The sequence below is a fragment of the Volvox carteri genome (assembly GCF_000143455.1).
Source record: "Volvox carteri f. nagariensis unplaced genomic scaffold VOLCAscaffold_38, whole genome shotgun sequence".
In the NCBI taxonomy this organism is placed as follows: Eukaryota; Viridiplantae; Chlorophyta; class Chlorophyceae; order Chlamydomonadales; family Volvocaceae; genus Volvox; species Volvox carteri.
Genome location: NW_003307581.1, coordinates 987,430 through 1,055,325, shown reverse-complemented (window position 1 = coordinate 1,055,325; position 67,896 = coordinate 987,430). Strand labels below are relative to the sequence as shown.

Genomic DNA, 67,896 nt, shown 5'->3' with positions numbered 1-67,896 from the left:
CCTCGGCCGCCCCGAATGGCGCCCGACCGGCTCAGCCCCGGACCCGCGGGTCGCCCGGGTGCTATGGGCCACCTGCTTGCGAGACACTCCTTTCCCCCGCTGGCCGCACCAGCGGCCTTGACGCCGGCCGATTCTCGACCGGCAGCGGCCGCCTCCTTAACCCCTTTCGCTGCAGACGCGGCCACACACGCGGCAGAGCCCGACCCCTCGACAGCGAGGTCCACATCCGACGCCGCAGCACCAACGGCAGCGACATCGAGCTTGTACGACCAGAGCTTGTACGGCTGGTCGAGCGCGCGCTCCCTCGCGCCGATGGGCGCCCAGCAAGGCCCTGCCTCTCTTGCCCCTCGGCATTCTGGCCCAGGACCTGGGCAGGGCTCCGTGGGCCTAGGAACGCCAGGCAGCCATATCGTAGCGTCACCCGGTCCGCAGCCAGGCGCGTTTCCGACGCCACAAACGCCTACAGGCCCACAGCTACAACAGCAACAGTTGCAACAGCAGCAGCAGCTTCAACAGCAGCTGCTGCAGCAGCGCCGGACGCAGCGTTCTGATGTCGAGCTGCAGCTACCAGCCTCACCGGGTGCCGGCGGTGGCATGCCGCCGCCGCCGGGTCGTCTGCTCAGATCTTCAGCTCCGGTCTCGGCCTCCATGGTGCCCACACCCGCCGCGACGGCAGCGGCCACGGCATCATTCTCGACGCAGATGGGCCCTCCAAGCGCTCTCAGTATCGCCGTTGAGTCCCGTCGACAACTCGCTCTGAGTCAGCGCTTGCAACAACAGCAACAACAACAGCAACAACAAGCTCTGGCGGCTCACGCCCACGCGCAGCAACTCCAGCTGCAACAACAGCAGCAGCAGCAAGCGCAAGCACAGGCTCAGCAGCAGCTGTTCCAACAGCAACAAGCGGTACATGCGCAGCGGCAAATGCAGGCGCAGCGGCTGGCCACGCAGTCGCCGCAACGGCCACTAAGCCCACAGCAGGCCCAGGCCCAGGCCCAGACGCAGCTCATGTTGCTCGAACGGCGAAGGCGGCTTGCGGAACTGCGCGGCATGGAATCTACGGCGGCTCCAATGGGACCGGCCGCTACCGCAGCTGGCGGTGGCGCGACCGCCACCCCGGGCTCCCTCGCCGGCAGCGTCATGGGATCCCCCCTCAGCATGTCCGCACCCACGCAGCTGTACTACCACCCGAGCGGCCTAGGGTACCCTTACGCACCGCACAATGAACGCCCCATGTATCCTTCGGCCGCGTCTTTGGAACGCTCAAATAGCGGTAGCGAGCGAGAGAGGAGTACCTGGGCTGAGGGCCAACGTTCCGGAGCAACGGCAGGGGCAGGGACAGGGACTGCAGCAGCGCCCGGCAGCCTGGGATCTATAGGCATTGAGGGCGGCCCCTCGGGTGTTGGCGGGGGGGGCGGCGGCGGCGGCGCACCAGCGCCTGGCGGCGCGGCGGCGCAACCGCAGTGGCACCAACAGCCGCAGCTACAACTTCCTCCACCTATGCACTATCAGCAGCAGCAGCACCATCAGCAGCAGCAGCCGGCACAGCACTACCAGCAGCCGCTGTCGCAGAGGGAGCGGGCTCTCCTGGCCCTGCACTCCGTGGAGCCGCTGCGCGCGCCCGGCCCGGGCCTACCGCCGGATCCAACACCCCATCAGCATTTTCAACCGCCTCAGCAGTCTCTGCTGTTGCAGCAGCAGCAGCACGCGGCGCCGTCAGCCCCCTCACTGCCTCCGCAACAGCAGCCACGATACTACGGACAGCAGCAGCAACAGCAGCAGCAAGCCTACCAGGCACATTTGCAGCAGCAGCAGCAACAACAACAACAGTCATTCGGTTCGGGAGCCGCGGCAGACCCCAATGCAGGGAGTGCTAGGACCGGTAGTCCCCCGTGGCCGGCTGGCGCACAGACACTACCACCGTCCCTCCTTTCCATGGCGCCCGGACTGCGCCCGCCCAGCCGAGGTGCCGAGGTGATGGCGCCGGGTCCTCCGCCACCGTCAATGGCCTCGCAGCACGCCGCCTTTCCCGGAGTGGTCGCGAGGCGGGGAAGTGCCGACCCAAGGGATAGCCCAGCGGCCGGGGGCAGTGTTGGGGTTCCGACCATTGAGCCGTCGGCGGCGGCAACGGCGGCGGCGATAGGTCATGAATATCGTACACGTACCGTCAGCCATTCGGCCGGCAGCGGCGGTGCCGCAATGCTCAGTTTACCGTCCGAACATATTGCACCGACGCCTATGGCCGCCGGCGCCGGCGGCGGCGGCGCCGAAGCGGCTTTCGACGTCATTAGCTCGGCCACGGCACGGCGTGAGGACATCGACAGCGCCATTGGCAGCAGGTCCGTGGCACAGCTCGGTTCAGCCCCCGCAACGACGCCTGTCCGCGGCGGTATCGTCAGTGCCGCAGAAACCCTTGAGTCCCAGTTGAGTCCTGGCGGTGGCGGCGGCGCCGGGGGCTCCGGAGCCGCGTTGTCAGAGCGCCAAAGCCAGTGCCAGGCGGGCATCTCTCTGCCCGCTCACCCTGACCACCTGGGTACTGAGACCGGCCACATTGCGGCTGCCGGCGGGGAAGCTGAAGCCGCAAATGAGACTCCTGCCGTCGCGGCGGCTGGGGCGGCGGCATCCAGCATCGGCGGACACGACGGCGGTGGCGGTCGCGGTTCCGCTCCCACAGCGGCCAATCTGCATCCCTCTTCACCGTTGCACCCCATGGGCCTATCCGCAACAAGCCAAGTCCTACATCTGCCGCCACCGGCGCCGCAAATGCCGGTCATGCCGTCGGTCACTGATGCACCGCCACTACCGCCGCCGCCACCGATGCCGCCATTTGGCGGCCCCAGCGGAAGCCCACTGGCGTTGAAGCTTTTGTACGACACCTGGTCCGGCAGCCCTATGGACTCGTCTGGGCGCTTGGGTGCTCCACGTGTGAGGTCCGCTCCGTCAGGCCTCTTGCAGTCGGCCGGGGCCCCGGGGGGGGCCCTCGGAGCGGGGCCGGGGCCGTCGGACAGGCAACTCGGGGTGGCGGGGCAGCTGCCTTCCTGGGGCGGGGCAGGCAGCGCCGGCATCAGCGGGGACGACCTACCGACCCACGGGTCATTCGGCGACATGTTGGCCGTGTTCGGTGACGCCCAGGTGCAAGAGGAGGAAGCTGGTGGCGTCGTCGTCCTCGGGGACGTCGCCTCTGTGGGCCCAGGACACCGCGACGTGGGTCCACCGCCGCCGCCACCGCCGCCACCCCCATTACCGCCACCAGCATCACCGCCGCCGCCGCCGCTGCCATTATCATCGCCGGCATCGCCCCCATCGCCACCGGCAGAGCCCTCGCCTGGCACCGACGGCGACACAGCGTCAGCCAGGCAGGCCATGGCCGACCTGCGTCTAGGCGAGCGAGGAAGCCAGAGCCTCATGGTTTCGGAGCTGCGATGTAATTTGCTCTCGGAGGAGGCCGCGGAGCGGTTCCTCCGGAACCACTCCGACGTCGCCGCCTCCCCCGCCTGGGGTGATGCTTGTCAGTTGCGACCGGGCCCCTCCGCCGACCGCACTGAGCGCCGCATCCTCAAGCAGCAGCTGCTGCAGCCCTCATCACCCCCACCGCCACCGTCGTGGCAGTAGCAGTGGCAGCATTCACCGCCGCCGCGGCAGTTGCCATGCTGGGGAGCCAGCAGCAGCAACATCACAGCCCGCAAGGCTGGCAAAGGGATCCGGGGTACGGAGGAGCCGCCGCCGCTGCCGCTTCCCCTGCCGCCGCTGCCGCTGCCGCAACCACCATCACCGTAGCATTGGGTGCAACCTGGCCCCCTCAGGCACGACCGCGGCAGCAACAGCAACCGAGGGTGCTATTTGGCGGCCGTAGCGTCGCCGTCAGGCCCAAAACGTTTAGCGGCCTCGGTCCTTCTTCGCGGGCACCAGCTTGTTTCGGGTAGTCTTGACTGAAGCATAGAAGCGAATGGCGAAAGGATACTGACAGGCCGTGTACCCGGTTCGTGAGCGGAGACCAGTCGTGACCTGTCGTGGTTCTTTCGTTTTGGTTTTTTTTGAGGTTTCATGGAGGAGGCGGTGATGTGAAGGGAGGGCGCTGGCAGGTGGTCGCGCAGGCGTCGGCGCTGGAGGACTTGCGCACCCCCTACTGAGAAGCGCGTGGCACATTATAAGAGGAAAGCTTTTACTCATTCACATATGTGTGTGTTGGATCCTTTTGGTTTCTGTACCTTGGTGGCTGGCGGTGTTGTTTGACGTGCGGGGGTTCGATGTTTGCGGCTGTGTAAGGTGTGTTACGGGTCGTGGTTCTGCTGATGTGGACATACACTATATGTATGATAGTGTGAAGTTGGGGGGTAGCTTCACCCGCCAACCTGCTGGCAGTCCCCACTACCTTCCCCGTTGTTTCAGGACATCCTCATCCTTCGCACCCAGATGCCGATTTCTGCGAAGTCAGTGCCTTTGCCGACTCATCCGGAGGAAATTTCCCGCCAGGTCAATGGCGGCGTCAACTCCACTCCACTCCACTCCACTCCTGGTCGGTCGGCTCGCAGGTCTCTCACTATAACCGGGTCCTCCATCACCGCCCACCGGCATGGAGGTGCATCCACCCTCCTGTGGTCGAGGGAGTTTCCTCCTGCGCTTTGTCGGGATATCTCCCGGAACCTTCTTGGAGCCATCTATCTATAGATGCCGCGCCTACCTAGGCCCATATTTGCTGTGTTTGGAGCCGATCATTGATACATGTATATGCGGTTTGTGTATATTCCGTCTCTTGCTTCGCCTTCCCTCCCTCCCTCCTCCCTTCATTTCCCTCTCGCCGTCTCGCCTGGCGCTGCGCCATCGCCTCCTAGACTGAATGCGGGCTAGCGTGTGCCGTACAGCTCCCCTTACATCCGCATCTCCCGTGCCTCGCTAGACTCGTCGTTTGGTAGCGGCCCCGCTTGGCCCCCCCCGTGGTAATCAAAGAGCGCAGGCGTTGATATGCTTTGTACAATGATTCGATAAGTAAGCCCTCTTTCGGGCTCTTTTTATCAATATAATATGATATTAATGTCTTGGTGTATGGGAATATCACTAACCCAGGAGTTGTTACATACAGGCGTGTGAGCAGTGGCGGGCGTGGGCGTGCTTGTTATGAAAGGCGGAATAGGTGGATATGCCTAATGTGCACTCTGCGACAACTGTGTCGTACTAACGCCAGTCAAGGCAAGTGTCGTTCTAATGCGTGTGTCGAGGGGCAGTCACATATACAGAGTGCAGGAGGGTGGGGAGATATGGTTTCAGGCAGTACTTTGCGGACCCAGCTGGGTATCGAGGCCGCGGGGACTGGGCGACGGGGTTTTAGCTGTCTGGACTGGGGGGCATTGCCGCATAGCAGCGGAGCGCGCGTTAGTCGACATATGGAAGGAGGGCCGAGGCTGTACAGCATGTATGTACTGCACTGGTTGTGTACGGGTTTGTGTACGTGTGGCTCCATGCACAACAGCTGCGGATGGGTCTACGGAGGCGGCTATGCATGGGCTTGCACCTCCTAAACCTGAATCGTGCCTTAGAAAAACCGGGTGTCATGCCGCCACATGCGCCATTTGTCATGCGGCACATCGCCAAATGGAACCAGTCCTGGCACCCATGGCCCAAGAGTGTGCCAGGTGACGGAGGAGGGGAAGAAGAGTAGTGCATCGGCGGTCCTGGCGCCCAGGAGGGGGCCATCACACAACAGAAGGCTTGATGAGCGGAGCCAGCGACGGCTGGTACTTGCGTGCGCATCGCGGAAGCGACTAAGGGTCCAGAGGCCATCACCCTTGAGGGGGAGCGTCAAGGGGGAGGACCTCGGCCGGCCCCAGAGCGGAGGGACGGACACAGCGTGAAGAGTATATCAGGATCAGGTGCCTCGACCTTGTGTGTTCATAAAGCGTGTGGCGAGTTTTTTTGTTTGTTTGTTGGTTGATTTGTTGATGATTGTCCGTTTCGGGGGATGTCATCCTAAAGGAGGGTGCAGTTTGAAACCCTGTGGTACTTGGCGGCGGTGTGGCGCCTGTGGACCTCTCTCTCCATGTATATTTGCACATCTGTCTGTCTGTATGTATGTTTTTTCCCCGCGTCGTCTCTCTCTCTCTCTCTCTCTTTTCGTGTATTGGTTTACGGATCTTACCAACAACCGCAATGTGCTTCGGACCCCTGGACACCTGCTCGTGTGTGTCTGTGTGCGTGTATGTGTGTGTGAGAGAGTACGCCAACTCCTACTGCACTGTGGGCCCCTCGAGCATTGATTGCGCCGGGCCCCCGACTATCGTGATGGTGGTGGTGGTGGTGATGGTACCAGCGATGAGCTCGTGGAATAGTCTCCCCCGTGCCCCCTTTTGGCGACTGCTGAGGGGCCACCTAGGGCCACGTTGGGGGCCCGCGGCTTACGATCTTCTTCTTCACTGACGTCGTCGTCGTGGTCTTCGGTTTTAGTTCGGTAGCGGTTCCACAACTCCTTAACTTTACCTACCTTCTTACCTGTCTAGCTACCTACCTGTCTAGCCACCCAGCTTTTTTTAGTTCAGATTAGTTCAGATCATGTGTTCAGGGCACATTGGGGCTCAGCAGCTTCGCCTGCGGGACTAGTCGTGCCATCATCGTGCCTGTCCCTTAGCCGCCTTAGGAGGTCTGGTGAACGATGTGTGATGTTGTTTCCGTCACCGATCGAGGGGCGGCCACACCGCACCCTCATTATGAAGCAAGTACGCACTGGATGGTTTGGAGCCCTGGATCGGCCCAGCCACGTGCTTCTATGCGACTTTTTATTAATGTTTAGTAATTGAGGTGGTCCAATTCTGTTCTAGGCATTGCATGCATTCGAAGAGGGACCGCCGCGCTCTAACTCAGCGCATTAGCGTTTGCCGGACAAATGACCGCCAACACCTGCGACATGACACGTACGGCAAAACGATATACCTTGCTGTGGCCTTAGTGACTTTTCGCCCGTTTTTGACTTGTGTTAGCGGGGCCGCTATATTGCGACTCTTTTTACTTAACTTAGTTGCCTTAGCTGCTAGTGGCAGCGCTTTTATTTCTAGACACGAGAGTACGTGTGTGTGTATGTGTGCCCCGCTAGACGCCGCTAAGGGGCTTGCGGTCGCGGTGTGCGACTGCGTGGCGCAAAGCACAACAGATTTTCACTTCGGCAGACAACCTTAAACCGATTGAAGCTAGGCAGCATTTCGTATTTTGCTCTTCCGTTTTGGAGCGCGCAAAAACATATGACATAGTGGTGCTACGGTCCAGGGCAACTGCCTGTGTGGGTGGATGGGACCTTCTGTCCCGCTTGTTAGCAACGTTCCCGGAGCTCCTTCTGGTGCTGGCCGCTGGCGTTTTCGGGACATTTCTGTGCTTGATGACGTTAGGTTAGTTTTTGACGTGCGACACAGCCGTATGTGCCGTCTACCTCCTTTGCATGTTCCCGCTCCCCGGCGAGGTGGTGCGGATTGCGATGAGGTTCGGGCACGACTGGTGCGATTGCACCCTAGCTATTCTCATCCGTATTACGACGACGCATCCTCGGTATCTTGATAATTATGCTATGTGGCTTAGCTGGGATTTGTAAATAGATAGTTCCGCTCTTGAAGTTGTCGCCGGCACCTGCACAACCACAGCTCCTCCATCAAGGCCCGGTGTGTGGAGACAGGCAGCACCTGCCGTACCTTGACACATACATCACCTTGGCCCCGTGGTTATGAAACCCACGCAGCACTTGCCATCGGAACTCATGGATCAGTAGCTGTTGCTTCGAAACCCACGCCGCTGTTCCGAACATGCCCAGCCTCTGGCGCTTTGTGGTGAGAATAAAACAGCTAAAACAGCCAAACAATTAAACATGAGCCAACTGCGCAGCACGACTTGTGTCCTGCGCCGGTAACTGCGGTAAGGGGGGGAATCCGATATTAGAATACCGCCCAAACATCTGTAACACATTTGGAGAGCACCCAAGAACCCCAAGAGAGAGACGCGGTGCACATGTCAATCCAGTTTGTTTTCCCCCCGGTTCATGTTCGCTCCCGGGTTCGACGGACACGACGTGAGATGAGATGCCATGTTACGGTGAAATACAGCCGTCTGTATGTATGTCTTTGAAAACGTAGACCGCCTCTTGCAATGACGAGCGAGAAACCGTGCATCATACAGCCATACCGTCCTACAGCAGATCTGCGCGGACCTCCCCACCGGGCTTATGCGCTCTTTGTACACATCGCCCTCAGGCAGGCAGCTTCAGCTCCGCGAGCCATCTCCGCTCCAGCTCAGTGCCGTACACCGCAACGTCCCGCGCCAACACTCGTCGCTCAAATTCCGCCCACGCCTCTTCCAGAAGTATAGCTGGTCCCTGTGTGCCTTCGGCTCTGCCATCCAGTGCTTCCTTGCAGACCCTCGCTGCCCCCTGGCCATTCCGCTTGCTCGGGAGGAAGAGCCGGAAGAGGCGGCGGAGCCCGACGGACAACCGCATGTGGCTGACGGGCGCTGCTGCGGCGGTGGCGGCGGTGGCGGCGGCGGCGGAAGCACGGGCGGAGGACGAGGGAGATATGCCGGCATGGCCGCAGCTGCCGCCAGCGGCCGTCTGCGGCGGTGGCAGTGTCGTCGGCGCCACTGCGGCCGGCAACGCGGGGTGCTCCAGCGGCAAGCCCGCTACCCAGGCTGCGAAAGTGTACGACGCCACCTCGGCGGCAACGGTGAGGCCGGCTCCATCATCCGTTGTCAGCGGTAGCAACGAATCCACCAAGTCGGGCGGCAGGGGCCCCAGTACACGAGAGGCCAGCTGCCGGACATCAGCGGAGGCCCGCTTTGTGTCGTACCACTCTATTTGCACGGGTTCCGGGAGCTCAGCTACACCAGGTAGCTCCGAAGCCCTTAAACCTGGCCGCGAGAAGTTAAGCAAGTGGACCAGACGGACCTCAGGAGGTTGCCGCCGTACGTCGCCTGGCTGCGAAGGCGGCGTGGCGCGCGGGGCAGTGCAGGAGCGCTAAATGTCGCTGACTCTGTCATTTGTTGTTAAGTCATATTTGGTTTGCTGTCTTCACGCGATCTGTCTCTATATTGGGTTGTGCGTTAGCCGCTCCAAAGAGCCCCTCTTCACGACACAACATGCGTGGGACGAGCACGGCAATGTATGTACATGTCCAGGGAAAAGGTTCCTCCCGGCTGAGGGCGCTGATGAAGATTGTCAAAAAGCACGAGGCCGCTCCACAAGGCTTGTCACCATGTCCTTGCAACAATGCCGTCACGCGGTGCCACAGCCGCCAAATGCGATAGCCCATGCTTGTTCGCCGCAAGTGTGTCGCAACGTAGCCCAAACCAAATGGCAGCATCACAATAATATGCCGAGCAGCACTACACTATGCTGAGCAGCACTCACCGCCGGATGATGACCGCCGTCAGCTTCCCTGCCGTCACGTTTCTCGTCCGCCGTCGTCAGTGTAAGTACGGCACCCTTGCCCAAATAGATGCCGTACTCGTGATGCAGCTGGCCCTGCGCGCCAGCCGCGGCAAGCAGCTTGCGGCTGCAGACGCGGTTCTTGTGATACCTGGCAGCGACCCGATCCATGCAGCGGGGCAACAACACCCGCCGAGGCACGGGGACATGCACGAAATCACAAATCGCGGGATGTCGGCACCTTAGGGCCTCACAGGGTTGGGCATAACATCACGGGTACAAGGCCCAGAAGGAAGATCCCCAAGTCGTGCGTAATTTAGAGGCGGCTGAGGACTTGACAGGGGTGGGCAGCTGGACGCTGCGCCGTGCCCTCCTCATGCCCTCGCTGGCGCACTGCACGTGCAGAGTCGCCACGACTACTGGGCGGATGACAGTCCCAACTTTGCACCGGTTCAAGCCGGCATGACCCGCAGGGACCCTGTGGTGTCCGGTTTTCGTTTTGTGCGATCGGGCCGCGAACCCTGTGGGGTTGTGCGCTCGCGTATACACCAACAATGCTTTCGGGATCGGATCTTTAATAACGAATTTGTTGATTGCATACAGCCAAATTATGGCTTCAAATGTGTTGGTCTCTAAGCTGCGTACGCGACGCGACGCAAAAAGAACCAGCAACAGCAACAACAGCTAATGACCCGTGGGTCATCACTGCAACGCAAAAGCGCTACCGAGGGCCTGACTCAGCACGGATTAGATAACTCGTCCTCGCCCAGACCAACAACTGAAAACCCAAACGTAAAAAAATGTTGTTGGTTTTAGAGCGGGCTACCGAGCTTCTATGCCTGAAAATCAAGAACCCCAAGGGCACATCGCCTGACGCTGCATAAAACACAAACCGGGTTAATTGTGTGAGAGTATACTACGTGCACAACGCTAAACAGCGCCCTCCGTGGCTCATACCGGTCCGCTTCTCGGCTCTGAGCCATGGCGACATCCAGGGTGGACCAGCTGTCGCTTCCGATAGCAGATGAAATTACGCCCTGCAGCCGCGTTCGTCGAGGCGCGGATGATGCCATGGCAGGTGGAAGCCCCTACGGCTCGCAGTGAAGGCTCAGAACCGCCGTTTAAACAACAACCTAACAGTTTTAATGCCTTAGTATCAAAGCCAACCGGATTATAAGTCTCCCTAGCAGTGATATGCTGTAACTGCCCCCGGAAGGATGGAAAAGATGCTGGCGGTGAAAAGGACGGCATAGGAAAACGGTCCGATGCAACACAGAGCGGACGAAGATGATCAGTTAAACAGTTGTTGCCGTTAAGTTCGAGCTGCGGGGCGGGCTATCCTCAAGGCCCATGGGAAGGCCCGCGCCTGAGTGCGCCCCTGGATCTGTAGCCCGCTACTGAACTAATTTAGGAACCCAACTACGGCGGTGCAGAACGGGCAACCGTGCATTTCCGTATATCTTCTGTAAAGCTCTTCGCACGAAGATGATAACCACAACGCAGCATGTGGGAAGAGAAATTTAAGAGCCACCCACTTGGCTTGCGAAGGAGATTTCCAAGGGAGGACGTTCACTTCAAGGCTGGACTCGATCTCTCATACTATGATGTGTGGGACAGGGGGACATGTACCCTGCGAAACCCTTGCCTTCCTCGGTATTACGGGGCACCCTCATCTAGTCACCCTAGCCGACTTCTCAGTGGATTGCTCAGGTTCAGCACCCACTACCGGCATCCAACGGATTCTGCCGGATTGACGGCGGCTCGACTCGTTCCTGGTCAGCTCGCAGGTCTACTTTATCCCAGGTCACCACCGTCCATCGACCAGGGGCCACTCTTACCTTCCACCATCGGTAGGATTTTCGAACCTGACAGGTCTCGATTCCGGATCCTCCGGGGGAATCGGTGTGTGCGTTACCAGTGGTGCCTGACTATATCAGCCCTGATTGCGAAATCCATTTAGGAGGCAGAGCCTTTATGTTCCGCCGTCCTCTGGCGTACGTAAGGTGGAGCATGAAAAGGCTTCACTATACACGATATGAAAGCGAAGCAAGAAAAAAGGAAACCATAGCATCCAAGAAACTGAACATATACAGCCCGACACGGCGAACCGCTCCGCCTCAGCGATTGTTCCCGTGCTCAACCCGGCTCAACGTCTCCGGTCCAACAGGCAGCAAACAAAACAACGCACACAAAAAAGGTGGCTCCGATACCTTGCTCCGCGAACAGCCTCTCGCCTTTTCCTAGCGCCACCTCTACCGCTTTACCGCAACAGCACTCACTCACAACAGGAAGTGCGCAATGATAGCGGGCACTTTCGCTATGCTGCCGCTGCTCCTGGTCTGCTGCAGCAATGCAGCACTTCATCCCTCGCCCCATTAACCCCTCCCCTTTGTTGCTCCGGAACGAAATGCAGGCTCTTGAACGAACACAGGACAATTCATTACCAATGTCATTCATTACCTTTTATCATTGCTACTGATCACGATTGCTTCTTAAAAATGCGGTACCTCCATCCGCCACGACGGTGGCAGGCAGCTCTACGGCTGCAGTTCTAGCGGCCGCGCGGCGAAGGGGCGCGAAGGTTGGCGACGGTGGCAATGCGTCTCGTCCTTGCCTGCTGGCCCAGCCGCCATCCCGCCGCTAACCACCAACCGCCAACCAACTACCAAGCAACCCCCCCTTCCGAGGAGTGCTGAGCAGTTACTGAACAAGAACACGCGGTTGTGTCATCCGCAAGCAAACACACACCCCTCCACGGTCCTCCAGGACAACATGGTCCTTACGGCAATACACACATACATACATTTGGACGCAAGCATAAAAACACGCACGCACAGGACATGCCGCGCAAAGCAGAACTGTTATCAGCAGGTCGAGGATGAGGCGATTGGAGCTCGCCCCCGACGCCATCATCCTTCTTGACAGTGTCAAGCATTTGCTCGGTTTGGTGCAGAAAGAATGGTTTTTAACCCAAAACCATGACCTGGCGCCCTAGGGCGGCAACTGCAGAAGCCGTTGGTCAAGGTTGCAAGTCTGTCGACGGTCGGCGGCGAAAAAGCCCGCGCGCCTTCCTAAAACACACAAAGCCAGCTGCGTGCCGAAACCCCCTTCATCGCAGCTAATAACACCCCTGACCTCGTTTTCCGCCTTGGTCTGGCCTGGGCAGCAGTACCAACAACAACAGAGCCAGCCTGCAAGATCCAACCCTGCCACTGCCAGGCAGCAAGCCGCATGCGCTCCTTTCTTAGCGTCTCAGCTTCTTCGGCCTTATTCTGGACTATGCCGCTGCGCCGCCTCCTGGCTCATAGCACCGCGCAATTAGGAGACCGTCAGACGGGAGCACACAGCTCCCAATTCCAGTCCAGTCCAGTCAGTCGAGAGCACAACAGAACAGTCGCAATGTCTGTCACGTCGATCATATCTCTCCTAACAGCCCCCACCGGCTCCTCCTGCGAACCTGGAGAGAGGGGGTTATACGCCCAACCCCACCACAACCGCAAATCTCAACGGAGGGTGCTCTCGACTACCTGCCGCAGCTGACGCTATCCACGAAGTTAGCAGTCTGGGCCCCGTGTCCGGAAAATCCGCACCAATACAGTGAGTCTATCCAGCACCGTCAAAACACCGTTCAACGCCACCACATACCGCATGCTGTCAATTACACCACCGTCATACACCGCCGCGACCATCATCAGCATACACCACCATACCAAGAACGTTTGGCATGAATTAAAAACAGTTTTTTTGTTTCTACTACGACTATTATGTCTACTAGATCTGTTATTGTAACATACCTTTGCTCCCCAACGCGAAGAAACCCACTAGGAAGCACAACGTACGTTACCATCCGCATTATTATGATCATCAGCATCGGCATCACGGTCGTTCTCAACGTCTGTTCAAGGAAAATAACACTGCACACTCGCCCAAGACCGGCCCCCAGGCGCTTTCAGGTGCCATGTTCCCCGGAGGCGCGGCGGCTCGAGTCCTCGGCGATTAACCTACCGTCCGAGGCGCCGCGTACCTCCTGTCTTGCTGTTATAACCTTTATGAAAATCGTTTTAAAAGACATGGCCCTGTGGGGAAAAGCCTCACGCACATACGTTTACACACACACTGGCCACACCACAACACCCATGAACCGAGGGGGGTTTGGGGGCACTTTGTCTCAAGCGCTCGCCCCCTCCTTCAACTGCTTTCTTTGCATTACAAGGACACCCCTCGTTATTTCTTTCTCTCCCTCTCTTCCCTCGCTCATTCCCCACCGAACCGTAGTCCGGAATGGGGCCTTGGTGGGTAGGTGGGTGGGTTGGGGAAGGGAGGTAGAGGGAAGCACCCAGCCTGGGATGCTGACACGAGACACCAAGGGGGGGAGGGAGCGACAGCTGGCAACCACTGAGACCGACAAACAGCAGCTGTGTTGTGTCACAGCTGCCCCGAGGGGGAACAACCCTGGGGGGCCAGTCAGACCGAGGTGCCAGAGGCCGCTGGACCCTGCTGGCCTACCCGGGGCCCACATTCCTTATATGGTAGGTATATGGAAGGGCAGGGGACGACTGGAGACCCCGGGCACCAGAGCCTTACCCCATGCACTCACAAGCGGGGCCCCAGCGGATGTGTTCCCTACTGAGGGCAAAAGGGTGTACACCGCAGCACAGCACACCACATCAGATCAGACCCAGGCAGGCCGCGCCACACCAGGCCCCGCGCTCTGCAGCAGGCGGGGACGCGAGAGCACCCTCCGTGCAGCGGGGACGCGCGTAGGAAGGAGCAGCTGCGCCTTTCCCTCGCCACCTCTACCTCTGCCTAGCTAAGGGCGAAACTCCACCTCCTGTACCAGGTAACAAGGTAAGGAGGATCGCTAAAGAGACCCCTGGTCCACTCCCGGCCCGGAGATTATTGCAGAAACCCTAAGGTCGGTCTCGGACTCGGTAACGAAGAAACGTGTTGCTGCCCCGGTGCTGTTATTGACGTGGATGTGGACGTGGATGGCCGCTCTAGCCAAGTCGCAAGGTTTATTGTAGCAGCAGCTGGTCGCTCAGCTGTTGCGCTTTCCGCCGTCACTGCCGCGAGCATGGATCAACAGCTTCTGCCGTAACGGGGTGTTGAGGTTGAGGCGGTGGTAAGGGACGGAAGTTAGGGAGCTGGATAAGGGCGAAAACAACTGATGGTATGCAGCGTGGAGGTAAATCTGGATGGTGGAGGTATGGGAGGAAAAGGGCGCCGTGTCCTCCGGACAGGACCACAACCTCCAACAACAATGACCTTGCATTCCAAATTGACCCCCTCTGCACCCCCTTCGCCCCCACAAGCCCCCATCATCCGTTCCCAACATTACAATCTCCCAGGCCCCGCCCAACCCACCTCCAGCTCCGCAGGTTCCGGTGCTGTCAGTGTCTGCGCCCTGAGTGCCGCCATGTCCAGGCTCCGGAACCAGTCGTGTCCTAGGGCGTCTACAGCTGTGGGTCGCTCACGAGGGCTCTTGTCCAACAAGCGACTGAGCAAGTCCTGTGAACCGGAGGTGGAGGGGAGGTGATGGAAGGGAAACGTTAATGGGTTTAAAGGGGGTGGGGAGGAAGGGCGAGGCGGCAGAACGTGCAAAGTCCGGAATTCAGACCCTGCGCAGACTGAAGGGGACTATTCCGCACAGCATACTCCTTCCGCATCCGCCTCATTCCCTTCTCGCCTAGCACCTTGAGTTCCGCCGAAAACGTGTCCGGGCAGTGCAATGTCTTGGTCCAGTACCAGCTGACCGCCGCCCACTTGGGCAGGGTGCCGTCAACCATCTCCCACAACATGATGCCCACGGACCATCTGCGAAAAGGGTGTGGGATTGATAGCGGTTTGGATGAACGTGATGATAATTATAAAATAGAGCACCCAGGTAGCGCTCCACTTGAAGGAGGACGATACGATGCAGAAGGCCATAAGGGAAATAAGCACCGCCATCAAAAGCACAAACTGCTCCAGGAGTGCAGAAGAGGGTCTGCGCGTAAAAACGGCATGATCTATATTGTTCCACGCCCAAGTCATGACCTCCCAAACTCCGCAAGGAATATCATGTCGCAGCTTTCTCTCCGATAGGCTCAACCGGGCCCACAACACCTGGGAGACCTTTGCCTGCCCTTCCAGAGAGCGAACTGGGGGTCTGCATGTACGCATGTATGCATGTGTGTATGCATGCGCGTGTGTGTGTGGGGGGGAAGGGTGTTTGCTCACATGTCAGCTGAAAAGCTGTATCCGTTCTTGTTGCCGTGTACCACCTCCGGCGCCATGTAGTGCGGCGTCCCGGCCTGCGGGGGGTGCGTCAAGTGGGGGCCACGTGTGGGGTCCAATGTGCACAATGTCACACGGGGTAGGCGTTGTGGAAATATCCCCCAGGGCCCCATCATCCACACACCCGCCCATGACGCCCCCCATTAGGTTGGCAGGCGGGAGCGAACAACCCCCTGCGGATTAGGGCCGGACCGGGCCGAACATCACTGGCTGCACCCCTGAGGCTGGCGAGAGGCTGTTCCCATGAGGCCACTGTCACGCTCACTCTCAGGCACTCACGTGCGAATGCGCCTTGCTGCCAGCCCCAAGGTGCTTGGCCAGCCCCAGGTCCCCCAGCTTGAGGTAGCGCGACTCCGCCAGCATGCAGTTGGAGGGCTTCACGTCGCGGTGCACGTAACCGCGGGAGTGCATGTCCTGAGCGGGGCAGGTAGCGGGAGGACGTGGGGTCGGCGAGAGAACGCAGCGCACCGGGGGACGCAGAAAACGCGGTGAGGTTTAGGATGACCGGGGTGGTGACCGGGAGGGGGTCCTGTGAGGGCCCTGTGGGTGGTGAGGAACCACCGCGGGCCAGCGCACGTAGGGGGGAGAACACCGCACGGAGCAACAGGCATCACCACCCGGGGGCCCGGGGCATCATGTGCAAGGAAATGAGAAATGAGCTGTCGGCGTTAGAAGTTTGAAACTGCTGGAGCCCTGGAGGGCGGTAGGCGATGTCGGGATGGAGACAGTCACTGCTGCTCGGTAACTTCGGTAACAGAGCTGCGGCACCTTACATGGCCGTGCGGACGTCTGTGTGCGTGTGCGCACGGATGTAGGTTTTCGCGCGCGTGTGTTTGCTTGTGTGTATGTGTATGTGTCGCGGAGCATCGTTTAAAATGTCAAACGCCGTGCTGGAGATATAATGCAACCATGCAGCTATGTGTACGCCTGTCTCTGCAGGAAAAAGAGTCATATGCAGACACGCGCGCGCACACACAAACACACACACACACACCACCCCAAGCCAGGCTGACCCGCAACTCCCCTGGCCTACCTCCAGCGCGATGAGGACGCAGGCGGTGTAGAAGCGCGCCTCGTCCTGCGGTGCACCGTGTGGGCGCACACAAGGTGGTGTATGAGGGGTCCCGGGTGCCCTTAGGAGCGGCGCCAGGCACCGCGGCACGCAGGAAAACACACACCACCACTAGCACCACCTAATAACATGCCAGCACCCGGCACTCACCATTGGATTCCTGCTGTACGGAGCAGCAGCACTGGCGACGGCAAAAGTACGATTTTAGATCCTATAACCCGTGTATAGCTTTACACTCGCGTAGGAGACATCGTCAGTAAGTGCATGGATTGTCCACAAAGGAGAACACCCACCCCCCTGAAAGGTCATTTGGGTCCTTCCGGGGGGCGCATGTAATGTAAGTCGCAAGGAAACATCCCTTACTGTCCACGCCCCGGCGTGCCAGCCCCTCCGCGCCGTACTACTCCTGGACCCACCTCGCTCAGCCCTGCCCTCCGCTCCAGCCTCAGCAGCGACACCACCACAAAGTCCAGGCAGGAGTTACCAGTAGCGCTGCGGCGGCAGGACACCTCCTGCGGCGAGGGGCGGAAACAGAACCCGCAGCAGGAACACCGGAAGAACAATAACATCATCATCATCTGCGTCATCATTATCATCATCATCATGGGAGCGCACCGTCGTCGTCCTCCTCCTCTTCCTCTTCTTCCTCCTCCCCCTCCGCATCATCGTCATCGCCACCCAGGTCATCCCACACACCGGTGTCACAGCCCTGATGTGTCACGGTTCATTCGCTACTTGCTCACGGGCTCCGTCCGGGTGGTAGTGGGGGCTCACACAGCACTCACGGCGATACCTTGTCGAATATTTACATATTGCATATAACATTACGTGCTATAAAACGCTCCCAATGGCCACGGCTCCAATTCGACGCACCCGTAGCAAACCCTCCAGACTGCCGTACGGGCAGTACTCCAACAGCAAGGTGTAGTCGTACAGTCCCATTACGGAGCTCCACAACTGAGTCAGGAAGCCGCTCGCTCGTAATGCCTCCAGCGCTTCCACCTCCCTGGCGGGGTCGTTGTTGTTAGACTCGCTTGCCTGCGCGTGCCAGCAGCCGCACCAACAGCTTGTACGGTGTGAGCAATCGTGTAGTGGCCAGAGTCACCGTTGACATAGGAGTACGCGTGTGTGCAAACATGTAATGCCAAGGCAGGTCGTGAAGTCAGTACTCGCGCGCCGCAGGTGGGTGAGTAATCAACAAGCCATCCAGTATTCGCAAGAGACCACGCTTTTCACTGCAAGCCCCTCAGCCAGCCGCACCTTTCCCCGCCCGATTGGTGCCACGGCCACTGCCGTACCTTGAGAAGCTTCTTCCGTACACAGAGCAGTTGCCCTGCCGGTGTAATCACGCGAACCAGGTCCACAATCCCGAAGGCGCCCTCTCCAAGAACCTACCGACGTCAAACAGGGGCAAGACCGAATGGCACGGGCGACTAAGGTGCAAAGCCAAAGTGGACCCCTGTGGCCGTGCAGCCAGGCCGGGCAATATCACATGGACTGTGTACGATGGGAAACGGACGACGAGGGGTAATGAGTGACACTGCAACTTGACTGCACACGGAGCGCTGGCTGCTGGGCCGTGCAGGGAGCGGCCTGCAACCGACGCCGCCGCTGTACCGGGGATGTCAGTCATTAGGAGCCATTAACGCGAGCACGGAGCCTCACAGGACTGCCCTCGTTAGCCTTGCAGATGCTCTTGTTGCTCCCCGCCGGTGTACTCCCACAGCCCACTGTACACTCCCCCAACAACACACGCGCCCGCCGGTGCTCCAGTGCGGCCCCGGTCACGCGGTTACTCGCCTCGCCGACTCCGGGTGCACTCCCGACGGTGTTGGCTGTAATAGGCGGGGCCCTATTGACCCTCAGGCCCATGGACTTCCCAGTGGGGGTTGCGGTACTTCGTTAAGCTTGTCTAGCCACGTCATCAGAAGTAAGGCCCTTTTGGCCGTAAGGTGGGGGCCTACCTGGTCCTATACCAACCCCAGTTTCCCAACAGGATAGCGCTCCACCATACCTTGACGGTCCGGATGTCCGTCTTTTGAGCTGCTGCCAGTAATTCCTGCATCATTGTGGTAGGTCGTTGGCATGCATACATGCATATATGGGCCGTGCTGTCATGGCGTCTGCGCGATCTACATGCAGAAGAACGAGGTTAGCCGAAAAAAGATTCATGCTGCATCGCACGTATCCCCGGCAGCACGGCACAAATTAAAAAGTTGCAAGAAGGTGGGCCATTTAGCGGCCAACTGCTGTCCGTATGGCATACGGAGGCAAAGAATGCTTGACGCCGGCTAGACAGGTAAAGTTCTTGGACCACATCTATTCGTTCCTACGGGAACTAGTCACCCAATTGATTTCGCGCTGCTCTGGATTCTCGGCTTGCGAGTGTCGGAAGCCAGGCCAGGTGTTCGGTTGTATACATGCATATCCGGATGCGCGTCACACGCAGCGCATTCAAACCTCCGCGCAACACCTCGAGGCCCAGACGTACCCGATCGGCTGCGCAAGCTACCCGTGCTCGCGACACACTGGCACCGTCGTAAACAGCCATCCTACGCGACTTGGCACTGTCCTCCAGGCTACGGCGGATGGCTCGCTGTTCGTGACTTTGATCCCCGGCATCGCAGACCTCCACGGCTGCCAGACCTTGGAGGGCCAGGGGAGAAGACGACGCCACCAGTCCAACGGTGGCCATGCTCGAGCATTTTGGAGCCGCCCAGTCGCGGGATGCGCGCCCGGTGCGGCCGCATTGTAGCAGAGATTCGTCCTTCCCAAGCAAATAAGCTTTAACTTCACCCGTACCAGGAGGTGAAGGCCTGGACGCCGTTTGCGCTCCTGTCGTGCCAAAGTTACGGTTATAAGGCATCACGGGTACTGCTACTTAGCCATAACGCAGCCGCGTTCAGCACTGTTAAAAATATGCTGGTTGGTGCGCTCGACAGCATGATCGCAAGTATGTGGCGCATCGACGCAATCATAGTTACATTTTGCAATTCATTACCTTCCACGTAGATATATGCCTCGTCCATTAAATCAACGACCTAGCTCCCAGCCGAGAGCATCCTCAACATGTACCCAGCACTGTTTGGTCCCTTATATAATTTCATAGATGTCTGGAAAAGCTTGAAAGTTATTGGAAGCCCAAACGCGCTAAAGTTACGAAAACAAAAGTCTCCCCGTAAACAACCAGCAAGGTTTTTATGAAAGAAGTGCCCAAGGGGAGAAGAGAGATCAAAACGTGTATATCACGACTTTTCAAACCGACGCACAGTGATCCCTGCATGATTATTTGTTAGGGTACGGAAGCGTAGACGTACAATTGTACGATTCACTATTGAAAAGGCTAGCGCGCTGCACATTGCTGTCTTTGTGACGATCCTAATTACATCTGCGAGTCCATTCATCAATACTTGGAGTCATAATGGCGGATCTGAAGAACTTGGGAGCTGAGTATGACGTCACCAAGAAGACGCTAAAGTCCTCTTGCAAATTCAAGGTTGCGGACAGCGTTGGGGTAGGTGACCATCGTCATAATATGGGTGACAGAGATTATCATCACGACTTATACATGACGGCCGCCACCAGGTCAAGCTGAAGCTGACGAGTCCTGCAAATGCGCTTAACGTGGAGGTCGATGGCAAGAACTGGGGCATCACCTATGACGTGGTGAAGAAGGTATGTCTGCCTTATCCTTGTTTCCAAATAAGTAGACGACTGATCAAGCTCTAATTTTGACGGCCGTAGGACCTTGAGCTCAAGGGCGAGTGGAAGCTTAAGGGTGGTGAGTTTAAGATCAAGCAGAAGGTCCCCGGCCTGAAGACAGAGCTGCTGCCGTCGCCGGAGGTCCAGGTAAGCAAAAAGTGCCGAAAGCGTAACGCCAACACCTGTCAGAGGATGTCCATATTAGGTGATATTGCCATGTTAATAATTATGATTATAAGCGTTGAGGAGTCATGATATTCATGTTTCCTTGTACAAGTATCCCCAAATATATTACTGAAAGAATGGCGTCTGCCAGGTTGTCGTCGTTTCTGGGGTCTCAGGATGCCCTGCTACTTGTCAACAAGGGCCTGTTATATTTGCCACACCTGAAGCTTGAACGCGCTTGCGCTGCACGCCCCTCGCGAGCAAGCAGCTGGCCCAGACATTCAGCGCCGCCCAAACAGCTCGCGGCATACATTGCCGAGCCATTCTAAAACTTTGTGGCCTCTCTGATACACGCAGTGGAAACAGCATGTTGTGAAGAATAAGAAGTTTGCCTGGGAGGTGGAGCCCAGCTACTGCTTCCAGGCTCGCTTGGGTAAGTTGTATTGGTAGGCAAGGTGGGTTTTGAAGTACCTCTACCATGGCTGCCTAGGTGCCGATGTAGATCCACGTTTCATAGCTGGCCCTCTGGGCCGGTGTATGCCAGCTTGCATCTTTGATCGACAGTGAGGGTCATGGTACGGCCATGCTTGCGCCGTGAGTACGTCCGAATGCGTGATGCATCGCCACCACAGTGTCCGTGAGGTTGTGAAAAAACGTCTCTGCCCAACCGACGTATACCTTGCAGCTAAGCTTGAGCAAACTGTGGAGTTCAACGGTGGCAAGCAGAAGCTGAAGCTCGAGACCGATTCCAAGGCCGTGAGTTTTGCTGTAGAGCGATTACTTACTACCGGTGATGGGTATATGGGCACTGTGGTGTAGTGAGCTTGGCAAGGTGCATGGCTTTCGCGACAAAGGCTGGTTGGCCCCGGGTATATCTGCAGGGCGTCAAGGCCACTGTCGGCACTCTGTCTGCCAAGGTGGGCAACTCTTGGGCCAAGCAGCTGAGCGTGAAGTACAGCAAGGCGGCTGGCCCCAGCTTGACGCATGAGGTGGAGCCGAGCAACAAGGTAGGTTGTGGTATCTCTCGCTTGACCTGCATCTTTAATGTTTTCGGATTTATTAATGGGGAGTACCATTATGGGAATATATGGCGGCGGCTTCCCCGTCTGTTGAACCTCTTGCAGGTGTCGCTCAAGAGTACCGTTGGTATCAAGGCACGCGACCTGAAGATCGTGGCGGAGGTGAAGCCGGGCAAGGTCGCGGGGTGAGTTGAAGATGGTTGGGCGGGCTCGAATTCCCGGGACGTCAATCCTGACGTCAAGATGCGGCCTTTTAACAGGCCTCTGCGTCCCACGGCGTTCATTCACGGTTTGTCCAATCCAAAACCCAAAGCATACATGCATCACCAGACTATGATCATACGCGTTCTCCATTGACTGGCGCTGTCCATGTGTTGCGTGTGGAAAAATTGCCGCCTTACAGCGTCAAGCCGAAGCTCACGCTGGAGGGCAAGGTCACAGCGAAGGCGCCTCTGCAGCCCTCGGGCATCATTGCTGGTCTGTCCTTCGATGTCTAAAAGCTGGGACTCGGATCTGGTCGTGGCTGGGTTGGGCCACCTTCGGCGGCGTAGGCGGTGGAGGCCAGATTGCACAGGCACACCCATTATAATCCTGCACGGGGACGTGTTTGGGTAATGGCCCTCTGAAACCTGCACCGCTGCCAGGATATGTTGTGGCACAGTAGAGCAGCTCGCATCAGTCAATCGGTGTTCGCGGGCTATAACTTCACTTGGTTCTCGGAGTTAAGTAGACGGCCAGGAGTCAGGACACGTCCGTATTAGCCGCAGGGTTGTTAATTGCATTAGCTGCCGCGAGCCACAACAAAGCATGAGGCGCGGACCTCAATTTATTCCACATCACACGTGAAACCTTCACTCGATTACTTTTCATTTTCATCGGAATTGTTGCACGGGGCACGACGCTTAGTAGTTTCGAACCTTTTCGTTCTGGCAGCGGAACCGAACCGCTTTTTGTTGTGGTAGATGCGGCGTCCGGAGTCTCAGCGCGACATTGCGTGTTTCGTAAAGCGTATCCAGGTGGAAGGTAACATGAGCACGCATTATGGCAGGTGTCTCCGTTTCGGTTGGCTGTCACTTTCCTATTGCTGCTTACATACTGCAGCTCACCTGCTAGCGATATGCTTGCGAATGTTTTGTGACCTCACGCTGGATTGAAGTCAGTCCGATAGGCCCCGCGAGGAGGGTAGAGCTGGGCGCGAAAGGGGTCATGCATGTGTGGCCGATGCCTGTCAGTGTGCATGGTATTTCAATGTTTAGGGGCTGCTTTTTTTGAAGACGAAAGAAGATGTAACGATGTGGGCTGCAACTTCTCTTTACTTTGCGTCTTGGCCGTAAACCCCGATCCATGTTGCGGGGAAGGTTAGGACATGCTTCCAAGGGGAAGCGCTTGGGACATATTCACAATGGTATTCGGCTTGCAAGCTGTCTGTTACAAGAATATTCGACCACTGTGACAGCATTTCGGAGATTGTTCGAAAAACCAAGGAATGTACACGACGTATGCCACTCATATCTCAAATGTTCGTGGCGTTAAGCACTCGGGCCCCTAAGCGATAAGCGCTTATCAGCGCAATCCAGGTAGAAGGGTGTGTTCTCCAGTTTGGATGATAAACAACAACACCTCTACCCACTCACCGAGAGGAAAGCAATGTACCACCAAGATCTTACTGCGTACTGGATAACGAACATAGAATGTCCTATTTTTACAGGATATCTTGAACAGAAGATGCATCCTGGGGTAAAAAGGCTGCATCGGCAATCTGCAAACCAAGGGATAATCGTACAGGAAACGCCCACGGGACGGTCGCCTGTCGCACCAAAAGGGACTGTGTCTGGGACTATGTCGAGCATGATCGTCCATTTTTCACTTGCCGAGGTCCTTGTTAATATTCAGTTTTTCTGATATGGCCCTTACAGGGCGCCCTCCGCACGCACCGCAGGTGGCCAAGTGTTTTTTAAGACGATGTGATTTTTTAATGCATACATCCAATTCATATTCTATTCGCGTACATTTCTTTCAGGTGGAGCGTCGGCAGCAGGTGTTGCCTGAAGCTACGCATCGCAGGATAGAACCTTCGCGCCTGTGAGCAAAAGGCTTGCCGGAACCCTCATCCAACCCATAATAATCAAATGAACTATAAACGCCTTGCAGGCTACGGTGTGGTTCAGCAACACGACCGACCAGGTCACATACCTCCAACCGGGCTCCTTTCCGGCCTATCGCAGCCCTCAATTTCCTCCGCGGTGTTTCAAAGGGTGACGATGCCGCGGACCGAAACTCCCAGCACCCCTATGGGCAGCATCAGGCGGCTAAGTTTGACCTGCCTCTGGCGGTGGTGCTGGCGGGAGCTTCCTTTGAGGCGTACCTGCAGCCCCAGGAAACCGGCATGGCCTTCCAGCAGCGGAACATAAAGGGCCCCACGGTTACCTTCACTGACAAGTAAGCAAGGCCACGGGCTCTCCACTTCGAGTAATTGGAGCCTGGGAAGCAGCTTAACGAATGGGCCACAGTGTTCCCCCAAACCACACACCCACAGCATGCAGGGCCTCCCGTCCATATTTCCCCGCCACACTACGTAGCCCCGAGGTAGCCGGGTTCTTATCTGGAGCACCAGTTACCCACCAGCGTCTGGGGCATGACCGAAAATAAACGCAGGCGGCACGAAGCGGGTCGTGCGGTGACTGGCTACCTGCAGCTGCGGCTTTCCTACTTGTCCTTCCAGCCACACCCAACGGCAGCACGTAATCGGCGGCGTACGTCCTCAATGGAAGCGCACAGCTACTTTCACTGACCACACCCGTCTGCCGTTTCCGCCCTCCCTGCCTCCCTCCCTCCCTGCCTGCCTGCCTGCCTTCAGCCCTCCGCACACACCCCAAATGTTGCTTGTTGTCCTTGCGGGCAGTTCGCAGTCCTGGCGCTTCACCCTAGCCGTTGTTGCTTCCGAAGGTGGCAGCTGACCCTCTAGGTCAGCGTCTTGCGCCACCCTATGATGATGGTGATGATGGTGATGATGATAATGATGATGATAATGATGATGATAATGATGATGATAATGATGGTGATGATGATGATGATAATGATGATGATAATGATGATGATAATGATGATGATGATAATGATGATGATAATGATGATGATGATAATGATCCCCTCGCACATCGCGGTGTAGGGCCTTCCTCACCGAAACCTACACGGGCGTGCTGATTGTCCAACTGATGAGCGCAACCAACCTCCGAGCTGCTGACGTCACCGGCTCATCCGACCCGTACGCCGTACTGTCCCTGGGGGAGAGCTCCTTCCGCTCCTCCACTATCTCCACCTCGCTCAACCCGCAGTGGGACGAGCAGTACTGCATGTACATCAAGTAAGTACGGCACGGATGGCGCCCCTCCGTTGGGGCCCGTTTGGCCGCTGACGGGTAGTACAGGACCGGTCGTCGTACAATTCAGGTAATCTGTTCGAGTCAGCTGGTATGAGGGGGCCCGTGCCTGTCGCTTGAAAGGTTCGCCTGCTGGGGCTGTTGAGACGTGTGCGGGTCGGGTTTGGCTCCCAGGGGTTGCACGTAGATATTTTCGGACCCAGGCTACGGATTTCTGCCACCATCGTCACCGTCCCTTGGTGGTGAGCTGCACCCCTCGGACCAGGTAATACCGGTACCTGTCCTCGCACCCTCGCAGCCGCACCTGTTGCTGTGTGTCCATGTACGACGTTCCTCCGCTGCTGCTGCCACCAGGGATCCGGCCTCGGAAGTATTGCGTGTACGACTGTACGATGAGGACATCGGCAAGAGCGATGACGATCTGGGCGTGGCCATGGTGGGTCTTGCGGAGTTGGTGGACAGCAAAGGCGTGTCGAAGACCTTCACCTTGCCATTACGAGGTACGGCGGATACCAAGTTTTGTACTGTACGATAGGACGGCTGGTAGGTAACACGAGAATGTACGAACGTGTTTTTTTACCTTCCCCAGGCCCTTTCGGAGCCCACCGTAAGATGCGTGGGACTCCACGGAAGGCCCTAAACCTATGAAACCCATCGCTGCATGTGCTGCTATTGCTGTACTATTGCCACCTCTTGATGGGATCGTTGTCCCCTGGGGGGGCGTTGTGGGGCAACTGAGGGTGAGGATGTGACACACACACACACACACACACACACACACACACACACACCTGGCTGTGTGTGGTACCGCAGGCACGGGCGCCGGCTCGGGCGCCTCTGTGACACTGCGCTGCCAACTGCTGTCCTTCGCCGACGCCGACCCGGACCAAGTGACGGCGCTCACCTCCACCGTCACCACAGCTCCCTCCCCTTCGGCTATGGCGGGACTTCAGGTCGCCGTGGGGTTTTGGTGTTCGGGTCGGGTTGTGAGGTTTAGGGTCTGGCTTGGGTCATGTAGCTGGGTTTGACTCCGCAAATCCTTAGTCCTGTTAGAGGGATGGAAGAACGGGTTCCCTGGAGCTGAAGCCCCCTGGACTGTACGACAGAGTGCAGCTCAGAGGGGGGGGGCCAGGAGAAGGCAGGTCGGGGCACCCGGGGGCGGGAGGGCGGGGAGGCGGCTCCATCAACTGAGAGCAGTCTCACTGGCCACACGGGAGGTCCAGTCCATTCCCCCCTGCACACCTGCTTATGGGCACCAGCGGCACCCAGCTTCCGCAAGCGGGGGCTCCGAGCGGAGCTCCATGCGGTCCATGTCATCCTGCCCCACCCAGGAAGCCGTTTGGCCGACCCCTCTCTCCTCATCATCTTAGCGTGTTGCGGGAGAGAGGTGCGGATTGCCGCGAAGGGCTACGGGGGGAGCCCCAAGGAAGGGGCGTCTACTACATGTGCAGCAGCGCATGTCACGACTGGACACGTTTTGCATCAACCCCGTCGCACGTAATGTTATTAGTACCCCTGCGCGCCCGGAACCGGTACAAGTTGCAACCCCGCCGTGCCCTGCCCTGCCCTCAACCCGGTCTGGTACTGACCCACACGGAACTTCGGCTCATTTCTGGAATCCCGTAAACCCCCCGGGCCCCCTTTACACGCACACTGTTGTCGACCAGGCTGCTTCAGCGGCCATCTCCTCCTTGTCCGGGCAGCTCGTGACGGCGGTCAAGGAGGTGGTGGCGCCCGCGGCACCGGCAGAGGAAGGCGAGGGTGAGGGAGTGAGGGTGACGGGGGGGGCGGGGGGGGGGCTTCAGACCGGTAGAGGTTACACGGGGGTAACATGGTCAGCGGGAGGGGAGGGTAACCGCATCTGGGTTTCCGCAGCTGCGACACGGTCACGAGGGGGCTGGGGCGGCGGCATCAGGCGGCGCGGAGGAGGCCTCTGTTGGGTCAGGCCAACATTAGCATGGTGGGGTTGGCCTGCTTTGGAAAAGCAGTTGCTGCTGTTTAAATGGTTTATCGGTTGTAGCTGGTGGTAATCATGATAGTGGCTTGGATTGAGACGCAGGGCTTTCTCACCCCTGCAGAGAGGTCCCCAGCCCTAGGGGCTCTATGTCCCCAGAGTTTCCACAAGGTCTTTCGAACATGGTGGCTATCCCACCCGACCCCGTCCCTTTTTGCACAGATGCCGCCAACCCGACAGATGAGGTGGACGACAGGGACGGCGGCAACACCGCCGCTGACGACAGCAGTAGCAGCAGCAGCGCTAGCGGCGGCGACAGCGCACCCATCGTCACGCTGCCTAGCGGCGAGGAGGTCCCCAACCCCTGGCGGGTTCTTGCAGCCATGGTGGGCCGGGCCATGGGCGCCGAGTCCCTCAACCCGGTAGCCTTTGTGGAGAACGAGGAGACCGACACGCAGGCAGGTCCATTCTGGTGCGGTGGGGTGGCGGGATAGGGGAAGGACCTGAGGAGAGGCTCTCGCTGGTGGTTTGTGGTTAACGGTTGGCCGTTGACATTGCGGTTGCACGTATGTAGCAGCTCATGCCGCAATGCCGCCACAGGAGGTGTGAGTTGCCTGTTTCCATACAGACGGGGCAAGCAAACGGAACGTGTATGTATGTATGTATGTATGTATGTATGTATGTATGTATGTATGTATGTATGTATGTATGTATGTATGTATGTATGTATGTATGTATGTTGTTACAGGGTGGTTAACTTCGCCAGCGGCCCCCTTTCCCGGGGCAGTCCCTGCTCTCCCCTGCTAGAGGGGCACCCTAATCCGTCACCCCATCCGACTTCAGAATGTATTCGTTGGGTTCGGCAACTCACCACCAGCATCCAACCAAATCTAGCGGATCAACGGCGCATCAACTTAGTTCCTGGTCAGCTCGCAAGTTGATATTATCACGTCCTACACCGTCCATAAGATGGGGGGCCACCTCCCATTTCAACCACTCCTCAAACACCCGAGGAGCCGGCAGGCGGATTTGAACCCGGGTCGGCCGGGAGCAGAAGTCAGGCCTTAACCTCGTATGTATGTATGTATGTATGTATGTATGTATGTATGTATGTCTTGTGTGCTCGCAGGCGTGTAAGCATGGTGTGTGTGTTGCTTGTGCTGCCGTAGTGCAGGTGTGGTTGTACCGCAATGTGGAGGCTCGGGAGGCGGTCGTAGCGTTCAGGGGTACGGAGCAGGTACGGGGGAGGGGGTACAGGAAATGCGGACATGAGGGTCGGAAAGGGGGTCGGAAAGGCAGGAAGAGCAGTAGTAGATGCGGCGCGGATGATGTGTGGCTGTTAGGGGTGGCAGGGACTGTTAGGGCCCGTCCAGGTGCAACAAAAGCACACTCTCTTACACCCCCCCCCACACACCCCCCCACACACCCCACTCCTAGCCGACCCGGTACTCCCCTGTCCGCAGCCACCCTGGAGCTGTTCGCCATCGCCATGAATCCCCATGATGTCGTACTTAGGGTTTGCCCCTGTCCATTTCGGGACGGATCGTCTGGAAGCCATCCACATCCCGATCAGCCCCCAATCCGATTTCTCCCACCCAACACCCAACACCCCCAACCCCCACAGGTCAAGTGGAAGGACATCGCTACGGATCTCAACCTCACACCTTGCTCCCTAAATCCGGAGCGGCTGGATGACAACGAGGGACTGCCCTTCACTGCGCGAATAATTAAGGCGGTTTCCGGAGTTTATCAACAACAGGTTTCGGGGCGGGGTGGTGGGGTGGGGGTCGTGCGGGTGCGGCTGTGCGGGTGTGCTTTTGAAAAAAAGACTGAGCGGCAGGGCCGTACTGTTAACTCACCCGCGTTTGACTGACCCAGAGCTGCAAGATTACTGGGCTCTTCTCATGTACGTACGTATATATGTATGTGTGTGTGCCAACGCAACACGAATGGTGTATTGCGCCGCTCCACAACCCGCTGACAGTTCATGGTGCACAAGGGCTTTTTAAGTGCGTACGACAGTGTACGGCGGACGGTGTTTACCCTGTTGGACGAGATTACGGGCGCCGGCGACAAGGGCGATAATTGGCGGGTGCTGGTGACGGGACACTCGTTGGGCGGGGCGCTGGCCACACTGGCGGCGTACGAACTGGCCGAGCGGAGGTAAGTCCTGCCAGAAAGTTTGTACGGCAGAACACCGGACGCGGCTTCCGCACTTCCCTGCGCTGTGTTACCCATCCATTCGCTACATCGTCCTGGAGGTGTACGGGGCTCCGCAGGGGCTGTGCCGCGGTACTGTTCCACGTCGTCCTCCCCTTTCCCCCCCTCCCCTCCTGTGTGGTTCGTCTTTCCCTCCCCTCCCCTCCCTTGGGGTGGTCTCTTCTTTAACGTCTCTCCTGTGTTGCCGCGCCACCTCCCCAGGCCGCTACCCCCCCCTAGGCCCCCCATCACCCTGTGCGCCACACCCACTCCCCTTCCCATCCCCATCCCACACTGCCCTGCATGCGCATCCTGGCGGTTCGCCTTCGCATGCGCCTTCGCCTTCGGGTTGCCCTAGGCGGTTGGAACTGGTCATGTCTCTCTTTCCCTTCCTCTACACCCCTGCCTGCCTGCCAACCCTAATCGCCTGTATGTATGTGTGTATGCCGGCAGGACGCCAGCTCGCTCGGTCCAGAACATCACCCTGTACACATTCGGTGCTCCCCGTGTTGGCAACAAGGCCTTTGCGGAGGAGTTCGACCGGCTGGTTCCTGACGCGTGGAGGGTCACCAACAGCAATGACATCATCCCCAGGTAACTGCCTGTCTGGCTGGTCGCACAGCTAGGAGGGGCGAGCAGGGGCTGACTGGGGGCCAGGGTGGCTGAGCGGGGACGTGTGTTTTGGGGGTGTGGTTGATGTTGTCCAGTCATTCTCAAGGTTTCTAAGCCCCGGCTTGCGTCCCCCTCCCCGCAACCCCCACGCGGGTCCCCCCCCCGCGGCCCCTGCGCTGCAGCGTACCCCGGCTGATGGGTTACTGTCATGTGGGACATGCCGTACGACTGGATTCGGAGGGGCAGCTGCGAATTGGCCGCAGTAGTGCAGAGAGCACTGATGTGTTTGGGGAGGGCAAGGCGGGTATGGAGGTGATCCAGGAGATTGTCAGCAAAGTCAGTGAGCAGGTACGGCATGTGGGCAGGCGGCCGTGTTCCTGTATGTATGTATGTATGAGGGACCTGATGTGTGAAAACGGGAGCTGTGGGAAAGCTAGGGGTCCGTCCTTGCGGCGTCTGTCCTTGCCCGAGCACCAAGCACCGAGCACCGAGACGGCAGCTTTGCGAAGAGGGGAATGGGGACTTGGGAGGAGAGAAGATCATTGGTGGGGGGTAATGAACTTGTGGAACAGTGTACATAACAGAGTGCAGCATGGGCATGCGGACCGAATTTGCCCCTGGGTACCAATGTTGGCCAGGAGTTGGTGTGTGGTCGCGAACCTAACAACATCAACAACAGCAACAACAGCAACAACAGCAATCACAGAAGGGGCGTGGGTGAAATTGTGGGCTGCGGGGGCCATACATTCTTCCGCCGCCGTGCGGCTGCCTCAGCGCCCATCAGCATCACCGCCGGGGGGTGACTGACATCGGAGGAGGAAAGGTGGCCAGGAAAGGGTCTTTTTGTTTGTGGTGGGATTCGATCAGGCAACGTCTCATTCGCCATGACGCCAACTCTAACCCTCTGCCTGGTGGCCCTCCTTTACTCCCCTTATGCATGCACACACACGTGCACACGCACACGCACACGCGCACCCATACATACATACATACGCGCACACGCACACACGGGAGCAGTCCCGGCCCTGGGACGAGGTGTACTCGGAGATCGCGGACCGGGAGCTGAAGCTTCTAGATGCGCTGGTGGGAGGTCGGGGCCTGGAGGAGCACATGGAGACGTTCTACCTGGCGTCGCTTCAGCAGGCGGTTGCGGCGCACGGGCGGTTGGAGGAGGGGCAGCAGCTGCCCGGTGCGGAGGGTCCCTGAGGGGCTGCAGGGGGGTCTAACAGGATGCGGCTGGAAGCTGCCGAGGACTGACCATGAGATCACCAGTGTTGTGTCTGTGAGCATGTGGCACCGGCGGGCCTTACGAGGCTAGAGGTAGGGGAACTCCTGCTGTTCCAGGTGGGTCGAAGCGGGGTTTTGGGGGCCCCATGGGGCCGTGTACGGCATTTGTAACGTGTACGGCAGATAATCTGGTGCCCCGATTGTGACTTCACGCAGGAGGTCCATTCCTTAGGTGGAAGGGTTCCATAGGAGGACCGGGGAAAACGGAGGAAACCTTTAACCCGCTCTAAAACCCCCAATCTGTGAACGACGTTGAAGGTTGGCAGTGGCGACGGCGAAATGGCGACGCTGAATGGCAGGCGTTATATCATTCCTGTCATTGATGTGTTAGTGGATTGCAGCAATGTGAGGACCGTCAGATCTAGTCGGTCAGCAGGCAAGGAATGATTGGTGGCTTGTGCCTTAGCCTTGAGGCGTAATGATGGCTGCGACGCGGGTTTCCTCTGAAGGGCGGATGGGGAGCGAGGATGAGTAAGACGCGCTACTCTGCGTTATCGAGTAAACTAGGTATATGGCAGTTGAAAAGTGTTTGCATCTTTAGCCCGTTCAGGTTACCACTGGCTACCCTACCAATCAGTTACCAGAGGAAAACTCGGTTGACCGTGATGGGAAGTGCCTAACCATGCATAAGAGGTGCCTTGTCTACACCTGTTCAGTGAAGCGACCAGACCTGCCTCTAGGCCCTGCTCTTGATAGAAAGTGGATGGTTCAGAGGGCAGGTGGTGGTGGTCGTATGGATGTATGGTTACTTGCGACTGTAATCTGGAGTACGGCATGTGCGGAGGCGGGAGATGGGGAATGCTTTGGGCAGAGCCCCAGCGAAGTGCATCAGTGGCCCCCCGCCATGTGGCCGTGTGACCGATTAGCTTCCCGGCTGCTCTTGTAAACGACGGCTGAAGGACTGGGCTTGCAAAGTGGGTCGGCTTCCCCGACCGCTCTCTGCACAGCGAGACAGCCCAGCAGTTTGTGCACATGTTGTTGGAAAGTACTCTAAGGTACACTCAGGCTTGACACTTCGGTAGTTTGGTTAGTTGCTTTTATCCCAATACGACATCGAATCAGGATTGGCTGCGGTATGTTTATATACTGCTTGCGTCTTCATTACTTCTCTCTCTCCTTGTGTAACGATATGAGCGAGTGATGTGTTCACTGAAGGACTCTTATTTTCAACATGTTATGAGCCCCGCGCTTTAGCGTGCGGTCATCCATTTGCCCGGTGGTACTCTATTCTGCTGTGTGCGGACTTAGCGTTAGGCAAGGATGAAAGTAGATAAGGAAGATTTTTATTTCTCGACAAGTACCTTTCACGTCTTGAAGGAGCATGTCATCGGCGTTCTTCAACGTAAGGGACTAGCAAACGCGATCAGCCCTGTGCAGGCTACGCGTGGCGAGGTAACCGACGAGCAGGATCAACGGGCTTTGGGCGTTGTTAAGGAGTTCATCCGCGTCCTGGAGAAGCCTTTGTACGCGCGTCACGCGAAGGCGTGCTTGCCTTGGCGACTAAGTATGGCCAGCAGACGAGAGCTGCGAAGAGCCTGTTAGTGCAACGGTTAACTCACTTCAAAATGGAAGGGAACGAGACCGTTAGCGACTACATCGCCAGGTTTCAGTCGCTTCGACTGGAGTTTGCGGCTATCGACCATACCCTGGCGGACGACGAGGCGGTGGACCACGTCCTGAGAGGTCTGCCTGAAGCGTATGCGATGATCCGCACGGTGATAGAAAATGCGAGCGACGTCGACGACATAGGAAAGCTGGAAATGCGACTACTCGTCGAGGAACAGAAGATCGAGACGGAGACCAAGAAGTCGTTCGAAAAAGGAGCTTACAACGTCGCGCGGCAGGCGCCACATAAGAAGAAGGACAACCGGAAGTGTTTCTACTGCCAGGAACAGGGCCATTTGGTCGCAAAGTGCCCGAAGCTTAAGCAGGCCCACCCACCACCGCCGCCGCCGCCGCATCCTCCTCCTCCACCACCTCCCCAGCCTGACATGCGTCAACCTCAACAACGACAACAACAACCGCAAGCGCAGCCGCAGGCCCAGGGCATGCGGCGGCGACTAGTTGGAGTCATAAACACGTTTGGGAGAGCGAAACTGGCACCCGGTAAATGGCTCCTTGACACTGGAGCTGAGGATCACCTGACCTTCACACCTGAGGACGTGGAGGATCTGACGCCGGTGCGTGAGGGCGAGGGTGTTGTTTTTGAGATGGCGGATGGGTGGACGGTTAGCTCGATTGGCGAGGGCAGGGTGTTCTTCACCTCTATTCTAGGATGGACGGAATTGTCGGTATCTGTCCACGTAGTTCCGGACCTGCAACACCGCCTGTTTTCGGTCAAAGCCTTAAAGAGGGCCTTCCCTGATAAGGTGGTGTAGGTTATCCTGTACGCCGATCACTCATATATAGCAATAGACGGAATCCCCGCCGTTGATGTGTTCGAGGAGAACGGGATGTACATCGTGCTTGAGCAGGCAGTGATCGAGAGGCATAAGGCTTTATCAACGCGGCGCTTGCTCAAGGAGAGGTTAGACACCTAGCATCGTCGCATGGGGCACCCTAGTCTCACCGGTCTTGATAGGCAGCTGTTTGACGACCTGGCCCGTTCGGAGTCCATATGCCATAAGAGAAGCCTTCGTCTTGGGAGCAAGATCTGTGAGCCGTGCGTCATGGGAAAAATGACCCGCAGCCCCCATCATTTGTCGACACACAAGGGTGAGCATCTACTAGATCTCGTCCATATGGATGTTTGCGGCCCGATGCTGGTCACGTCGCTGGGTGGAGCCGACTACTTCGCTACCTTCTACGACGATTTTAGCAAGTACTCCGAGGTTCGTTGTGTTCGTGCAAAGAGCGAAGTCCCCGATGCCGTTCGTGAGATCTTGACTAAGTGGGAACGGCAGACTGGTCTAGAGGTTCGTTGTGTCCGAACTGATTGCGGCACGGAGTACGTCAACGACCGCCTTGCCTCCTTGTTAGAAATAAGAGTCCTTCAGTGAACACATCACTCGCTCATATCGTTACACAAGGAGAGAGAGAAACAATGAAGACGCAAGCAGTATAAAAGCATACCGTAGCCAATCCTGATTCGATGTCGTATTGGGATAAAGGCAACTAATCAAACTACCGAAGTGTCAAGCCTGAGTGTACCTTAGGGCACTTTCCAACACTCCCACGCGCTCAGGACTTGCACACGTTCATAGCTACAAGATGCTTCACAAATTTATTAGACGGCAAAGGCTTCGTTAGACAGTCGGCTACCATATCTTCCGACCTGCAATCTACCATCACGAGCGTACCGAGTGCTACCTGCTCCCGTACAAAATGATAACGCACAGAGATGTGCTTCGATTGCTTCGAAACAACCGGATTGCTCGCCAACCGAATTGTGCTCTGACTATCGCAATTGATCTGCGTTGGCTGGAGGTCGTAATCGAGGTCGCAAGTAGTTGCCGCAACCACAAAGCCTCCTTAGCAGCTTCCGAAACAGCCATGTACTCAGCCTCCATAGTGGACGCAGCCACGCTCCGCAGAAGTTTGCTGGCCCAGCTAACTGTACCACCATGAAGAGTAAAAACGTAACCAGACGTTGACCGCCGCGAGTAAGCACAACCTAGTAGGGCAAAGCGTTCAAATGCCGGAGTTCCACCCAAGCGTTTCGCTTTCCGTGTAGAGATGGAGGAAGAGTCGGACGATGATGTTGATATTCCGGATTCCTACGAGGAAGCAATGGCATCTCCCTATGCTGAATTTTGGCGTGTTGCGATGCTTGAAGAGCTAGAGTCTTTGCGTGTGAAGAGTACTTGGTCCTTAGTGCCGAAGCCTAAGGACAACAGGTATCTTGACGTCAAGTGGGTATTCTCGCTGAAGCGTGACAAGCATGGGGCTATTGAGCGCTTCAAGGCACGCCTAGTAGTGAAAGGTTTTATGCAGAGCGAGGGTGTGGATTTTCAGGAGGTCTTTGCGCCGGTGAGTCGCCACACCACCTTGCGTACCTTTTTGTCTATGGTGGCTGGTGCCGATATGGAATTACACCAGTTAGATGTCAAAACGGCGTTCTTGAATGGCGATTTGGAGGAAGAAATTTATGTTAATCAACCGCCCGGTTTTGAAGAGGGAGGCCCGGGGATGGTTTGTCTTCTCCAAAAGGCCTTGTATGGCCTTCGCCAAGCGTCGCGCGCGTGGTATGACACGTTGTGTGAAGAATTAGTGTCTATGGACTTTGTCGCGTCAAGTGCGGACCCTAGCCTTTATGTGCGCCGTAAACAAGGCGAGATCGTATACCTTTTGGTCTATGTAGACGACGTTTTGATTGCGGCTTGGAGCGAGAGGGCTGTTTCAGAAGTGAAGGCGGCCATTATGCGGCGGTTTGAGTGCCGCGATTTGGGGGAAGCAAGTTTATTTTTGGGTCTTTCCCTTAAGCGTGATCGAGCGAATAGGGTGATTACCGTTTCCCAGGGGCGTATGGTCAAGGACATTGTAGTTTTTTATGGCATGGCTAATGCACGGCCGAAGTCTGTACCTATGAGTCCTGGAACCGTTTTACCTAATGCTGCAGTGGAAGATCGGCTGGATCGAGAGCGTTTCCCGTATAGCCAGTTAATTGGCAGCTTGTTGTACGTGTCTGGATGTACTCGTCCTGACATCGCACAAGCCGTGGGAGTTTTAGCGCGGCACATGTCGAATCCTAGCAGGTCGGACTGGAAAGCAGCGAAGGAGGTAGTACGCTATTTGGCAGGAATGTCTGATTACGGATTAGTCCTAGGTGGTGAACGAGCAGACGACGAGAGGTTAGTTGAGTATAGCGATGCCGACTATGCGGGTTGTGCTTACTCGCGGCGGTCAACGTCTGGTTACGTTTTTACTCTTCATGGTGGTACAGTTAGCTGGGCCAGCAAACTTCTGCGGAGCGTGGCTGCGTCCACTATGGAGGCTGAGTACATGGCTGTTTCGGAAGCTGCTAAGGAGGCTTTGTGGTTGCGGCAACTACTTGCGACCTCGATTAGGACCTCCAGCCAACGCAGATCAATTGTGATAGTCAGAGCGCAATTCGGTTGGCGAGCAATCCGGTTGTTTCGAAGCAATCGAAGCACATCTCTGGTGCGTTATCATTTTGTGCGGGAGCAGGTAGCACTTGGTACGCTTGTGATGGTAGATTGCAGGTCGGAAGATATGGTGGCCGACTGTCTAACGAAGCCTTTGCCGTCTGAGAAGTTTGTGAAGCATCGTTTAGCTATGAACGTGTGCAAGTCCTGAGCGCGTGGGAGTGTTGGAAAGGTACACTCAGGCTTGACACTTCGGTAGTTTGGTTAGTTGCTTTTATCCCAATACGACATCGAATCAGGATTGGCTGCGGTATGTTTATATACTGCTTGCGTCTTCATTATTTCTCTCTCTCCTTGTGTAACGATATGAGCGAGTGATGTGTTCACTGAAGGACTCTTATTTCTAACACATGTGGCAAAGAAATGGGCCTGTACGGGTTAAAGGGGCCCTCGCCTTTAAGCCGACACCACCTTGTCGACGTAACGAAGCACACCAATGTCTGAAAACACAGAAAATGACACCACGCGCTTCGTACACAGGACGGCGGCACCACGAGGAAGGCCTTCGGCTAGGAAACCGTGTTCCCGACGACACAGAATTGAAGCGGTGTGTTGCTGCGGCATTCCGGCGGCAAGCCTTTGGTTCAAGCTGCGGGTAGCGAGCCCAGTTCCAATGCACAAGAACTGCGACAACATTAATAGCCATAAGGTCGCTTCACACCCTTTTACTAATGTTCGGCTTCCATGTTTCCGTCGTCTGGTGTACCCCAGCCAAAGCCATTAGGACTCAGGACCATCGTGCTTTCCTTTAAAAATGCCACCAAAACTTTTTTCTACAAGTAGAAGAACAGCCAAAGCACCCAATGTTTCAGTCAAAACCCTGCGGATTCCAGCTTTGACTTTTACCTCTTTTCCTGTACAAGTTCGATATTACCATGCAGAAATTGTGAGTTGTACGGTGTGGAACAGGTTCCAAGCTCTTTTCCCCGTACGCCATCAGCAGCGTACTTGCGGGCCTGCAGGCCCCGGTCAGTTCCTTCTAGCTTATACCCACATAAATTATTAGTTATAAATGCAAGCTTGTATTGTTTGTATGATGATGGTGTAGGCTGGGAGCTGTCAAAACCTTTCACAACGGGCCTTCCATCAGTAGCTTGTTTTGCCTTGACTGTTTCGGCATGTTTCGCTCTTGAGTCTGACCTAGCTACGCTTCGTCATACTACAGCGCAATTGGAGCGACACTGCGGTGCCTGGGACGTCAGCTGGTGACGTTCCCGTTTCTAACTAGCCGTGAAGTCTTAGCAACACGCTTCTGGTCAGGAGTTGATCCATGAGGCATCTGACCTGCAAGGTGGGTCAGCCTCGACTGGAGCCCAGCCAGAAGGCTTACTTAGGCTTGGAACAGCACCTTTGCTGTTGATGCCTTGGAGGTCGCGAGTAGGCTGCAATGACAAGCTAAAATTTACCATTCCTCGTATGCAAGGTTACGCTGCCACCGACCTGTTTTTCGTGTTGTGCAAGGACGGCAAATGTCCACTTCTTATGGTCAAGGGCGGCGGCTACGCACGGGTTCCAGGGTAAACAGGAGCAAGCAATTACCAGAAGGTAGGATGAGCCTCTTGGTCAGGTCCGTGATATAACGCCTTCGACGGTTAAGCTTTGCTCGAAGTTGATTGTCTCTTATATTGAACACCATCTACGAAATAGGAGTAAAATAGTGGTTTCGTTACCTGAATGACATAAGTTCGGCAACAAGCTGTAGTGCAGAAGGAGACTGTATGGATCATGGCTGTTCTTAAGTTTGGGCTAATGTGTTGTATTTGTTTGTCTGCTTACAGGAAGAGGCTGGAAGGTCAGCATGCCGAGGGCGATCTGGACAACCGCCCTCCTGTCTGCTCCTGATGCGCATCAAGCTTGTGTGGCCGCGCGGCGGCGATGTGACAACCCCACGGGAGCAATGAAGCGATACACGATTTGGGATACCCTGTAGCGTGAGTCAGGAATTCCGGTCGTTCATGATACCTCTTGCCCTGCAGCTGGTCGTACTGCTTAGGGTTTGCTTTCGTGCGTATTGTTAGGATTGTGCAATCATGTTTGGCTGGCGGTCTGCAGCAACAGCAACAGCAGTAGCAGCACAAGTCAGCGAAACTCTACAGGAAAGACCGAAGCCGCAGCAAAGCCTAGGATCAGCGCTGCCGACCGTTAGCAAGGTATGCATCTTCCAGATGATACTTACGGTGGGTGTACGGCACGTCTCATTGCGCCCTATTGTCCAGTGTGTTTTCCTTTGCCGTGTCTCACGGAATTATGCAATCGTGCTTGGCTGGCGGCAGGATCAGCATCGGCAGTAGCAGCACCAGCCCAGCGCAGCAAACGTCTTTAGGAAAGGTGTCCGGCCCTAAACCGAAGTCAGGATCAGCGCTGCTGGCCGCCTGCCAAACGATTGCTGTGTGTTGTGGTGTGTGTTGGTTTGTCGATCCTGTTCTGAGTACCTTTTCCCTAGTCCCTGCCGTACCTAACTGCCCTTCCACCTGCTCCTGCATACCATGGCCACTTCAACTACTGGACGGGGTGGCTTCACGTGACTTCACAGTGGCGCGTCTGACTTCTCCATTCATGTCCGGATGCTCGTACGTACGGCGGATTTCTTTTTGTTCAGTGCTGGCGGCGAGGGCGGTAAGCTCGTTCTTTCTAGCTTATGGACATCCTCTCAAGCGCCTTTCTTTCACTTCTCTGTTTCCCACCTCGTTTTGCAGGTCGTCGGGAAGAGCAGGTGCCGGTGGTCGAAGGGTAGGTATGTTGTTTTTCAAGCAGCTGGACCGTGTCTGACAAGATTAGTAATGGAAATCAGGACAGCACCTGGTGCAGGGCGCAGGAAGAGTCTGACGTGCAGAATGGAAAGCGGAGGAATAGCCCCGGGTGCAGGGCGCTTGGACAGGCGTCTAGTTATTGTTAACGGGACATGTGACGGGACATCGTTTATCCGTTCTCTAATGCTTTTCTCTCGTGTCTATATGGCCCATTATGATTATTATTGGGTTCGCCTCTGCCGATGCACGGATTTTAAAAGCTGTTATCTTCTGGCAAGGACGTGGAGTTAGTTGTGACAGGTTGTGCTGTTGTATTCCGGTTTGTCTCTGCCGGCAGCGCCACACATGCTCAGTCACCGAGAAGCCAAATACTATTTTTACCTATGATGGAATTCATGTCATATGGTGCTTTGCTTGCATCTTGCGGGCCACGACTCCGGTTCGGAAACAAGGCTGCGGAGTGCCGTCTGGTGCCAACCCAAGCATATTCATCCTCCTTCCCTCTTCCCCTCATACTGTTGTGCGCAAATGAAGCGTCGCAGAGTTAGGCCGTTTGAAAACCCATTTGAGGTAAAAGTGTGAACCGCAGTCCGATAGTTGCCCAGGTGGGTTGGACAGGTGAACTGCAAACCGCAACAGGCGGACGGCTGCTCACATACGCTTCCGGACAGAAAGAGGAAGATCTGTTAAAGCAAAATGATGAATATAAAAGCAATTCAATTAAGGCATCGCCTTACATGTTGATTGCTCACAAGAATCCTTATCATAGCGCGGCTGTCCTGTTGCCTATTCTGGGACCTGAAGAATTTCAAGGACAAAAGCAGCCCGTTCGCTATACAAAAGATAATGCTTGTATATCTAACTTCCTTTTGGCACATGTGCTTGTTCCACATCGTTGCGCATATGGGAACGAGCTAGTCACCTTGAAGGCAAGAAATAGTAAACTATCGCCCGTTGCTACCAATCAACAACCTTGTGTACCCACATTAGCCAATAAGGAGTTATAAACCTCATCAAAGTGCTTGATGCTATGGATGCGGCGTTAGGAACCACATCGTCAGTACCTCACCAGGACATAATCTCAACGCAAGTATTAACCAGCTTGCCGGATGGCGTTCTGGCCCGCATCATTCAGGCGGCTGACTCCGATTCGCGGCGCCAGCTGCGCATGGCCAGCCGGGCCCTGCGACCGCTCGTTGACGCCTGCGCCGCCTCCCTCATCCTTTCCTCCTACAGCCTCCCTTGCCTCGCGGCCCGCGGTCGCCTCCCTGACTTTACCCCCGGCCTCCGCAGCGTTCTGTTGGCGCTGCAGGACACCACCGCTCCCGCCGGCTTCCTCGCCAAACTCCCTCGCCTGGGCCTCCAGCAGTTGCCTGACCTCTCCTCCCTAACCCTCGCGCTCGTGAACGACCACCAGCTGCCCTCCTCCTCCCTCGCCGACCTTGCCGCCGCCGTACCGCCATCCGTTACACGTCTGGTGCTGACCCATATGCTCGGCGGGGGAGGCGGCCGCGCCACAACCGACGGGGCCCCACCACTCGCCGGCACCTCTACTGCGGCGGTAGCGTTCCGTCAGCAGTTGGATTACGGTGCGCTGCGGCACCTGCTACTGCTGTGTCCCCAAGTGCGGGAGGTGCGGCTGGAAGGAGGATGCTGGGTGCGCAGCGGCGCCGACCTGCAGGCGCTTGCTGCCCTCACTTCTCCTAGACCAGCGGATGGTGTAGCGGCGGCAGCAGCAGCAGCAGCAGCCGTAGCAGCAGTACCGGTACCGGGAAGAGTGATGACGGCAGAGGCGCGAGATGTTGCCGCCGGTGATGTACGAACCGCGTTGCCACGGGGGTTGGGTGAAGGTGGAAGTAGCGGTGCGGGGTGTGGCGGTGTCAGCGGCGGCGGGGGCGGCGTCGTAATCTCGTCCATTCGCGGGATGTATCTGGATACCGCCGACGGTTGCCTGAAACTGCCGATGGTACTGGGTTCTCTTTGGGGCCTGGTGGGGTTGGATGTGCAGCTGGTAGCGACGGCGGTACGGCAGGCGCCGGTGGCGGCTGCCGATGCCGATGCCGACGCTGGCGGCGTCGGCGGCCTGCTGGCGGACGCGGCGGCAGCACTAAACCTGGCTCATTTGGGCCTGGCTTCGGAGCAGCTGCTGCGGGGCTTGGCGATGCCGGCGCTGGCGGGCCTTACAAGGCTGGTGGTACGGGAATTCCAGGTGGGTTAAACGGGGGTTTCTGGGGCCCCATGACGCCGTGTACGGCATTTGTAACCTGTACGGCAGATAATCTGGTGCCCCGATTGTGACTTCACGCAGGAGGTCCATTCCTTAGGTGGAAGGGTTCCATAGGAGGACCGGGGAAAACGGAGGAAACCTTTAACCCGCTCCAAAACCCCAAATCCGTAAATCTAAACCCTGAATAGACGGCATTAAAAAGGTCACCCGATTCGATGTAAGAGGCAAGAGGTAAATGTAGCGTAGTGTATTTTTGTGAGGTATCCCGCCAAGGGGTCCCCAACTCCCCTTCCCCAACGACCCTCATCGAGTCTTCCTTTCCTCACCCCTTCCGTACTCTCCTCATTTTCAGCCTCCCTCATGTCCGTGCAGGGTAGTGCGACAGCACTCCTGGGCGCACTGGCGGGTCTGCCACTGCTGGCCCATCTGGGGCTGTCCGGAATGGACGACGCGCCGTACATCATTGACGTACACTTGGAAGTGAGTGCGCACACACAAGGGGCCGGGATTGGGGGAACGTTCACCGGATTGTGGTGGACAGGGGCCACACATGGTAAGTGAAGATGCCGTCGCCACACATGCCTACTACGCCGAAAGGATGCACCGAAAGCTCTGGATGTCCCATCCACAGGTTCATTTATCCATTCCTTAATCCATTCTACATTCATTCATTCATTCGTGCATGCATTTGTTTGTTCAGGTTAGGGGGGTCAGGAGAACTCAATGCGGGAGTCATGCCCCGAGGGGCCCTCTCCCCTCCCCGAGGGGGATCTACTACTGACTACTCGTGATGACGTAGCTGCTGTGATGATGTCCTGTGTTGTAGTGCCGTACAGGAGCTTCCCCTGGGCCCCCTGAACCCCCTCATAACAAGGCACCCTCGGCACCCAACCCCTTGTGACTATAACTGCTGTTCCGCCCACTCGCCCAGCGGGTTTCCACCCCCCACTATTACTAACACCCCACAACTACTAACACCCACTTCCTCGCAGCTGCTAGCGTGCCTGCCGAGTTTAAGACACTTGTCAGTGGACCGACTCGACATCGCCCAGCAGCGGGGCCCACGGCACGCGCTACAACCGCCACCGCAATTACAGCAGCAGCAGCAGCACCACCACCACCACCAGCTATCAGGGCCCTACGGGGCCATCCGAGGCAGCGAGGCCTACCCCGCGTGGGGACCTGCAGGCGGAGCCGGCGCCGGGGGGGGTAGCAGCAGCAGCAGCGGCGCCAGTAGCGCCATTCTTCCGGGTCTTACAGGGCTGGACGTGGCCCTCGTCGTACATTCCGTAACGAGGCTTCCACACGCGTTCCCATCGGGTGGGGGATAAACCGTTGTACAGTTTCCCGGGATAGGGTGTCCTTGTGGGGTCAGGGGGTTTCCGTACGTCCTACCACATTCCGGGTGCACACACGGGAACTGTACTGCCAGGGTCATTAGAAGGAGCGGGACGTAGGAGAACGGCACAGTGACGGCCTCCCGAGGCGTACGGCAGGAGGCCTTGCCGCCCCGTGGGGTTAAGTTAACCTAACCAGGCATTGCCGCGTTTTCCTCCCTGCCCGGTCCCCTGCTTAACCCCATCCGTAATCTCTTCCCTCATCTTGCTCTCCACTTCAGTCCCACACAGCGGGCCCCATCCGTGTCGCCCTCCGCACCACACTCCTCGCGCGCCTCTTTCCCCTCTTTCCCCTCCTGCCCGTTGCGCGCTGCGGCGGAAACCCCGATAACGGCCGCACCTCAACTCCCCCCCTCGCCGACCCGCTTCGGTCGCAGTTAAGGACCTAACACTCCGGTGGCTGTGGGAACAGACGATGAGGAAGCTGGCGGGCTGGACCAGCCTCACCCGCCTCAGCTTGGCCAACCTGGATTGTTGCCTGGACTGGGGCCTTATGCGCACACTCACCGGGCTCACGGAGCTGCAGGTGAGGGAGAGCCTGTGGGTGAGGTGGGCGGGTAATGATACGCAGAAAGCGAGGAGGGAGGAGCCCGCTGCCGACTTTGACGTCCAAAGTGCCGAAATTGGTCTAGGTGTCCAAAGTGATCACCGGCCATCGGAACGTGGCGAGTCGGGGGAGGGGAGCTTGACACGGGGGTTTCCGAGGTTTGAGGGCCCCAGGGCCGCCGAGATCCCATCCACCCCTGCCGCAACCCACAGGGCCCCCACTCACCCTCCGCACGACCTCCCGCCTCCGAACGTACTTGCAGTTGTGTCGCGGCTCCTCCTACGAGCAGCTGGCGGAGCTGCTCTACCTCCTGAGGGCCATACCCGGGTTGCAGGTCCTGAGGCTCAGCAACTGGCACTCCATGAATTTCTCGGGGCCGGACAGGATGGCGGTCGGTCTAACCAGGGGTCGGGGGGCTGTGGCTGCTGGCGGCGCGGCTGCAGGCGCGGACGGGAGAGGGGAAGGCACATCGGGGGGTCCGTTGACGGGCCCCTCTTGCTCATCGTCTGGGGAGGTGGGTGCCGGGGGTGGTGCGGATGCCGGAGGAGCTATGGAGGGGTGGTGTGGCGGGGGGGAGGGCTCCAGGGCTGCAGCAGAGCCGCACAGGGGTTATGGGCAGGGCGAGGCCAACACGGCGCTAGCGATTGCGACGGCTTCGGCGCTGGAGGGCGACCAGCAGCAGCAGCAGCAGCAGGCGTCCACGTCCACATCCTCCGTGCCTTTCTCTCATTGCACGTCTCGCAGCCCACCCGTCACTTCCACCACCACCGTCGCTGCCGCTGCAGCCGGCAGCGGCAGTGGTGGAGGTTTAGGCGGCGGAGGCAGTGTTTCCGCTGCCGTCGCCGCCGCCTTCGCGGCCATGGACCCCGACCTCTACCGCGCCTGGGGCCGCATCCGAGCCGCCGCGGACGCCACGGCCGCCGCCAGCGCCGCCATGGCTCTGCTTCGCGCGTTGCCGCGGCTGCGCATTCTGGAGCTCTCAGACTGTGGCTACCCGCTACTGCGGTGCTTCTCCTCAAGAGCCCTCCTGGAGGACGGCGGACCGCTGACGGGGCTTCGGGAGCTGCAATTGAGTCAGTTGATGGACGTGGTTGGGTCCGATGTTGAGGAGGCAGTGGCGGCGTTGCCGGGGCTCAGGCGTCTGGCGGTTCGGGGCTGCTGGCCTGTGGATGGGGAGGCGCTGCTGCAGTTGGAGACGTTGCGGAGTGCGGGTGTGGATGTGACGTGGCGGAGGTGAAATCTGAAGGAAAAGGGTTTGAAGCACCGTTGCTGTTGTGTAAGGGCTGCGGGCTGCTAGGGTTTAGGACGTGTATAGCAAGCTGTGGCGACGTGTAAACTGACGTGGAAGACGTTTGCTAATTTCCCGAGAGGGGATTGCTTGTTCTTGCTGTGGCCGAGGTCATTGACTGCTTCTGGTTCTTGGCATCAACGGCCTGCATTTTGCATGTTAAACAGGGTTAACCAGCCCCCACTCCGCCTACACTTCACGTATTTCTTAGCTTCTGCTGTACCTGATTTGAGCATCATAACTATTGGCAATTGCACTTATGCGGTCACTAGAAGCTTTGCAGTGATCAAACGAGATTATGTACATGCACGTAAGCGCCAAGTTATGTTACCGTTGGGCGCCTGCAGCGAAATGAAATGAATGCTGTGCTCCGCACCAGGCCAAACCCCCATCATCAGGGTTCGGCCCCACCGTGAGCCCCAAATGGTCGCCTGCGCCCGCATCCGTAACCCTGGCGCAGACAAGCCATCAGATGTGCTGATTGCGCATAACTGAGGTCAGGCTGCCGTCACGCCTCAACTAATGCTATGGCACGCATCTACCCCCTTCAATGTGAAAAAGCCGTCTACCTGCAACCTGCTTGCATTGTTGACGCACTATTAACAATAGCAGTTCCCTCAGATACCGTTGGCTTGTTTGCACTCCGTGCGCGGCCTAGCTACCCGCACCACGAACACAACCACCCTGCCACCGGCTCTCCATTTCATGCCCTCCGCGCTGACGCGCGTTACGCCCGCTTGCTACACCTGTGCACCGTCCTGAACGACAGTCACTGCCACAACACCACTGCAGCCGAGAAATACATGCAGCTCGTTTCGTCTCAATCCTGAATTTGCTGCGCTAGGTTTTGCAATGATACTGAACCCACAGCCCCCAGGCTATGCAACCACACACGACCCTTTCCAGCGGGACAAAGGAAAAGCACGCAAAACACGCGCACTCAGGAGCACTCGTGCGGTTAGCTGGTGCGGCATGCATGCAAAGCGCATCTCGCAACCCTATACCAGATGCCCAACCGTCCGCTTGCCCAGCCACGGGCCAGGCCGGGGGAACCCCTCTTTACAACTCTAGGGCGGTGGTAGTGCAGGACATGGCGTTGTAGATGAGCGTCCCAGCGATAGGCACAAACTGGCGGGTGACGAGCTTGATGGCCTCCTGCGCTGCCACGCCGCCCATGAAAGCAGCCACTACATGAAGCTCGGCTGGCGACAGCGGGATGAGGCAGGGCAAACCGGTTGAGCAGGGTAAGGACGGTGGACGAAGCTGGGATTTCGTGTGCGGAGATGGGTCTCTGGAACGAGGTCAGACAGAAAACTGAACATGCGTGGGCGTAGCGGGACAGCCTCCGAACTCCTTGCGGGTTTCCTAGGATGGCCATCTCATGCCGGAGGAATTTGCCTTCAGGGCAGTGGTGCGTACATTCCGGCGACCGGCACCGCGACGCAGTCCCCAGCGCACCCTCAGGTCCGCAACGGATGCGCCCGCGCGCACTCAGCAACTGCCAGCACAGCTATGATGCCTCCCAAAGCCTAAGCCCCCTCTATTATAGAGCCTCCGTCCCTCATGAACCCTTCCCCCCTTTCTCCAACCTATCCTGAAAAAAACAACTCCCCACAGTACCGCCGCCACCATCCCCCCGGCCTCCCGCGCTTCAGCCCGGGAAACACGACCATGACCATGTGGTTACGTCACGCGTTCTTTCTACATGGCTATGCGCCCTCCCTTCCCCACGGAAACAGCTCTAGGGTTCCTCGCGCTCCAATTCCCCACGTGCTATGCACCCACAGTTTTTGGTTATCTACTGGCCTACCCGTACCCGTCCCCCCTCTCCTGTGAGGCCTGTGAGGACATCAGTGCTCACCCGCTCCCGCGCGGCAGGTTTCCGCCAGTAGGTCCTCGCTGATGATCGCTGCGCCGCTGCCCGAGCTGCTGTCCGGGGACTTGGAACCTCCACCCAGGCCGACCTCAGCCAGCACCTGCGAGGGAGGGAACCAGGTCCACTCCGCTCCGTTTCGGAAACAAAAACACGTAGACACGCCGTGGTGCCTGGCTTGACACGTTTCGCTCGTGGCGCGCTTGGGAAGGAAACGCAAGGGCAGGGAGCGGAGGCCGCCTGGCGCTACTTGGCGGGTTCACAGCCAGGAGGTGGGTCCCGCAATAGCGGCTCGTGGAGACCCGGGTGAAGGTCTGAGACCCCATTTTGCATCTATGTCCTCTTCCACCTACGCCCTCCTCTCCTCCGTACCCAGACCCGACAGCTCCCGCAGCTGCGCCACGTGCAATACACACATGCAACACCAGTAAGTGTGTGCTGGCAGCAAAGTCACGGACGTGCAGGAAGCGTGAAAACCCTGGCTGGCTGCAGCGCTTCCGGGCCATTCTTTGCCACTCTACGAAGAAACAAGGCTAGCAAAGCTAAAAGGAAACGCAGCCTCGCCTGTTCTCCGCTCTCCTATGCTCCCTCATTACTAGCGGCGGACTGTGCCGTCTCCACCATGGCCGGTGTTCGCACCTGCATGGCCGCTTGTCGCAGCAGCGGCAGGTCATCCTGAGGGTCCGCGGTGGGTGCCCCTGGGTAGCGACCCGTCTGCGCGTGGAACCGGTCAGCCGCCCGCAGCAGCACGTACAGCGCCGCGTCTGAAGAGCCCGGAGGAAGGTCGCCGCAGAATCCGAGGCCGCCGCCGCCACCGGCGCTCAGCGCAGCAGCCAGCACACTGCCTCGTGCGGTTTCCGGGCCCGTCTCCTCAGCCAATGTGCGATACCTGCCGGACGATGGTCAGATGAGGTCCACCAAGCCATGATGCATGTTAGCGCGAACAGCATGAGGAAGCTGGCCGGTGGGAGTGACATGAGCGCTCGGTAAGGGCGACTGCGTGAGCCTACAGTGCAAAACGTTTTGTCATGGCCATAGCCAGAGGCCAGGTGGGGGGCCAGCGCTCTGCGTTGTAAGCGATAACGTTGTGATGCTCCGGGGTGTCGATCTTCCTTTGCCACCTTTTATCCACGACGGGACGGGGAGCCACGAGGGTATCCAATACACCAGCCACACACTGGGGGCGCCTCAGAAACCCTGAGCCGCTACCACTTTTCCATTTCCCCTTTCAGTCTAACCAACCTGACACAACGCAGGTGCCGTGCATGGCGGCAGTACAACCGGACGGTGTCGTGCGAAATGGAGTCCGCGGGTTGCCCAAGTCGGGCCAGCAGCTGCCGTACGTGAGCTTCCACTGCCGCCACGTCCCGCTCTGCCTTCTCCCTATACAGGTGCTGCACCCGAAGGTACATGCTACGAGGTTGGACGGCATTGCATTGCAGACATGGTAGGCAGCGTGGTGGTGAGAGAAACAGCAACGTGCAGGACTCGGCAATGCAGGGCGGCACTAGGGAAGGGCATGGAAGAGTTCGCTCCAATGGAGGAGAGAAAGGAGAGAGAAAGGGATGAAGCACATGGACACATTCGGCGCATGGGCTATGACGGAAAGGTCCGGCGCTCTAGATATCAAACGGATAATGCAACGACAGTATGCCCATGCATCTCTCTCTTTGATAATATTAAAACACCGACATAAAATGAGTCGCCTGCAAGGCGCAGCAAAAGGGCTACCTCTCCCCGCGGCACCCACAGCAACTTACCGCTTCCCACTGCTCTCCCCTCATCTCCCCTCACCACACCTCACCCCGCCACGCAAAGAGCCCTCAGGGCACTCACTCCGTTGTGGCGTGCATATCTGGAATGGAGCCCTCCAGGGGCAGAGTACCGGCACCCTCATCCTCCTGAGGGCACACGGGCCGACGCACCGACAACATGTCGACAGTGTTCAGCAAAATGGTCATGTAGGGGCGGTGTCGGCATCGGCGAGAGGTCTCCTTTCTTACAAGTCAAAGTTGCGCGGGTGGGTGGGAAGGGAGGGGCTATGGACAGCTTTCGAGTAGGCCTGCACCTGGTAATCGGGCATTGTCAGGGAGTTGGATGTGGTGGTGGTGATGGTGGTTGAGCTACTGCATGCTTTTCCATGGAGCGCAGCTGCTCATTCCCTTACCCAGAGGGATCCCTGAACGACAGAATCGGGCCAACATCTGGACTGCTACTCTCGCTACTCACCCACCCACCCCAAGGACCCACACACCAACAAAAGCTGCCGGTTCCAGCACCCCAAGGACCCACCCACCACGAACTCCTTGAGCGCCGCGACCATGACCCAGAACTCATCACTCCCGGGCCCAAGCCCTGCCCCGGCGGCCTCGTCGTCAAGGAGAGCCCGGACCTCTGAGGCTGCACAGCCGTGTAAGGAAGCGTTCCCAGGAGAAGGCGGATCAGCCTTTGATGTAACTAAATCACTTCCTACTATTCTCGCGAATCTAACGCAGGGTGTGAAGTGAAGGGGCATGGAAGGACGAAACCGTGGTATGAAGAAGACGGTAACGTGCGGAGGATGGGGAGCCCAAGGTCAAGTCTACAGCAACGGGACTCCGTTTGTTGCCGCGACAGCAGCACACAATAAATCGCTAAGTGGACACCGCGCTGTTCACAAGATGAAGAGGATGCGGACCGCGTGGACAAACTTATGGCGGCCACCGAGAAATGTTTACGTTCCCGACCCAATTATCCAGTGTTTGCAACTCTTTTATCTATCCAACAATATCGCGATACTGCATACGACTTACGAATTCGGTACGGGGTCGAGACATGGAAGGCCGCCTTCAACGCCTCGTCAAAGTTCTCTTCCTGCGCAGCAGGCCACCGTGCTATTTACCAGGCGCAGGATATATACCAGGCGCAGGATATATACCAGGCGCAGGATATATACCAGGCACAGACAGGTCGCAACTGCACGCATCCTGCGATGATGAAAACCGCACCACCATTGCTGCACCATGCATGTGCATACACCCCTACGCACCCTTCTTTCCGGCATCCCAACAACTCAACAAACAGTTAAAAACAAAAGTCCCCATCTTCACGCCTCCAGCTCTGCCCCCGGCCCACCTGCCGCCATATCTGCCCCAAACCCCTGGCCCTCCTGTTCCCCCTGAGTCCACTGTCCTCCTCGTGCACACACACTGTCCTGTTGTACCTGGGCCTCGCGAACTCGTGGGAGCTTACGCGACACCATCGTCGTCAAAACTCCCATGTCCAGCCAGACCCCTGCCGCACCTGCACGGGAACTCCATCTACGGTGCGCCGCATGGATGCCACCTGCGCCTTGAACGCAGACTTGTCGGCTGAGGACGTCCCCGGGAGCAGGCCCCCGTGCGCTGCCCGCCACCGCTCAGCCGCCTGTAGCAGTATAACAACTAGCAACAGCGCAAAGGAACAAAGCAGCAGCGCACGCGCGCACACCGAGGGAAAGATATAGTGGCGGCAGCGGTTGGCCAAGGAGCCTTCGGGCACAAGCCACCATGGCCAATGAGTCGACGCGCAGTGGCCAGCTAGCAAGCTACGGTCGTGCTAGAGAATCAGCCTCGATCACTGGATGACCGGTTGGACGGCGGCAGCGATCAGTTTACCATGCTTTTATGCCTGGGTAGCATGGACGCGCAATTCTGCCCCGTTAACCAGCCGCCCGGAAACGGGACCTCGTCGATATTTTGGCAGACAGAAACTCTTGCCTAAGTAAAACGCATGTGGACCGTTATTGCAGTGTGTGAGAAGTATGGGGCTTAGGTCTTGCGTGCCTGCGCGCATGCGCACGGGGGTATCCGCCGGAGAAGGGGCTTCGGGTACGGCCTTACCGTACGGCATGTGTGAATGGGCAATGTCATCGAGGGACGACAGGTCAAAGGAGCTGGCGAACTGCAACAGCTCCGGCCACGGCTGGTGCAACCTGAAGATAAGGGCGAGGGAATGTGTACGGAAGGTGACAAGCAAGACGGACCTCCATTCCATGGCCCCCCATGTGCTGCGAATTATGATCGTCATCATGTGTGCACATCCTTCGACCTCACACCGACACCACATCCAGGAATTGAACCGTGCATAGCTACTTAAGCCTAGATATTTACTTGTTTAGAGGAAAACAAAATCGTCCTCGAGGAAACCTTCCTTATCGCTTAGGAGATTAGGGTGCCTCCCCTTGCTTCTTCAAGTGCGTTCGCCAGGCCGTGTAAGACAGCTCTTTTCATTTCCATCAAGGGGAAACCCCTCGCGCCGCTAATCACCCTCCTCCAGCTTTCAGCAGCTCACCGTAGATCGTCGAGTTGTGAATCGGGTTTGGACTCCACTATGTGGTGCTCGGGGAGACTCGCCTGGGGATGAGCAGCACGCACGAGTAACGTCGAGTCTACGGGGCAAGCCGCTAACTGACAGAAACGAATCCAGTCCGTACACTGTACGGCCCAACGCCAACGGGTCGGATAAAGCCCGTTTCCATGCCGCCAAAGCTCTGTCACTTAGGTGCAGCTGGCAAGCTTTGCCCCATCCGAACTGCCTTGCGCCATTGCTGACATTGCTGACAGAGGCGCTTCCCCAAGCGTATGAACCGTGAACATGAACAATCAGCTGCCCAGGGTCTCTTGGCCCCATCGAATGATGCGGAAACCTGGCAACCGTGACAGCTCACCCGCAGGTACCCCACGAGGCCGTACGATCGTATGATCAGCAGCTTGGCGCGCCCTGTGGACCTGCAGATCTCGTCCAGCTTAACCATATCCTGCTCGCGCATCTGTGTCGGTGTGCAGCCAGCAGCGACGCAGGTCATCGCACAAACATCAGGGCTCTGATGGCACGAGCGTATGTAGGCACGTGGCATTTTAGTGGGACCCATAGGCAGCCAAACGTTGCGGGCGGACTGCTAGGAGCTACCCTGCACATTGGGGTCTATGCCAGACCACCTTGCGTGCTGACTCCCAATATCCAACCTCCGGTGTATAACTGTTTTTTATTACTACAACATAGCCAGCCACCTCGCTGGGGACGTATCAGACAGGCTGTCGGGTAAAAGGCATCGTCCTCTGTCCTTAGGACTCGACGGGAGGGGGGGGATCAGTGTCAAGCCGTATCGCATGGGCCTCGGCATGACGTTTTAAGGTGGCTTCTTTCATGGTAAGGGAAACCATTTGCTGCGCAGATGCTCTACCCTTGGCTACCTGTGTCGCGATGACAAGGTCGAAGCTGTGGAAGAACTGTGGGTTGTCAGTGATAAGCACTTCCGGCACCTCCTCCACATAGCTCCCCGATACGCTCTCATTTAGCTCTTGCAAAAGTTCGGTCACCACTTTTGCGCGTGGCTCGCCCTGGCTAGATGCGCTAACCAGGAAATTGTTGCCCAAGTCGCGCGCCTCAACCTTCTCCCCGTCAACAATTGTGAATGAAGCAATACCTCCAAGAACAAGATTTTTTAATGTCTCCGAGCCTGTGGGGCCGCATTTGAGCAAGCAGATGGAACAGCTTTCCAAACGCTGCTGCCCATGCGTGCCCCATATGCGCAACTGGCGATCATAACGTTTTGCTTTCGGATCAGGAACTGGTGCCATGGTCCTGTGGCGCAAGGTGCGCAGCTATGCAAATTATATTTTAACGGTTCTGCGGAGAACTCAGGATGCCCATGGCCAATGTCACGGCAGATGGCCCAAAGTCCTGTACCGTTTGTGCGCAGTAAAATCATCTTTCTTGCTGGCTTCGAGTTCCAGCTTCATAGGTCTGTACGACACTCCCAAAACCGGACGCGCCCATGCTCCCATGTATCGGTTCGCATGTATCGGCACCTGTGTGTTTGCAGAGTGGCGCAGTGTCCACTTTCCGCACTGACTGCATGGTACAAGTTTGTATGGCACTCATCACTGTTTGTAGGCGGCCTTTCCTGTTTCCCCCCTATCGTTACGTATGGGCTCCGACGACAGAAGGACAACCAGTCCATAGTCGGATGGATAGTTCGATGCGTATCAGACAGCTTCATGCTTTCATGCCGCCCAATGCTGTCAGACGCGTTGTCGCTTGCGTCAGGTGTAGATGCACACAAGATGCCAACACATGGTGCACGTGTGTCCCCTTAGGCACATCCCCATTCCGCCGGATGAGGTACCTAGAGCGAAAACCCTACTATGGCATCAACCTGACGCATGTGCTAAGCTCCGCGACCTGTAAACCCGTTCCAGCGTACAGCATGGACAGCTGAGTGCTATTAGGCTTGGGAGAGGTGTATTAGCTCAGCTGTCGCAACGACATATGCTTCGGGAAGTTGCAGGCCTGGCTTCCGGGATGCACGTGCAGCTTTGCTACCGAAAGGCAGCACCAATCCTTTACAAGCCCCGATACACATGCGATCATGATCGATGTCATGCCTTCGCTACTTGTAACGAAGCATTATATAAGGTAAGTTCCTTCAAGGAACTTTGATCACCGGTTACGAAACGGGGTTCTGTTTTTCTAGTTAAGGCCTGAAGAATACGTCTACAGCCGGCGCATGCATTCGGTTCAAGTGCGCGAGCAATGACAATAACAGATAAAATGCCAATGCGTAAAATATTGCAACCGGATGAGTGCATTCGCGGGGAATACCTTTGATCAACACGTTAACGCATTATTCCTCATAGTTTTTGCACTGCATGACTGAAGCACTGTTAGAGCCTAGCAATGGAATACGCCAAAGGTCAATGGAATGAGAACCCAAAAAAGCTCAAACAACTGCAGGGGGGGCTGCTGTACGGTTGTCGTCCGGGCTCCGTCTGTACTTTGGAATGATAGCGCGCCAACGAGCCTTCGTGTTGTGTGAAGAGTCGTATTCGCCAGGTTTAGCAACCAGAGACTGAGTGTATTCCCGGTGTATTGAATAACACCCGTCGAAAATGCCGAACCCCATCGTTTACTTCGACATGACTGCCGGAGGAAGATCGGTTGGCCGTATTGAGATGGAGGTATGTGTCGTTTGCATATCGCGCACACTCAACGGTGTCATATGTTGATGAGTTTGGCGGCGTTGTGATCCGGGCCATCCTGACTTGGCTTGACTCAGGAGTTTCTTTGCAGCCCCCACGTCGCTACTTTCATAAAATTCTTTGATTGCAATAAAGGAATATGGGGGAATGTGTCGTTGCATTTATCGCGGCCCTTCCGGCATGTGCAGCACTTAAAGCTTAGCGCCATTCTTTCGTCTCGTGTGCAGCGCTTATCCCTCGCAGTTCATTATACGTTATGTTCAATCTTTTCTAGACTTGTGCGCTTGACGGGACTCGCGTCTTGGCGCTGCCAGTCATTTCCTACGCATTCCTGTGTTCCTTCCCTTGCGTTAACCGCAGCTTTACAAGGACAAAGTGCCGAAGACCGCAGAGAACTTCCGCCAATTGTGTACCGGTACGTATGTCTGACCTAGCAGTGGACGGGTATATTCTTGCACCGTTAAGCTGTAGGAAGGAAATTATACAACTTTCATGTATCATCATGTACTGTCATGTACTTAAACCTATGTGAAACCCATGCGTCCAGGTGAGGCTGGTGTCGGCAAGTGCGGCAAGCCCCTCCACTACAAGGGCTCGACCTTCCATCGCGTCATCCCCGACGTGAGTGAGACATAGGACCAAAACACCGCAGGGCCTTGTCCCATTATAATCAAATACTGGAGAAGGCTTCCAGACAGCAGTATTTACCACCCGGCCTTGCTGTCTGGGCACTTGACTGTGTCGTTTTACACTTTACCCCATGAACTACGCAGTTCATGTGCCAAGGTGGCGACTTCACCAATGGTAACGGCACTGGCGGCGAGTCCATCTACGGCACCAAGTTCGCGGACGAGAACTTTAGTGAGAAGCACACCGGTCCAGGCATATTGTCTATGGCTAACGTAGGTTCCGTGGGCGCTTGCTGCGTTGCATTCAAACCGCGTTGCTTTCAAACGTATTAGCCGTACATCGTTGTGGCAGTTGGGCCCATTGCGCCCGTTCGGCAAGCGATGATAGCTCGGAATGCCTATCCCTTGTATGTACGTACATTTCATCGTAATTCTGTTTTCCTGTCTTGTCAATTATCTCGTGGTGTTCTTGCGGCGTGGCCGTACGTCTAGGTTAACAAGTAGGTGTTCTTACATCGCCTGACGATGATGCATCGCGCCACCTTTGGGGGTTTCCCTGTGGATATGTATCTCTTGTATGCAGGCTGGCCCCAACACCAACGGGTCACAGTTTTTCATTTGCACGGTGTCGACTCCTTGGCTGGACGGCAAGCACGTTGTGTAAGTTGGCCGTGCGAGCTGAGAATTGGTTTGTAAGTGGCGGATTGCGCTCCACCTACACCACGTTTTTCTTAGGTGTATTGAGGCGCTGGCATCGAGATAGATTGGAGCATGGTGTTGGCACGTTTGGGGCAAAGGCACTGCGTTCCTGGCTTCATCTGCCTTCCTTCTTTGCAACCTGTTTATCATTAAGGTTGGGCCCAATGACTTCCGAGGTGACGGTATGTCCGCCAAGTGCCTAAAGCGCGCGGACCGCAGGGCGGCATCGAATGTGTGCGTTGCACCCGTCTTGTTGTCCTTGGCCCAAATGAAGCCATGCTGCAGCCTGAACCGGCTGCCTAAAATTGCACACCCGTGGTCATCTCTGCGCGTAGCTTCTCGCGCAGACACTGTTGTGCTAGTGAAAACGTCCCCCGATCTTGCATTAAAGTATGTTGCCAATTTCTTGTGTCCCTTCCCCTCCTTCCCAGTTTCGGCCGCGTCATCCGGGGCATGGACGTGGTGAAGCAGCTGGAGGGTCAGGGCTCCTCCAGTGGCAAGACCCGGGTTCCTATTGTCATCGCCGATTGCGGCCAGTTGGCGTAAAAGACTAATGACATGGACGAGAGTCGTACGATTATGCTGCTACGCTTTCCCTCAATCGTGCATTCTGTTCAGTGAATGACGGGTCGGTGTGCATCGTTCTTCCCGCACGATGAAAATATTTGTTATGCGCCCCGTTTCGGGTGTGAAGCATGTGCTCGCCCGTATTCGTTGGGGTTGGTCGTACTCGATACTGCCGAGCCGAATTTGTGGCGATTGTCGGAGGCTTCTTCCTTCCATTGACAAGATGTGGGGCAGCCATAGCTGAACTCCATATTGTTGTGGCCAGATGCGAAATGATGTAATAACTAAGAACGGAACTACCCCTTTCCAAAGAAATTTATACCTTTAAATTGTTTCAGTTCATCCCATGCACAATTGACGACCACACACAACCATCAGCAATAATGAAATAAACGCCGCTCAACTTTGCAGGGCCCCGCCACAATCGGTCCATCCAGCAAGTCAGCTCAACTCCTAACAGGACTGCCCATTTAGGCAAGGTTAAACATCCGCAGAACGGAGTTGAATTCCAAATCTTGGACCAAATTCAAGACCAAATTAGGATCCAATGCTCGTCATTGCACCAATTTTATTGTTGCAATTTGCTGTGTGTGCAAAAACGCCGAAGAACCTCGTTCACCATGTTCGCGCGGAAAATTAAGGTTGGTCTTTATAGAACCGGCCAATATGTATGCAGCTGCAAAGCCTGACCAGAAGCTGCTGAACGATGGGTGGGAGGCAGTTGCTCCTCTGCATTTGTCGCCAAGTGCCGTTATCGAGATCATTTCAATTATCCTTGCTTGTCACAAGCCGGTAACTCTACCAAACCTGTCTGTCGGTAATTTGTCCCTTCGGTACCTGGGCGGTACGGTAACCGACATGACGAGCTAACGACCCAGTAACTGGGAGTTCACCGGACCATAAGGTTACCGGTCGGTAAGGTGACCGACCGGTAAGGCCAGTGGTCGATTACCGCGTCGTTATTTCAAAATGTCGGTTAACCTACCGAAGCGACCGGTTGGTTTGTAGCTAACTGATCAAGGGTGTGCAATCTGATAAGACCCTTTTATGCCATAGGGGTTGCGGTGCTCTTTCCTTGGACTTCCTTGGAATAGCTGTTTATGGCTCAGCTCCGCCACAATCCGCAACTCCAGAAGCCCATCCATGCCAACTGCTCCAGCACTTCCCTCCTTGCCTCCTGATCCGTCTCACGCACATCTTATATCTCCAGTTCGACTGGCGATGGGGAACTGGGTTCGTGCACTACCAGGAGGCTAGACGCTCAGCCATTCCAATTGAGATGGAGGCGGCGCGCAATGCACCGTCCATGGATTTTTGCATTGGCACCGTAGCAACAAGTCTATAACCCAGGTTCATACATCACTCCAACACCGGCTGCCGCCACACCCGGCCCTCACAGCTATCCATCCATAATAATGAGCGTACAGTCCAAACACGACACCGTTACTCCGCTTGCAGCCCAATGGCGTACAGACTCTCGCGCGGAATACCGCGGGGCAACTGGCTGGACCAGGGCCGTGAGCCCCTTTGGCTTCGAAGAAGCAGAGACTACCCTAGTTCGCACGATGCCACTACGGAAAAAGATGGGTACAAAATCGGGAAAAATAGCCTACATATTTTCATACTGCTTCCAAAATCCCATCAAAATTTGTCCACGCAGACAACCCAGCAGCAGTGCGAGACAGATTTTGTCCCGCACCGACACAGCGCCGAATAGCTCACACGCGCACCGACGGCAATATCTCCAACCTCACCATTGAAACCCGGCACACAGCCTCTTCTGCCCATTCGAGCAACAATCAACCCCTCATAAGCTCAAAAGCGCCAGCGCCCCTCCGCGCTGTATTCACATTGTATTCACAGGTGTCTCCGTGATCCCAACAGCGATGCACAATGCACGCTCTCAACCATACACCACCACAGCAATACTTCCCGCGACATCAAAAACAGCAGCTGCAGCTTGAGGCGTCACGCTGCATAGCCGCGAGCACTACACCACCAGAAGCAGCAACTCGCACAAAATGGCTATTGGCCATCGGGGCCCTGCACCCGACTTTTCAGGACTTGCGCCCAAATGATAATTTTCATTTTCAGCTTTGCTCTCGACACACGTTATACACGCCTACCTGGCTGTCCGCATGTACAGCTTGCTGCTGTCGACGCAGTAAAACGAGCTGCTGTAAGGACCGCAGAACAGCGCCTACAGCCAGCCAGCAGGCAGGCAGCTACTCTGCCACCAAACCACGTTCCCCTCGCAGCTCAAGCCCGTGTGAGCAGGGACGCCTTCTCCTTCTTCCGGCGCTGGAACGCCATGCCGCGGATGCCGTCAGGGTCACGCACATAGCCAAGTTTCTCGTACAGCCCAACGACCTGCGGGGGCAACGATTCGCTCACGATCACAGCTTCCATTCGCACAGGGGTTGACCTTGAACAGATTTCTATAGGTGTGCTGGGACGCCAGGGAGGCTGCGCCGTTGTTTACCGGCGAAATTTCCTGGGAGGGATCTACGGTAAAAGGTGTGACAGGAACTCATGAGTTGGAAGCTCCTCCTCCTCATCTAGTACTACGCATCCGCGCTGGCGGTAGCGCAGAGCCGCAACCAAGGCTAGGCACGCGGCCAGAGCTTGCCTTTTTGCCAAAAATTGCCACAATGATACGGCATCGCTAGCCGTGCTAGCACCCTTCGTTAAAATCCCAACACGGGGCTACACAACAAGCTTTTCGTAACATCATGCATAATCATACATAATGCACATAACCTGTTCGCAATGTGTCCGGCATGCTTTGGGGTTGGTTGACTGAGGGGTATAGCTGCTCCCGAAACCGGCAGGGTGCTATACACAGCAACCTTGCAAATGACCAAGTGGCCATTTACCGCCGACACCCACGGTTGGGTCTCCCTAGTACCTAACCCTGCAACACGACGCACCTGTGGCTCCGCGTACAGTGTAATGGTAGGGATGCCATCCTCCACCTGCACATCAGCCCGGGGAAAGTGTCACACTGCGCATCAATGACCTATCCCCTCAGCCCTCTCGCCCAGTCGCCCCGCTTCTCACCAGCTTCTTCGTGAGCCGCTCCATGAGGGCCCTACCCAGCCCGGAGCGCTGCCAGCCAGGGTTGACCGCCACATCCCATACAGTGGCTGAAAGCACCCCGTCGCTGGTTGCCCGCGCAAAGCCAATTATCTGGCCCTGCGCGACCCATGCAGGGTTAAAGGTTCGTCCCAAATCGACGCAACGTAAGAATCACTTTAAATTACTCCAGTTTAAATCCCACCAGAACTGGACGCAGTTGCGTGTTGCATCAGCTCCCATCGGCTGCCACCTGGCCCACTACACCGCAAGCACAATGCACATGGCGTGTGGAATCGCACAAGTGCGACGGTTGCCCACGCCAAATTAAGGGTACCCAGGTTCAAATCCTGCCTATGGGAATCGCAATGCTCTTTTCTAAGAAATCCCGCCTGACATGAATCCTTGCGTTATGAACAGCATCCACAATTCAGAGTGCGCAGCCCGAACCCCGTCCCACAATGCACAGCGCGCATTCGCTCTGAAGGCCTTCCGTTGAGAGGGGAAACAACCTCAGTCAGGCAGCCACGCGCTGCCAGTTCTGCACAACCGCCCTCCCCCTCGTTCCGGCGGCCACCCACCCACCTGCCTCGCTAGGCGGCTCTGTCGAGCCGCACGCACCCAGATGATGTGATACGTGTTCTCCAGCGCCACCCGGAGGCGGTCTGGGTCACGTCGAGGAAAGCCCACCTAGCGGCCGACGGACAAAAGCAGCGGGAACGAGAGACATTACACCCGCCGAACAACCAAGGCTGCCAGGAAGGTGGACAGGCAGGTGAAGTCCATGGAAGGCATTCGAGCATTCGGATAAAGGGTTCCGGACATTGTCCGGATTCGAACGCGGGTGGCAGATTCGCAGGATGGGGCATTGAAGGTATACGAAGAACGCAACTGACAGAACCAGTGTACACACATCAACTCCGAAGCCAGACCCGTGACAAGCCTTATCCCCACCTTTTCGAACAGCTCATTGAGCTCCGTAATGAGGATGCCCTCGCGACCCTCCACAAACTGGACTCCGAGTTGTGCCTCAAAGTCCGAGTCGGGTCGGGAGATGGGCGGTGGTCGGAGCACCCCGCCGGTGGCCTCCTGAGGTCAGTGTATCGAACACCGGACATCGGCCATCGGACATCGCGCAGCAAAATTATCGGATGTGTAGCAGCAATGGTGCCCCAGCGCAACCCAGCTAACATCGCTGTTGAACAGCCTGGCGCATCTCAACGCATCCTCTTGTCACGCAACCCAATATCGAACCGCAGCGCATTAACTAATATGGCAGCGCAGCATGGTAGCGACGGGTGCGATGTGTGCATATACGGTTTGGTTGTCATGCATAGGAAAAGGTCGTGTTCGTTGTAGGAGCGGAGCAGGCGGAAGGCAAAAGACCAGACGCGGTGAGGTAGTTACGGTGTATTGACCTAGGGGTAGGCTTTGCGGGGCTCCCCAGGAGCGTAGGTTGAGTGCCATACGAACTGAGCGTGCCGTCCCTTGCCTGGCGCACTCCAAAGGCCGCACAGACACCACACGCGCCTTATTTTCCTCACTCACGATTTTGGCCGAGACCTGCCGTGGTCCGATATTCCAACTCACCTCTAACCGACTGCCGTACGTCGTCTTGTCAGGGCTGATGCCGTCACCGCCACCTACAGTTGCATTAGCGAAGGCTCAAAGAGGTGACCTGTTGAAAGCCATACTCAGGAATGCGACGAAGGCAAGCCTTTAGAAATCAGGTGCGCGGGGCACATACAGAAGTGTTGTGCTGATGGTGGTTAGGAGGAACCGTTCTTCGTTCATACCCACCTGCAACTGCTTGTCCAACGTAGCTTAGGCGAGGTTTTGAAGCAAGACCGCTGGGAACAGCCTGAGGCACATGGTAAGCCGACTGGCGCTCTCGCAATGTCGTTGCAAGCAGCGCCGTTGGTCGTCGACCGACGCCCCGCGTACTCCATGATGCCGATGCCACGCATTTTGAGCCTCGGAGACCCTGGGTCTTCATATTTGATTGAAAAGGCTCGCAAAAAGGGCGACAAACTGTAGACTTCATATCCACACTTTGCTTTGTAAAGGTACCGCTCAGCGGCTCTCGCCGCGAGCGCCTTTGTGTGAAGTCAAACAAGCCCGTTATTCTTCTGTATTCCAGTACCTGTATGGATGGGGAAGTCCGAACACCTAAACTGCCTAGACCATGTGGACCAAGAATGGTCTCTGAAGATAGTTATTAATGTCAATCTGATCACTATCTGAAACCCCTAGTGTATCATCGACTGTGGTGAAAGCATTGTGTTAAAATGACTTCTGGCCAACCATCGTCATCTCTACAGGACGATGCAGTCCAGACATGATGCGGCCATGAATTTACCTGCATTGTGGTAACATTAAACACTATTGGGAATGAAACGGCATTGTGAGCAATTTTCATACATGGTGACCCAAGGGCCATTATCATACGTTGTGTTCCTCATGTCCCAGCTGCTTCTCGACTGTCTGGGCGAAGCACTTGCAGAACATAAGAAAGCAATGCTTGACTGATTGTCCCTGTGACACTGGCAGCTTTACCGTGGCTGGCTCTGGCAACCTGATAACCAATCGACTACCAACCCAACCATGAAAATCGCAATCGCCCAGCGGTCAGCCCTCCCACGCCTGTCCAAAGATGCTTGGGCCTGTGGTGCTGAAACACACACCTATGGAGAAACCCCTGGCGCCCCAGGGTATGGCCGCTACATATAGGCGCTTGGGACTATAGAGCATCGACACCCGGGATTGTAGATCTGCAGGCGACATGGTCAGGGCGGGGATGGGTTAGGTGGCATTCCTGCCTCAGGAAGAGGACGTCCGGGGAGAACCGGTAGCGGACGTTCGGTTACTAAGCGGCCGATATCCGCCGAGTCTTACGGGATAAGCCGGAGTGTTCGTGTCGGAGTGATAATTCTGGACTCACTTGTCCTGACTGCCTCGCCCTTGTGTGTTGGGTTGGAAGGATTGAGAGTATTGAGCTGCAAGGGTCGCGGGATGAGCTGCTGCGGCGAGGACATTCCTGACACGTGGCTGGATGCAGCGCGGAAGGTTAATCCCCTGTCACCATTCAATCCGCGAATTTAGCTATACCCTCGCGAGGGGAACGAAATGATGGCTCTCATGAATGCCCCAGCTGCGAGTGGCAGCAAAAGGCGAGCGAAGTTGCAGGCTGTGCCTAAGGTCTCCCGCTCTCCCCTCAGAATGGCTGGGCGGGGAAGCGACTCAAGGGGCTGTTTCCGGGCCGTAGTAGGCGGTACATCTTCGGCCGTTTCCTAGCGTAAACAGCGCTTGGGTGCGGGCAACGCTACAGATAATTGGGTCGGACCAATCGACAACTAATATGTGTCATTACCTCATGTTTTGTAAGCACGCTTTGCTGCACCACCATCCCAAATGCACTCCCATGTCTCCAATTGCTCTGGGGGTCAGGGCTGTGGAGCCATCAGGAAGTCCTGACGAACCCGCACTTGAACATTCCGGAAAAAAAACAGGAATCGTCAAGCGCTGGTTCTACCTGGGCTACTGGGCAATAGCGAATATAATGCCGTACGTATGCCTGGTTGACGCCTGGTTGCTTCAATAAAACATACTTGAGGTCGCCACCCAGGTGGGCCGGTCCCTAAACCCACAAAACCTGTTTAAATTTGTAGAACGCCTGGAATTTCTGAGTATTCATCACCACCTACATATGACGCGGGGCAGCAGTACGCACGGCTAGAGGAACCTCCCTGAAGCTCCCGGCATACGTCCTCCTCCACCAACCCACACCCACGCACCGGCCAAGCACAATAGCCAGCTGCTGCAACAGCAGCTGCTGCTGCAACAGCAAAGGAGACAACACTGCTGCAGCACCGTAACCTCGTCGGGCACATGAGCGCGCACAACATTACAGCAGGAAACCCACAGCAGCCGTTCCTGTCCCCTCCGATGCGCCTTGCCGTAGAAGTGCTCCGAATAACGAGGACGCTACGTGCCTGCCCGCAGAATCGTCCTCCACATCTTCCTCGAGGTCCTCCTCCTCCTCCCGAACATCCCCTGGGGTTCCGTTGCCCCCAAGGCCGCGGTCACCAAACAAGTCCGTAACAGCTTGTGGCGGTCGCGGCGAACCATCCGGCTCCTGCGCCTCCATGTAGTACTCCAGCTCATCATTGCCGTCCGCCGCGGCGCTGGTTGTGGCAGCGCGAGCGTCGGGATTCCCCGGGGTCGCACCCACCGCATTAACGGTCCCAGCGGTTGCCTCCACTCCAGCTGGATCTGCTGTTGTGGCTGCATTCGGCTCAAGGGCTAGCTGCGGCTGCGGCTGCGGCTGCGACGGTACGTGTTTTGCGGTGACCAACAGGCCGATAAGCGGTGGCAGCCTGCCATTGGGGTTCAGCGGGCAAGGCAAGCAACCAATGGCGCATTTGGACCATTCCGAGCAACGTTGCCAACGCCGGGCCCGAGGCTGCTCCTGCTGTAACTCGGTTTTCTGCCCGGGCTCCTCCAGCAGCGGCTTCTCCGGCTGCATCTGCCGCGGCGTGTGCCGAGATTCCTGTCGCGGACATTTTCGTCCGTCATCCGAAGGGACGCCGCCCCCGCTGCCGGTGGTGTCCGCGTCGGCCCCGCTCGGGAGCTCCCCCTTGGCTGGCGCTGAAGATCTCTGCCGCTTTGCGCCGCTGTTTCTGGATGCTTCCGCTTGCGCGCTGGCACGCTGAATGACCGCAACGACATTCTGCACAATTCGCGACTGTACGGCAGCACCGTCTTGCCGAGTTGAGGCCGAGTCCGGCTGCTCTACGGTGGCACCGGACGCCGCCGTAGAAGCCTTTGCAATCGATAGCAGCACTTGAAGCTGCTGGGGGGGTAATGGACCGTTCAGCAACGCATCGCTGTTGCTGTTGCCGCCACCATCTTCACCAACCATGGACAAGGTGCGGTTCGGGGCGATTGTCGCCGCGGCTGCTGATGCCGCTTTCTTTGATGCTTTGCTTGCTGTGCTGGCACTGCCTGCACCTCCGCGAGAGGCGCGCCCTTGCTTACGGGTGGGGCTTCCAAACTTTCCACTCTGTGGGGACGTGGGGATTCAATTATTGGCATGGTTCAAACCACGTGCAGCATGCACGCCATAACATCACCACCGCGCAAGCTACAATTATGTATTCGGCAGCACCAAGGCAACAACGCCCCGGCCAGATGCACCGCGAAAAGACACCGCTACTGGCCAGCCGTCACGCCAGCCGCATTTCTCTCTCCCGCGTCCATGTGCCCTTGCTTCATCAGACCTCGCCAGGGAGTTATGCCCCTATGAACCTCGTATCGGGATAACCACATTCGCGAAGACTCCTACGTTTCGAGCACTTAAGGAAAAACCAGGCAGTTGGCCCTAAACAAGTTGGCCCTAAACAATCCCGGTGCGGCGGAATGTATCCCACCTGACCAGATGCAGATGCGTGCGATGCCGCTACGGCCCCAGCGGGTAGCAGTCGGAGCAGCCAGCGCACGTAAGCACGCGCCCGCCTATCGGCATCTGAAACCTCGCCGCTTTCCGAGGAACCAGCCGCACCAATAGGAAGCGAAGCAGCAGATGAAAGTGCAGGCGACGGCCTCGTCTCAGCAACTAAACGCTGAAGCGCTGCCTGTGATGATGGTCAGGATTTGACCCAGGGTATCTTTTTCTACACAAATGCACCACAATGCGCGAATGGAATTCTCTGGCCAGGCTTGGTAAACAGTGTGAACAGAGCGGGTCCGAACGCGGCGTACTGGGTGAACGGTTTACGGACCCTGTCGGTGCTCGCAACCGTGTATGGCACGAAGTGTGACATTTCGGCGTCTACCCTAAGGCATTGCAAAGGGCCATCTGCGTGCACATCCAAGCGCCAAAAGGCTCCTTCCAGACCCACCTTCAGGAGAAGCTGCCTCAGGCGAGGGTACCACTTGAGCAGGTGCTTCATGGCTGCGCGTCGGAGCAAGGAAATGGGAACGCGGTACACGTCGGGAATCAAGGGGAAGCGCATCGTCGCGCTCCGCTGTGTGCAGCTACAGACACTGTCCAGTGTGCCGAGTTGGAGACGACATAGCGGTGACGTGAGCATGCAGACGACCGCGTCTGCCGAATACCGCGCACCGAATCGAATGGATGAGTAACGTGGAAAAAAGTCCCCTTACGCTGCCCGAGGGACGAGTACCTCAGTGGACCGGTACGGCAGGGTTTGTCACTCGACACGTGAAGACTATCGCCGATCGTGCACGCGGCAGCCAGGAGGTTCCCCCACCACACCGCATTCCGCTGGCCCACAACAACACGCGACCTCACAACAGTCCGCTAGCCCCTCAATGACGGCAAGTTTCACCAACACCCATCACTCACTGGAGCGCCATGCCCTGATGTCCACCAACTCCTGCTGTTGATGCGGTTGCTGCTGTTGCGGACCAGCAGCGAAGTCCGGCGGCAGTAGCACAGGGCAATCCAGGATGGGCTGTAGCAGCATGTGCGTGAACGCGGGCGGGACGAGCGAACGCAGCTCCGACATGGCTTGGCGGCGGAACAGCTGCCCCTCCGAGCCACTGTAACCGCCTACAGCGCGGAATGCGGCATGTTGTGCAATATCCTAAATGCCCGGCAACAGTAATGCAGTCAGCACTTCCGCAGCAGGACCAGGTCCAGCTTGGTGGTACGGTGCCGTACAACATATGACCACATGACAAGCCCCAGCAGCAGGTGCAAAAGATTAAGGTGCGCCGCGTCACACGAGCAGATGCACGACTTGAGGGCAGGAACTACATTGTGCCACAAATCCAGGGCAAGTCCTTTTAACTATCCGGCTTGGGCCTTCATCGCAACAGCTTAAGTCCAGGGGATAGCCACTGGGGCTGGCGGTGACAGCAACAGCGTAACAGAACCGCCCGACGAGTTACCTGCTGCTTCGCCATCCATGTCCACCGCCTCATCCTCGTCCTCATCCGCCGTGGCTAGCGCACCGGCACCGACTGTAAGGCCCGCCGCAGTGGCAGCACGCCAGCTGTTGGCCAGGCCAGTGAGCAGGGAGCCGATGCGCTCTGCGGCCGCCGCCAATGCCCTGCTCTGGCCGTCCCTGCAAGAACCGTCCAGACAGACAAACAGGCGAATTGTGGTGGCGTGGGCAAACCTTTCATTGCGTCCCGTCCATGAGCCGAATTGGCCAAAGCAACCCTTCTTCACTTGAACAGCGCAACAACAAGTTCAATCAATTTCCCTCGCACATTAGTAAGTGAGAAGGATATGCCTGGCAACCGCCCAATAATAAAGTAGCTCTCTCGCCCACCAGTAGTTGTCCCAGAGCCAGGACAACGCGCTGTCCGCTGCGGCGCGTAGCAGAGGAAGAGACGGCAGCTCGTTGTGGGTCGCTTCGTGGCGTACATCCACAAGTGCGCGAGGGAGGCCTGAGAAGTGGCGGATTTGGGAGTCCAAGGACATGGGTGTATGATGTGTGTGATGTGTGGAACAGGGGGGCATGTCTTCACCCGTAGCAGCTACCCTGCGAAACCCTGCCTTCCCCGGTGTTTCGGGGCACCCTCATCCAGTCACCCTAGTGATCCCAGTGGATCGCTCAGGTTCAGCACCCACCACCAGCATCCATCCAGCCGTTATGCTCATTGTACCGTACCCACCAGCAGCGTCCGATAGTACCGCCACACTTGAAGCCACTCTGCCGCGCTGTTGACTATCACTGATGCCGTTGACCAGCCGGATTAGGGGCAGGCTGTAGCGCAGCCGCAAAGGAAGCTCCCCCGCTGCTGCAGCCGCGTCCGCCCCAGGGCCGCCCTGAAGCTGTGATGACAGGGTAGCGTTTGCTGCACACACCACCGATCGCTGCCACTCCGCGTCCGCACGCCGCACGTCCATGAGGTGCGCTGTTGCGTCTATGCCCAGCGGTAGTTTGCCCCGAAGGCGCCATGCGCAGACCTGTCATGATTTCGAACCCCGACGTAATGGCCGTCAAGCACACTGCTGTAAGTTACACGTGGGTTACAAGGCGTTTCGATGGCTTGATAATGTGCGAGGAAATGAGGTTGCGTAGTTGACTGCGTCGCTGCGGGATAGGCCCTCTTCAAGTTTCGGGAATCCTACATCTCAGCTTGTCAACGAATATATGAATAAAATTCATACACTGAAAAGGAACCATTTGTGCTCTGCTCCATGTGCATCACAGCTTTCCGTGAAAAGGTTTACGCAAGCCGCCGCCGGCTCTCGGACCGGCGTGATAACGCATCGTCACATTCAGGACAGGATTACCTGCTGCAGTCCTGCTTCCTGGCGTCGTGGATCGTTACTCCATAGGTCATCCTTCAAAGCCTGCCACTCGTCCCAGCTTGCCCAAGGCACAGGCCGTCCTGACATTTTAACCAGGGAATACTTTGTTCACCTATTAATTCATAATGCTTAACGGCTGACTGTATGGCTAGCGGTATGTTTTAATAGAGTTAGGAAGGACTGTTGCAATGCGTTACACAAGGGGAAGCTTCTTCAAAAATACAGCTATCAAAAGCGTGCACTGTGAAGGATTCGTGCAAGAGCTAGAGAATGCAATCTCGCCGTTTCTTTCCAGTACAATTGCTGGCTTACTAAGGAAATGCAAGCTGAACCTGAGAGTGGAGCTACTGAGCCACTCCTCAGCGCTAGTGTTCTTCCATGAAACCTTAATGGAATATTTTTGCAGCTTAACCGCTCCGTGATCTATTGTTCATGCCTATTCAGTTCTGGGAAAACTTTCCCAGCATTCGATGTGTAGGGCACGGTAGGGCAAGGCTCACTGATGATGGCGATCCCAGATGCATCTTAGGACGAGCCATAAGGTATCGCTGCCTTTGGCAAGGACTCCTAACTAGCTACACTCCCTTCGTTGATGCAGCCGCCTGACCTTTGCTGATATCAGATAAAGATATCAGGGGTGTAAAACTACTGACACACCGAAATTTTGTAGATCGCTACGCCCTCGCCTTTCCATCGCCCATCAGGGACCGTTGGAGGGAATCACTATGACATTCCCTGTTTTGAAGATCAAAACCCATGTTACAAATTACTTCCCATGTAGCCTGCTGCTGCCTTCATCGTCGCTCCTGCGTCAGGCTGAGGAGGCTACAGCAACAAAACGCGCAACAGCCGCGCTTAGATACACTCCTTCCCTCACAGGCCGTCATTGCACAACAGATAATGTGCCAACAAAAACAACACTATATTAACCATGATGCGATGGAGATGGATGCAAGTATGCAGTCTTCGGCATCTTCAGATTGACCCCCTATTGGCGGTGTCCTGGAGGATCTGCGTGCAAAAAGGTTGGTGACTTAAGCACGTGCACCTGGAAATGTATACGGCAGTACACGTGTGCGAAGGAGCTTGGTAACTGAGAGGCACCTGGCCCGGCCTGGTACCTGGCCTGCCGTGCCAGTGTCCGTGACTCCTAATTTGCACACTAAAGCGCCGTGACGCGTGCTTGTGTGTGGCGCCACCAACAAAGCCACGCAGCTTGCCACCAGTCCATCTCGCCCATCTGGCGCTTCCGCCGTGCTTAACTTATACCTCGCTTAACACAGCGGCACTATACTTAATATATGCCTTGCCGAAAACAGCAGCACTCGGCAGCAGCAGCATTCATCACTCAGTAAAATTCCTTACTTAGCCATAGACAAAGGAAGATAGTAACAC

The 67,896-nt window shown here is 56.9% G+C and overlaps 9 protein-coding genes across 9 annotated transcripts in view; 5 read left to right on the top strand and 4 right to left on the bottom strand.

The window, feature by feature from the left end:
* Window positions 1-3,923, top strand: part of VOLCADRAFT_127371 (RWP-RK domain-containing transcription factor) — a gene marked incomplete at both ends in the record, with an annotated part of 8,497 nt that extends 4,574 nt beyond the window's left edge. The window contains 4 exons of the mRNA XM_002953812.1: window positions 1-278; window positions 624-1,688; window positions 1,962-3,208; window positions 3,610-3,923. The exon at window positions 1-278 is cut by the window's left edge and continues 1,008 nt beyond it. Coding sequence (XP_002953858.1) covers window positions 1-278; window positions 624-1,688; window positions 1,962-3,208; window positions 3,610-3,923 — 2,904 coding nt within the window. The remainder of the gene's footprint in view (window positions 279-623; window positions 1,689-1,961; window positions 3,209-3,609) is intronic.
* Window positions 3,924-8,218: 4,295 nt separating this feature from the next.
* On the bottom strand, window positions 8,219-19,431 carry VOLCADRAFT_118479 (uncharacterized protein; the record flags this gene model as incomplete). The annotated part of the gene is made up of 13 exons (XM_002953747.1): window positions 8,219-8,938; window positions 9,371-9,539; window positions 13,654-13,676; window positions 14,753-14,896; window positions 15,142-15,202; window positions 15,608-15,681; window positions 15,944-16,078; window positions 16,698-16,742; window positions 17,153-17,248; window positions 17,610-17,774; window positions 18,035-18,127; window positions 18,751-18,795; window positions 19,228-19,431. The coding sequence occupies 13 exons, from the start codon at window positions 19,429-19,431 to the stop codon at window positions 8,219-8,221; spliced, it is 1,974 nt and encodes a 657-aa protein (XP_002953793.1).
* A 678-nt stretch (window positions 19,432-20,109) lies between these two features.
* vop1 (bifunctional sensory photoreceptor) lies at window positions 20,110-23,025 on the top strand. The gene is made up of 8 exons (XM_002953811.1): window positions 20,110-20,250; window positions 20,322-20,411; window positions 20,481-20,585; window positions 20,961-21,036; window positions 21,289-21,359; window positions 21,485-21,610; window positions 21,728-21,807; window positions 22,026-23,025. The coding sequence occupies exons 1-8, from the start codon at window positions 20,158-20,160 to the stop codon at window positions 22,117-22,119; spliced, it is 735 nt and encodes a 244-aa protein (XP_002953857.1). The 5' UTR covers window positions 20,110-20,157; the 3' UTR covers window positions 22,120-23,025.
* Window positions 23,026-23,847: 822 nt separating this feature from the next.
* On the top strand, window positions 23,848-44,316 carry VOLCADRAFT_94625 (uncharacterized protein; the record flags this gene model as incomplete). Its single annotated transcript, XM_002953810.1, has 23 exons — window positions 23,848-24,061; window positions 24,792-24,986; window positions 25,356-25,501; window positions 25,815-25,987; window positions 26,669-26,762; window positions 27,178-27,427; window positions 28,085-28,088; window positions 28,130-28,192; window positions 28,580-28,750; window positions 28,940-29,118; window positions 29,377-29,409; window positions 29,608-29,748; window positions 29,949-30,114; window positions 33,039-33,233; window positions 37,937-37,950; window positions 38,692-38,774; window positions 38,855-38,888; window positions 40,145-40,626; window positions 40,759-41,117; window positions 41,508-41,615; window positions 42,128-42,455; window positions 42,910-43,058; window positions 43,342-44,316. Coding segments are annotated over 23 exons (4,554 nt in total), but the record flags the coding sequence as incomplete, so codon positions are not given.
* Window positions 44,317-45,426: 1,110 nt separating this feature from the next.
* VOLCADRAFT_82490 (uncharacterized protein) lies at window positions 45,427-51,953 on the bottom strand (the record flags this gene model as incomplete). Its single annotated transcript, XM_002953746.1, has 12 exons — window positions 51,454-51,953; window positions 50,928-51,029; window positions 50,552-50,613; window positions 50,101-50,192; window positions 49,535-49,662; window positions 49,033-49,093; window positions 48,537-48,640; window positions 48,077-48,141; window positions 47,483-47,653; window positions 46,880-47,129; window positions 46,229-46,307; window positions 45,427-45,569 (listed from the first exon to the last, which is right to left on the bottom strand). The coding sequence occupies exons 1-12, from the start codon at window positions 51,838-51,840 to the stop codon at window positions 45,427-45,429; spliced, it is 1,644 nt and encodes a 547-aa protein (XP_002953792.1). The 5' UTR covers window positions 51,841-51,953.
* A 1,123-nt stretch (window positions 51,954-53,076) lies between these two features.
* Window positions 53,077-55,444, top strand: VOLCADRAFT_109901 (uncharacterized protein). Its single transcript, XM_002953809.1, has 6 exons — window positions 53,077-53,220; window positions 53,602-53,656; window positions 53,789-53,862; window positions 54,015-54,143; window positions 54,454-54,530; window positions 55,001-55,444. The coding sequence occupies exons 1-6, from the start codon at window positions 53,152-53,154 to the stop codon at window positions 55,113-55,115; spliced, it is 519 nt and encodes a 172-aa protein (XP_002953855.1). The 5' UTR covers window positions 53,077-53,151; the 3' UTR covers window positions 55,116-55,444.
* A 358-nt stretch (window positions 55,445-55,802) lies between these two features.
* Window positions 55,803-57,419, top strand: VOLCADRAFT_106129 (uncharacterized protein; the record flags this gene model as incomplete). Its single annotated transcript, XM_002953808.1, has 2 exons — window positions 55,803-55,980; window positions 56,595-57,419. 2 exons carry the CDS (start codon window positions 55,803-55,805, stop codon window positions 56,894-56,896), a joined length of 480 nt encoding a protein of 159 aa, XP_002953854.1. The 3' UTR covers window positions 56,897-57,419.
* Window positions 57,396-59,279, bottom strand: VOLCADRAFT_64094 (uncharacterized protein; the record flags this gene model as incomplete). Its single annotated transcript, XM_002953745.1, has 5 exons — window positions 57,396-57,506; window positions 58,067-58,111; window positions 58,197-58,325; window positions 58,797-58,901; window positions 59,166-59,279. Coding segments are annotated over 5 exons (504 nt in total), but the record flags the coding sequence as incomplete, so codon positions are not given.
* A 7,934-nt stretch (window positions 59,280-67,213) lies between these two features.
* VOLCADRAFT_106127 (uncharacterized protein) overlaps window positions 67,214-67,896 on the bottom strand; it is a gene marked incomplete at its 5' end in the record, with an annotated part of 31,640 nt that continues 30,957 nt past the window's right edge. The window contains one exon of the mRNA XM_002953744.1: window positions 67,214-67,512. Within this exon, the coding sequence (XP_002953790.1) occupies window positions 67,477-67,512 (36 nt within the window). The 3' untranslated portion in view covers window positions 67,214-67,476. The remainder of the gene's footprint in view (window positions 67,513-67,896) is intronic.

What these genes read in the sequence shown, in the direction of transcription:
- VOLCADRAFT_109901 (XM_002953809.1), top strand. Translation starts at nt 53,152, where the DNA reads ATGCCGAACCCCATCGTTTACTTCGACATGACTGCCGGAGGAAGATCG. An exon ending in TCCATCGCGTCATCCCCGAC is followed by an intron (nt 53,863 to 54,014) that starts GTGAGTGAGACA and finishes TGAACTACGCAG; the next exon opens with TTCATGTGCCAAGGTGGCGA. An exon ending in GCATATTGTCTATGGCTAAC is followed by an intron (nt 54,144 to 54,453) that starts GTAGGTTCCGTG and finishes TCTTGTATGCAG; the next exon opens with GCTGGCCCCAACACCAACGG.
- vop1 (XM_002953811.1), top strand. Translation starts at nt 20,158, where the DNA reads ATGGCGGATCTGAAGAACTTGGGAGCTGAGTATGACGTCACCAAGAAG. An exon ending in CTGCTTCCAGGCTCGCTTGG is followed by an intron (nt 21,037 to 21,288) that starts GTAAGTTGTATT and finishes TATACCTTGCAG; the next exon opens with CTAAGCTTGAGCAAACTGTG. An exon ending in TCGAGACCGATTCCAAGGCC is followed by an intron (nt 21,360 to 21,484) that starts GTGAGTTTTGCT and finishes GTATATCTGCAG; the next exon opens with GGCGTCAAGGCCACTGTCGG.